Source organism: Falco rusticolus, chromosome 6 (assembly GCF_015220075.1).
Source record: "Falco rusticolus isolate bFalRus1 chromosome 6, bFalRus1.pri, whole genome shotgun sequence".
NCBI lineage: Eukaryota > Metazoa > Chordata > Aves > Falconiformes > Falconidae > Falco > Falco rusticolus.
In genome coordinates, this window is record NC_051192.1 from 11,472,464 (window position 1) to 11,533,892 (window position 61,429).

Sequence of the window (61,429 nt, forward strand, 5' to 3'; positions counted from 1 at the left end):
AATTGAGATATCGAGAGGGTATCAGTCTCAAAGAGCTTTCCAAAGGAACAGGGTGAAAGCAAAGAGGGGCAATTAGCACCCAAGGAGCCAGCCACCAGATGCATGTGCCCACCACATTCATTACTGAACTGCTTGGCTCTTCATACTTCTAATAACTCAGGGAAACCCTAAGGAACTCAGTGCCAGCTGGGACTCACTGGCATAAATCTTTGCCCGTTACAAGCCAGCTGGGCTCTGTGGCAGCACTGACGGAGTTAGGCAGGGATGTACGTGTTGGCCCTGCCAAAACGCTGGCCGCCCGGGAGGTCTGGGCATCTCCAGCCCAATGTACCACTGAACCACATCCATCGGGCCCATGGCGCCTTCTCCACCCTTGCCCATGGAGCAACTGGCAGAGCTACAGCAGATGTACTCTGAGAGCTGCTTGGGAAGGAGCTGGGCCCGCTCCTCGTTTGAGCTCACTGAAACAAAATTAAAGCCATAAAACATACATGTGAGGAACAGTATCATTTGCCATTTTCCATCCCGAGGCAGCAAAGAGAAACACAAGTGACAGCAGGGAGGCTTTCTAGAGCTATATTTGTCTTCACTAAGGCATAAGTGACCTTGAACAAAAAAAATGTGAAAGAAACAAGACCCTAGGAGAAGTCTGCAGAAAAGCTGAAGGACAGAGGAGGTAAATTATGCTTTGACTCGATTCCTGTTACTCAGGTCCAGGTGGGCACAAGCTGCAATAAATTTAAACCTAAGGAAAAGCTTTTTTTGGCTGTTAGGAGTAGTCAGACCGTGGCACAGCTTGCCTAAGGAGGCTGCAGGGCCCCCCACCCCTGGCAATACCCAAACCTCGAAGGGATGTGGCTCTGGGCCGCTGGCTCTGGGTGACCCCGCTCAGGGCTAGGGGACAGAACCATACCGTGGCCTAGAGCCCCTTCCCACCTCTGCAGCCCTAGGTCCCCACAGCTTGTGCCATGGGCACTAGCAGCTGACCCCTGCAATTTTACATGACTGGGTCAGTTTTACCTGCTTAGGGGCACCAAGCACCCTCTCCAGCAGCACAGCCCAACTCCCCGGACAGCACAGAACGACAGAAATCAGAAAACATCCTTCGAAGAGGCTGGGAAGGCCAGCTTCACAGGCTCATGCCCTCACACATACGCCTCCCGCCCCCCCATTTTGAGATCCCTGCCGCGCCCCCCGCCCCTTGCCGGCTGCAGGGCCGCTGGGAGCCCTCCAGGGGGCGCTGCCGCGGCGGCGGGCGGCCGCTGCGCCTCTCTTGGCGCACGCCCCGGCCTGCCCCGTCGGTGCCGCGCTGGCGGAGGGGGCGTCGCTGTAGCTGCCGCCGCGTTGGGCCTGCCGGGCCGGGCCGGGGCTGGCCATGGAGGCGAAGAAGATGAACCTGCCGCGGGGCCCCGAGAACCTTTGCTTTGACAAGGACGAGTTCATGAAGGTGGGTGGGGGCCGCCGAGGAGGCGGGCTGCGAAAGGCGCTGTGGGCCCGCGGTGCCCCCAGGGCCCCCCTGAGGACGGGGGTGGCGGGTTCCCTGAGGGGTGAGAGGGGCCCGGGTCCTTGGCCGGGATCTTTTAGCTCCGTCACGGCTTTTTGCGCGGGCTGAGCGTCCCGGAGAAGTGGTGAGCGTGTCGCCGAAGGGGGCTGCGGGCCGTTCCCAGAGCCAGGCGGCTCGCACCCCTGCGGGTGTACCCAAGCTGGCTGCGGCCAAGCCTGGCGGGACTGAGAGGGAGCCTGAGCGGCGGAGCGGGGGGAGGCCTGCTCGGGAAGGGGGGAGGCCTGCCCGGGAAGGGGGACGCCTGCCCGGAGGCGGGGCGGGGGGCCTGCAGTTTTGCAGCCGGTGATGCGAGTGTCTGTGCCCCGGGCCGGGTGCTGCAGCTCGCTTCCTAGGGCAGACCCGAGCCATGCTTCCTGCATACTTTGCGTGCTTTGAAGCCAAGCTGCAGATAGGCTGGTAACAACCAGCGTTCGGGCCTTATTGCTTGGAGAGCTTAAAATAGTTCTTAATAGTGTGTTTCGGCTTTTGGTTCTGTTGTTTTGTTTTTAAAGTGTGTAAAGGAATACACAACTCTGGATTTTGGAGAGCTAGTCTGTGACTCTTGGCACTGTGTGCTTTAGAGATTAAACCCCCAGACTTTGGGACATTGGAAACTACTCTGTTAAGTAGTCTTTTTGCCGCCAGAGCTTTAGTTTGGTTAGCTCATTGGCATATGGAATACTGTATTTTGGGGGTGGGGAGGGGTGTGTTCCTGGTTTGAACATTTTACTTACATCCTTCTCTCTTTCCTGTTTCATTTTCAGCCGGATTTTGATGTTGACCACTTTGTGTCAGACTGCAGGAAACGTGTGCAGCTGGAAGAGCTCAGAGAGGATCTGGAGCTCTACTACAAACTCCTTAAAACTGCTATGGTAGAACTTATAAATAAGGACTATGCAGATTTTGTTAATCTCTCAACAAATCTGGTAAGTGTTATTAAATTGTGCTGTGTAGTTCAGACTTAATGTGTTTTAGTGGGATTTTTATTTTTCGTATGAAAAGCATATGGCTTTTATTTTGGCATTGTTAGATTTAAGACATCTTAAACTGTGATACCTTGCAATGAGAGAAAGTGAAAGACCAATCCTGTAGAACTTGGCTACTCTACAGAATTGCTGTTGGCCTGTAATAAATGTTTTGGATGTATGCTTTTTGTCTTGAAAAACTTAATTCATTAGAAAGTTAGACTCAAGGCAAAGGGTTTTTTTTCAAATTGCCAGTAGCTTTAAAATTGAAGGAAATAAAATGATTAAAAGCACAGCAATGAGGTAAATGAGGCTGTTCTGAAGGATTCTTTTAGGAATCTTTAAGCTTACTATGTGTCTTAAAAAAACACACCAAACAACAAAAAACCAACCTACATGACTGAAAATTGTGATACTTTTCACATTACAACGTCTTGTCCATTGTGTTTCCTGCTCTTTGACTCCGGTTCATCCAGCTTCCAATTATACGGCTTCAAAGACTGAGATTTAATGTTTTTATGGGAAGAAAAATTTTTGTAGGTTGAAATTTTCTTTAATTTTTGGCTTTGTATGTCAAGCAGTTGGATATCCTTATACCTGTATTTGAGGTAGAGTATTTTTGCACTGCATTTAAAATGGAAGCTATAAAGGGAGGTGTCTTTTCTGTTCTCTCTTAGTATCTGTAAAACCATAGGCTTTGACAGTAATTCTCTTGTGAACTTACCAAAAAAGTCATAAACTTTTTTATGGTAATTTCTTTAGGTTGGCATGGACAAGGCTCTTAATCAGCTTTCAGTACCCTTGGGACAGTTAAGGGAAGAAGTTATGGTATGCTCAAAACAATTATTATACACAGCTTGATAAACTTCAGCTCACTTTCATGTGATGTACAGAATGTCTTTTACTCATATTAATAATTATTAGAATAAACTTCTCTTTGAAAATTGATGACTTAGAGTGTTAGTAGGAGAGGCGTTGTGTTTTCAAGCAGTTTTAGTAGCAGTGAATTTACATTTTCTCTCATGCCTTTCAACCAAGAGATAAAAGATTCTTTAAGTGTGGTAAATGAATGGACTCTTACAAGTCTATGGTGAAATACAGAAACTGTTCTAGGATTTAAGTAATTGAAAGATGATAGTAAATAACTCTGATGCCACACAGTCCCATTAAGGGCTTTTTTTGCTCAGTCCTGTGGTTTAACTGTAAAAGGTCACCCTCTTGAAGGTGTGTCTTATTCTGGCACTTCCACAGTGATGTGGTAATTGTCAAAGGACAATTTTTGATCATCCTGACAGCCAGTTCAGAGGGATGTTTGCTACATAAACATGCCTTCAGAATATCACAGCTTTGATGTCTAAAACAGAAAATAGTCTCAGTTAACATAGAGAAATATTTATTATGTGAAAAATGGTACTTAGATCTGATTTATAACTGCAGTTTCAAGACATAAAATCGTATTGGGTTTATTGCCCGTTTCTATGTGAAAGGCAGTTGTTCTCTGTAAGGTACTAAAAGAACACTTCTGGTTGAAATAATACTACTTGTGGTGGCAGTACTTAAGGAGCAGGTTATACTTTCAGTAATTTAGTCTTATTTCTGGCTTTTTCGTGTAGAGGGCCCTTGATGTACTGTAGCTTTTATTAGTCCTGTATTCTTATTAATCTGTCTCCAGTTTTAAGTTTAGATTTTTGAGTTAAGGTTTTTTTAAACCTTAAGTGGGAAGCCAGCTTTACATACTGACTTTCTCCCTCACAGAGTCTGAAGTCTTGTGTCAGTGAAGGAATTCAAGCAGTAGATGACCGGATGACTAAACAAGAAGATATTAGAAGAAAAAAGGTACAACAGATAAATTATTACCTTGAAAGGATCCTCCTTAGGATGGCTTTTTTTTGTGCCATTAACCCAGAGAAAATGAAATTTTTAAAGTGCACACTGCAGATGTTGCACTTCTAAAAATAATTATTGTCATTTTAGTTGACAGACTTCATTTTTTACAGTGTCTAGTTGATCATAAATCTTTGTTTTACTTCGTTTGCTAAAAACATACATGTTTGATTTGGTTGGCTTTTTTAAATTATAATTACTCTTGTTTCTGCTTGTAATACATCAATTTGGTTATTATGAATGTAATTTAAAATACAGCAGTTTAATTTTTAGGGGACACGCAGAGTAACATTTGTCTTTGTGCTTAACTTTGAAAAAAATTGGAAATAATAGCGGTTCTACATTCATGACAAATGTTTCTGGAGTTTTATGGACTTATGTGAGCAATACTTCAACTAAGACATGATTCAAGAATTAAGACGAAGGGAGAAAACTTACACCTGTAAAAAAAAAAACCAGACCTAAAAAAAATCCAAAATATCTTCAGGGTCATTAAATAATGTAAATTGGGATTGGGGTCAGAGATGAAAAATCTTTCTTTAATTACAGATGTGTGTTCTGAGACTTATTCATGTTATTCAGTCTGTTGAGAAAATTGAGAAGATTCTACATTCCCAAGGCACTAAAGAATTGTCCTCATTAGAGGGAAACAGGTAAAAATATGTAATGTTCAGGTTTTTTTATAACTGGTGGGACTAACTTAATTTCATAGTATGTTGTAGATGAATTTACAAGCATTAGGATATATCTTTAGAAATGTAACTGATGGAATAAGTGACTGTTACTTTAGTATTTTCTCAGTGTTAGTCTTCTGCAAAGTGGTCATTCACAGGGCATGTGACTCACCCTCCAAAGTTCCGTATTACTTGTAGTGCTTCCAGTAAGCATGCTTTTTGAAGTTTGAATGCAATAGTTCGTTTTTTGGTTTTTTTTCTTGGAAGTCACTAATCCTGTCGTGTCTGAAATACTTTCTGCATTACAGTTTATTCCAATATCCTTTGGAATTAAAATGGGAAACAGCTTTTCTTGTTTTCCCTGCTTACATATCACTGAAGGGACTGCTGCAAGAGTAGTCTAAGGCAGGCAAGCCACACATGTAATACTTCTGGTACAAGGAAGGTTTGTGACAAATTCAAGTCAGACTCCCAAGTCTTGCTTTTTAACAACTTCATGGAAAGTGTCCTCTCCCTCAGCCTTGGCTGAGGAATGGAAGATGTCTTTCAACCAGTTCTGGAACTGATGCACCAGCCATGTGCTTGAAATAGTTGACTGGGGTGCAAGTACGAGGAAAAGACAATTTTGTGAACCTGTTTGAACATGAAACTGCCGTTCAGTTTAGTGCACTAGTTCACATGATAGCGAGGGAAGGTAGACAGAAGAATAGGTTGATACCTAGAGGCACAAAGCATATGCAGATGCTTTCAGTCAGGGTGAGACACTTTGCAGAATTATGATTGGAAGCAAGATTGTACTTGAGTGGCTGAAAATTTGGCTAGTTATCAGGACTCTGTAGACCTGAGGAGGGTAAGACTGTTTCTCTAGAGGTAGGTGTCGTTAGTTTTACCACATGATAGAAAGGGGAAATAAGAAACAAATCTGGATGGTGAAGAGCACTTACTGCAGTTTTTGAGCTCTGTAAGGCTGACTTTTTATGTGACAATAAACAGCACTGCCATATAGAAAACAGTGCTTCGTATTGCTGAGGCAAGATCTTATGTTCCTCTCAGCTGCTGCTTCACCCACTTCATACCTTAGCAGCTCCAAAACAACTCTAATCATGTAGTCTGTTCCTAATTATTATTACGTGATTGCAGTAAATGTAGTAGTACCTATCAGAATTTAAAGTACTTAAACCACAAAAATTGGGGGAGGACATTATCTGCTGCAGAGGAAAGTGAGTTGATTTGAGAGGATCTGTGTATTCACGTTTTGTGTTTTCTCCCTTCTAGCCCACTTTTAACTGGACAGGTTTTAGAGAGAATTGCCACAGAATTTAATCAACTACAATTTCATGCAGTACAAAGCAAAGGAATGCCCCTTTTGGACAAAGTGAGACCAGTAAGTATTGCATGACAGCCAGCTTAACATTTGTAAGGTTAAGCAAAACCAATGTATTTGGAAGACAAATGCCTGTTTTGAAAGAGTTCTATTGAATTAACTTAGGGAGGAAAACGGGTTTCAGGAGGTCATTTTTATCAGTTGACTGGAAGTATTGTTTCTTCTGAGGTTTTATGCTTTGTTTGCTAACTTCTTTAGGATAAATTACTTAGAATAAGAGTAGGAAATATGACAAGACACTATTAGCCCAGTGTATCTTGCAGTTTGTCGGGATTACTGATATTGAGGCCTAGTTCTAGACATGTATGTTGGTTTTGTTAGCTGCAGCATACAGAGCAGAATATAAATGGAATGTGCACATAGAGTGGCTGACTGGAATATATTGGAGTTTGTCTTTTGGTGAAATTTGTTGCCTAACTGACTGTTCAGGCTGGTATACTAATCTCCCTAATATCCTGTTTCTAATGACTATTTACTGTAAAAGATTACTTGATGTTTTGGTGGGTTTTTTCTTCATTCATTGGAAAGAGGGAACAAATGAAAACTGGTGCTTAAAGGTAGATATTATGAACATGGAGGCAGGGCAGTGCTTTAAGCTAGATAGCATGGAGCTGTCATCCTTGATGGCTGTTAGCCATATAAACACGTTTCAGCTCAAGTCTTCTGTGGTACCATGTTGATTCATGGACAGATTACAAGACTCTTCTGGCCACTGTGTTATTGAACAGGGATAATAACAGAAGGAAGCGTGAGCAGCGGAGTAGTATTCCTGGTGAGAGAGCCTTTGTTACTTTGTTATGTGGCTTCCTTAATGATGCTTGCCAGGATTTCTGTCCTGTAACTGTTGTTGCTAAGGTTCACGAGGTCATAGATTTCACGACTGGTCAGCAGTTGAGTTACCGACTTTACATGTTCGGAACAAATTCCGTGGAATTGTTTTAGGATGGGTGAACACAGTATGGCATGCAAAAGGGCAGAGAAGAAATTTGATGGGTTAAATTCGTAGTTCAGCTATTGTTTACATTAATGTGTGTTGCTGAACTTACTTCAAATACAGGGTTGTAAGGGGCCATCTTGGCCCAGTAGTATATCTGCAGGTAGTGCAGCAGCGAGTTGGATCTGGTAGAAGAGATGTAGCAGGAGATCAGGAAAAATGGTTAGCAAAAGAGAGAATATATGTTGACTGAAGCAGCTGTTTAGCAGAAGCCAGAAGGAATCTAATGACATGTCTCTTCCCACCCCCCACCCCTGCCAGTGTCACTCAATGTCTTCGGTTTGCATTGATTTGACAAGTAGTGCTGGGAACACACTGTGTTTTAGTTTTTGACAGTGAGGGATAAATGCCATGGTTGTTATCCCTGGTGACTTACTGTAAAGCTTTTGTGTATTATCACACATAATGGATCAGTTGAACAAGGAACAATTGACCTATTTCTTCAGGATAAAAAGGACCTTAGATGTTACTGCGTAACTTACAACATATAAAGTAATTGCCTTTTGAGCTTACTGTAATAAATACTACGTTTAAATAGTATCAGTAACCCATTAAGCTTGTGTTAATGTTCATTTATTGCTGACAGTTATCAAAACTTGTGCAGCTTTCAAATGAAAATGGAAAGTTAAGTAGTTTTGGAAGAATTTACTTCAGCAATGATGACAAGGCTTTGTTTTTTTTATTGCTGTATTTTGTTTCTCTTCATAGCGTATAGCTGGAATAACAGCTATGTTGCAGCAGTCTCTGGAAGGGCTGCTCTTGGAAGGCCTTCAGACTTCAAATGTTGACATAATACGTCACTGTCTTCGCACTTATGCAACAATTGACAAAACACGAGACGCAGAGGCATTAGTTGGTCAAGTGCTTGTAAAACCTTATATAGATGAGGTAAGAGAAAATCACGAATCCGAAGAACACAAGGTGCTTTGCAAACATGCTTATTTTTCCTGTTGACCTCCAGCTTTCATTAGCAGCTTCAAAATGCCTTTGTGGAGAGAGCAGGAGAACTGAGACCCGATGTAATGTCAGTTAATTTATTGTTGCTGTTTCAGAAAAAAGGGTGGAGGAATTCTCTATCTGCCTGTTATCATTCAGGTTCTATCCAGTTGGAATTCTTTCTCTTGTCTACATTTTTCTTGGAGTGAAGAATCCAAAAAACAAACCTTAAACCAAGCATATGACTGGAGTAAAATCCAATTTATTCTGGACCAGGGTGCGTCTGTGGGAACTGGATCAGATCTAGGCTTTGCATTTCTCTGTGGCTCGCTCAGTAGCAGGCAAATGCAGCAAAAATAGTTCTCAGTGTAACATCCTTTTCTTCGCGTTGTATGAAGAAGCAGTTTCTGCAGTTCCCAGCAGTATGTGCTAATGTACCAGGACATTAGCAAGAGCAGGAACAAGTGTGTGTTTGAAAAGCATTTACTGTTGTCTGGTGGGAAAAATATGTCAGATGGCCAATTTCCTAAGTGAGAAACTGATTTTACTAGGCCATCAGTTTGCCAAGATGGACCAATCACAAAGTACTGGTTGAATTCTCTGAAATTAAGGGACTTTCTGCTAATTCTTACGACTGTGCAACTTGTTTCTCACCCTCTTGTAGCACTGTTTGTTCTTACTGCTGCTTCTGGCCTGAACAGTTGGTGACTAGTCTACAATATGTTTTTTCTTTTTGTTGTGATTGATGATAATGTAATTCCTAAAAAAAAACACCCCAAAAAACAAAAAAAACACAACAAAAAACCCCTCAGACAGTAACCTGCCACAATAATGTAACGGTCAGCAAGTCAGTCAGTTGTGCTCAGTTTTTCTTGTATGTCAGCAGACCTGTGGTTGCAACTAAAATAATTTTTAAGGGCCTACGATGGTATTATGGTAGCTCAAGTAAAAATCCTAAAAATTTATTTTAAGATATTTGATAGTCTGCTGTGTTTGAAATGACCTGACAAAAACAGGTTGGTTATGTTATTAGCGGAGGTTGCTGAAGTGATGTCGCTGTAATACCAGGACTGCTTTTCACCCTTTTCATCAGTGTGTTGGGAATTATGTCCAGGTCAGGTAACTGTTCCCTGTCATTTCAGAGGATATTTGTTCCATACTGAGATCTGAACTGGTGCCCTTTTACAATATAATTACTAGTACAAACTGACTGCCCTGTTGCAGGAAGTTTCCCTGGCTTTCACTAGATTGTCAGAGTACTTCATAAATGCATTAAATTCACTGTCCTTAAAGAAGTTAGGCTGGGCCAGCGCCAGGGCTATAAAGTAGTTGTTCTAAAACTAGCGTTATGAATCTTTCAGCAGTATTCATTTTCCTGCTCCTGTGGGGAGGAAAAACTGTAAAGTACCAGAGCTGCCTTGGTGACTGCAAATATACGCTTGCTTGAATTTGGACATGTTAATAGAAAGCAGAATAGATCTTCCCCTCATCACTGCCTTTGTAATACAAACATGTTGTTAGTGGTTTTGGGTCCCCAGTTATGCTATTGATACATCTTGCCTTTGCTTTCAAGATTTTTTTGTGGTCATTTCTCTTTCAATTGAGGTATTTAATAACATTGTCTGCTCAGTAAACCGTGAGAGTCATATTATGATGTGGGGTACTCTTTTTCTGCTTTCGGGATGTTTAAAACAGTTAATTCTCTACTAGTATTTTACAAAACAATTAGACTGCTTGAAGTATAGAATTAACATTTTTATTAACACCCATAAAAGCAATGTCACTGTTGTTTCTAAAAGTACTGAACATGTGTCTGTAGGCAATAATACAGTTGCTTTTTCTTACACTGATGTGCCTTTCTGAATATAAATGCAGAAGTGATTTTAAGGTATTCCCTTCCTTTTTTCATTTAGTGATCATTTGCCTCAGTGTTCCCAGTCAAGGCAAGTGAAGAGTTAATCTGCATAACTTTTGCTGAAGGAGTTGTTCTATATCAAGATAGGGAGAAGAAATTACCTTTTTTTCACTCAGAAATGTCTTCAGCAGCCAAAAGATGGAATTACTACCCTTCCCTTTCCTGGCAAGGAATAGTATTTCTGGTGGCACCTGAGCTGTATGTCATTGTCAGTAGGCTGTTTCTCTTCTGCTGTTGGGAAGGAAACATTTGAAATTATTCTGGTTTTACTTTGTATGCATACAGATGTACAAAGCAAAGAGAGCTCCTGACTTCTGAATGGGAGAGGAAGTCGAACAGTGGTGCCCTCTCCCCTTAAGGACAAGCTTCATTTAAGTGTTTGCTAATGCTGTAGCAACTGCTGCTGTGGGGGACAGATCATCTTCCCCTCTTGGTTTTCTCAGTGTCTGTTCTTTCCCAACCTCTGCACCGTTTTGCTTGTTTGTGTCACGAGAGGCAAAAGTGTTTAGACAGATGGAAGAATACCAAATAAATACAAGCTATTGTTCTTTTCCTGTATTGTCCAGCTGCTGTCTGCCTTCTCTTTATGGCAGAGATTATCCCTTTTCACTGGATGTGAAGTACTGTCTGGACAAACTGCTTTGCTAGGTGTGTTAGGAGCTTAGCATTGTCACAGAAGATTCTTGGCTATTGGCTTACCTGCATTTGGGATTGGACCAACTATATTTAGAAGAATTTTTTTACTTTATTCTGAGGTGTGATTAGCTTTTGCCACTCACCTCTTCAACTTCATGGACTGCTTCTGGTGGCAGTGATGTGTGCAGTGGGTGGGGAGCTGGGCACAGTGGCTAACATTTAAAAGCAAGGGGCGCATTCCCATTCTTTGGGCCAGTCTTGCCAGTTAGAGTGTTGCATTAAAGGAAGTAATAATTCATGCTGTCAAGCTATACTTGGAAGTTATAGTCAGTTTATTACTTTTTTGCATTACACCGGCATTTGGGGTTGTAGTGTTAGCAGTTTTGAGTAGACTGTAAGTCTTGCATTACAGTGGTTTATATTCACTTTTCTGACATTTAACATTGTCCTCTTTCTGGCAGGTGATTGTGGAACAGTATGTTCAGTCTCACCCTAATGGCCTTCAGGCTATGTATAATAAACTATTGGAGTTTGTTCCTCATCATTGCCGTCTCTTGCGTGAAGTAACAGGTGGAGCTATTTCAAGGTAAATATCTTGGGATTTCTTTCAGTCATACTAAAATAACAGCAAGTATGATATACTTTTGAAATGCTTTGCATAATTAGATTCCATGCTCAAATGACTTATCTGGCCTTTCCTGAAGATTCATAGGCAAATTTGATTTCTCTCTCATGCCTGTGTTTTTTCAAAACAAAACAGTGGAAAAACTTCTTTGGTGCTGTGGCCCAGACCTTCAGAGGAGGGAAAGAGAATCCTGTATTTCAGTAGTAGAATTGAGTACTGTTCATGATACAGTTTGTCAGATACCTTGTTTTATTTAATCCATTTAATATGATAGTACACTTCATCCAAGGAGAGAGGTGTAATAAAGCTGTTAAAAAAACTAAGTTCAAAAGTTTTTGGGTCGTTACTGCACATCAGAAAAGTGGGGATGATCCCTAGAGGTTTCACTGGTTTATTGGGTGTACTAGAACTACAGGTTTAATTGATTTGTGCTTCCACTGTTGTCTTCAAAAGTGCTTAATTCCTTATGCAATTAAATTGCCTGGTTTGAAGTTTAAATAATTCAGGTCTACTGAATTGTATCCATTTATTCATCTGTTTGCAGGCTGGTTAATATAGTAGACTGCTGTAATTAGAAGAACTATGGATGTAGCCCCCAGGGACTGCAGAACTACTTTTCTAATTAGTCATCCATTGCTGAGCTTTTTATGACTCCTAAGTTTTACTAACATTTCAATTCTTTTAATCCCTCAGCAAATTTTAATCTTTCTTCTTAATAATGGAATGTTGCTATTTTGTACTGTGGTGTACTGAACCGGAATTAAATGCTTTTATCTCTTCTGCTCTCAATTTATAAATTTTCATAATCAAGATAGCTTTTAATCTTTTGCTTCGAAGCACAGTATCATGTATGAATACAGCTTGGAACAATTACGAAAAAGTTCTGCTTCTTTCCATTGCATTAGTCGCATTACTCCTACTTGGTACTTCTTTGAAGTTTGGAGCTGTTAAAACATGAAATATACAAGTAAGAATAGGAGTTCTCAGCTGAAATGTACTCATTTTCTACAACACTTGTAAAATACGTAAGAAAAAAATTTTAAAACACTTTGAGTTATAAAAAATACCTTGCATTTGTTGAGACGATAGGATCAGATAAGAAACCTCAAAGGAAGAACAATTTAAGGGAATCAGCATACCTAGTAAAAAAAACTTAATTACATTTCGTCTAGTGCAGTGCATGTCTTCTGAGTTATCCCTACCTCCAAATAGAGGCCTAATGGTAAATATAACCATGGAATAACTGCAATTTTATTTCAGTGAAAAAGCAGATATTGTTCCTGGATATGATTTCTTAGTGAATTCAGTGTGGCCAGAAATAGTACGTGGTTTAGAAGAGAAATTGCCATCACTGTTTAACCCTGGAAACCCAGATGTGTTTCACGAGGTAATTAATTTTAATTTTTCCATTTGCGATTCCTTTAACGTGCAAGAATTGAATGAGTCATATTCTCTATCTTTTTTTCCTCTGCTGCTTTTGTGTAAATTCATGTTGATTGGCTCAGAAGAGGAGGTTATCTCAAATAATTTGGTTTAATTTTCATAAGAATTAATTCTCCTCTCAAGTTTGTCAGGAAAGTTCATAGACAGAAGTTACTGGAAGCCATTTGGTCATGTGAATTTGGCCTTAATATTTGCTTTAGGAGTAGATGTTCTTTCTTAGTTGTAGAATTGCAATGTAAGTGAAGGTGGGAGTGGATGACTACAGTGTTCACCCAAGAACAGGACTTCTGTATAGCAAGGGCTGTTACATTAGTTAAATACCTGGGTTACAACTTGTTCTGTACTATGGGAAAGTTGAAAAAATGATTCGTTTTGCTTGTTGTAGCTTTTCCTGTATTTCAGTACTGCAGATTCTGTTGTGATTAGAAACACAAGTCAACTAAATAAAACAAAAATACTTGGAGGCAGTGTGATGAGGTTTATAACAGAAGTAGTATTTTCTCTGGTATCACAACCAATCGTGAAGAAAGATTATATTATAAAATGATTTTAAAGTACTTGTCACTTGTATTTTCATCATTGGCAGTGCTGCTCTGCCTCTAAAAGATGATCTTTTATTAAATTTATATTTGGTCTAGTATGAAGAGTGGCTCTGGCAGTTACTTTATTAGTATGTCACAAGTAGGAAATGTGAGTTTTTTGCTTTTCTTCATGTCCTGTCTCTGTGTAGCAGTGATTGCTGAGATATTTGGATTTTTTTTTGCCCTTGCAGCTTGACTTATGATTAGTCTGAAACCTTTTATTTTCAAGATGGAGGTGGCAGGCGGTGATAAATTGTCTGAAGGAAGGCTTAATAGGCAGATCAGGACACAATTTAGGGAAATGTTAGATGGCTGGTAGAGGTTTATACTGAAAAAGATTCTTCCTGTGTACATGCAAAACTGCTTTTACCTAAATACTTCTATTTTTCTTGGAGTTTCAGGTCTCTTTCATACAGATACGTTGAATATTGAAGGCAGGCAGGCATGGCAGTGAAGTTTGCAGGAATGGCTTTATTCAGAGCCAATTTATTCAAGAAGCAAATGAAATAGCTGTTGAAGAAAGCTGTGGTAATACCATACAAATGATGCTAAAGGGCGTCCCCCCTGCCTGATGAGAATACTTAGTTTGTGTAAAAATTCAGTCTTCAAGCTTTCATCTAATGCCCTGCATACTGCAGTTTGTGAGCCTTGCTGGGCATTTGTCCTCTTTTTTTTTTTTTTTTTTTTTTTTTTTACAGCAAAATTTGTTTTATCTTCTGAAGAGCTGGGTTTGCTGTTGCTGTTTTAAAGTAATTATTTTAAAAAGGCTGTTAATCTTACAGTATGTTGTTATTGACCAACACTGATAGTGCTGTTTATTTAAAAAAAAACAACAACCCACAACTAAAAACCCAACACACACCCCATGGCTTTCATGTAAATCATGTGGTAAGTCTGAAGTACTTTCCAGACTGCTTTTGACTGCTTAAGGGACTCAAGAGTCTAAATCATTAAAATATTTTATCCAAAAATCAATAACAAGTTGAAATGCCAAGTGTAAAAATGCTATTATGTCTATCTAAAGACTAATAGTTCTGAATTAAGGGGTGTGGGGGGGAACCTCTTTAAAATTGTTTCTGCACTGTTGATAATGCAAGCAATACAACACAGATTTCGGACAGTACTCTTCTGTCTCTGTTTTCTAGGATGATAGAAAGGCAGAAAGGTCTTTTTTTCAGGTTTGTTTGCGTATGTATGTGTGTATAGTTCTAAAGCTGAAAAGTTTGAATATGCAGTATTATTTGTTAGGAGGCTTTTACAAGTAGAGGAGAGGAATAATAATTTTTTATATATATATATCCTGTAAAAACCAGACTGGCAGGGTTAAGCATACATGTTTTTTTTATTGTGCAGGGTTTTTTTAAAAAAATTGCTTCAGCTTGTCATTCCCTTATTTCTGAGTCAGGTTTGAAGATTTACAGGTATTTGGAAAGAATACTGTTTTTATCCCTAAACATTTGAGTTTAAGTTTAGATTCCTCTGTTTGAAAATTCCTCCATTTTGTTTCCCACTTTAGCTTCTCTTAAATAGCTTTATGCAGTCAACAATCCAATCCTAGAAGCTGAAATGGGAACCAATCTTGCAGTTAGTTCCCTCTCTTGGATGTAATGTTATTGATAACTAGATGTCTCTTGAGTTGTCTTCTGTTTCGAAAGTGATAGGTCTTGTCAGAGATCTAAAGCAAACACTTTTTATAATATAAATAATACTTAAGGTAGCTGGGCATTAACAGCTTGTTTGCCTTTTTACAGTGCTGGCTTTATTATCTAAGAAAGGAAGCCTGAAAGAGCAATAGTCTGTCATTCATTCTGGATTTAACTCCCATACCTTTTACAGTTCCATTGTGTTATAAATACAGCCACGCTGGGAGAAAGGTAGTTACCTAAAAGCTTTTGTGTGCAATTTCCAGAATACTATCTTGACGCACTGAAACTGCCATGTCACAAGAAAAATATGCTGTAATTTCGTAACTTTCTGTTAAAGGTATACTTACTGAGATACACAACACAAAAGCATACCCATGTCAGTGCGTGTCCTGTGGTTGCAGGAGAGTTTCTGAGAGCAGAACCTGTAAGCAGCAACTCAGGGGCTTCTCCTGTGAATGTTTTACTGCTTTGTAAGAGGCAAAATCACATCACTCACATAGTGCTCTGGATTGTGGTAAAAGCCTTCCTGCTGCACCCCTGCTGCTGCTCTTATTTCAATGAAGTCAGAAGCACTGAGAGATTCAGTCAGGCTTATTTTAATTATTCATCAGTGGCTTAATTAGCATGTATATTAAGTTTTATGGCTGTTTTCGTTTTTTCTAATAGAAGAAACTTGCACATAAGCCCAACTGTTTTTCACAGCACAGAAGCAGATTGTAACTGTAGCTGTATTTTGATTTGAAATTGATTTGTGTTCTGTTAGCAAGGTCTGTTTTGTGTGCAGTAACAGTTTTTGCACTATTTTGCTTCTGGTTTTCACTCAAGTGTTCAGCTTTCTGCTCTGTACATTTTAATTTATTATTTCATTGTTTTCAGGGTGTTAATAAGTTACTGTTGAGAGTAAGCCCACAGTGCATTTGAGGGTAAATGGAATTCCTGTTTGCTTGCAACTCAATACTTTTTGTAAACATCTTATTAAAAGTATACACTGGTTAAAGTTACCTGAAGTTGTTTAAAGTTCTGCAAATATTTGGTATTTGCAAAACGTATTTTTAGGGAAACAGTTCTAGAAGTTCCTGTAGTACAGGTCCTATACAACAAAAAAAATCATGCTTTCATTCTCATGTGTATTTGGTTATGTGTGTCTTCTGGGTTTTGTTCCTGATCATTTGTTTGTTGTATACCTTTATCCCCTGCAACTGACTGTGTTAGTACTGTGCAGCACTGTTCTTCCACCCCAGTGATTCAGCTCAGAAATACTGATGCATCTCTCTGGTCAGTTCTGCTTGTTCAGGGTACTTGGACAATGTTATGCCTTTTAGATTGTCCTGCGCTAGTTTTTATTATCATAGAAAAACATCTGCTACTTAGTTGGGTTTGGTTTCACTGCAATCCAGGATTTTAGTCTTGTGTGGTGAGGTGATGGGAGCAGTGTCAGCCCATTCTGAACCTCAGGTTTAACTACAGTGTGATACAGGAGTCCTGCTGAATGGGTGGTGGCCTTCCTTGTTCGCTGGGACCCTGTGCATGATCAGGATATTCATTCTCTTTCTGCAGAAGTACACTACTAGTATGGATTTTGTACAGAAATTTGAACGACAGTGTGGCTCCCAGGCTAGTGTGAAACGGTTAAGATCTCATCCTTCTTACCACAGCTTTAATAACAAATGGAATTTGCCTGTATATTTTCAAATAAGGTTAGTATGCATTTTTTTGTTCACCCTTTCAAAAGTAGAGTTCAGTCACAGCAAGATGATCTTGGCTTAGGTTCAAAGTATCACTTGTCAACAAATCACTGTAGAAGTAAAACTTAAGAATTTAATTACTAAGTCAAATAACTGTTTTATATATCTTTCAACAATTCAGCAAAACTACAGCCAGCTGCTCTTCAGTATGTACTGTGGTGTTGTTAGACTGAACATGTTACACTGCTGACTTCCAGGAACAGATCTAGATGAGTCTTGAAATCTTGTTTCAAATTCTTTTTCTCCAGTGTCCCTGGAATTAAACTGGGTGTTGAAGTATGCTACTTGTGCAAATCCAGAGGAATACTTACCATAAGAGAAGTCTTTCTTCTTAGAAGTAAAGAATTTTAAGACTTGACAACTTGTAGCTTTTCCAGACGTAGCCATATTTCTGACATCCTTTTTGTCTCACAGGACGTGCTGTGTGAAGTGCTGAGTCTTACAGCTTTGCCATTCCAAAGATTGCCCTACTATTCCCTTTTTCTGAGTAGCTAAGTAATAAGTTTTAGCTTACTTTTCTGGTAGGTCTGATGTACCTGTAGTATTAGCTTTTACAGATCTTCCAGCTAGAAGAGAGCAGAGAGACTCAAGAAAGCCCCGGTTTAGTTCTAGTAATGCTAGAATTTTAATGAACTTTTGTTCATTTACATGGAATGTAAAACCATCTTCTTAGAAAGTGTAGTCTGCGCATCTGAATTTAGGGCTGGATAGCAGGCATCCAGGCAAGAAAGAAACAGTTGAAGCGTGCTATGACCTAAATGCACACAAAGCCTTCTGAGAGTTGGGGTTTTTTTTGTTTGCTTGGGATTTTTTTTTTAAAAGGTAGGATTTCCAAAAGAGAGGGGAGAGAAATTGATACTACTTTTTCACCTGGATCACTTTCGTATCATTTTTTTATTGTGTGGCTCTATAACTGGCAATAACAGTACAACCGTAGCCACATTTATGCAGTTTCTTTAATCCAGGATAAGTCTACATTGCTGCTGAAAAATTCCATAAAGGAATCTTATGAGTGCTGTATCCAATATGAGATAAGTGACAAGAGCATGGGGCTTGGAGCAGGGTCTTAGTGTTTTGATGGTTCACTGCATTCTGTAAAACAGTAGCCCCAGCCTGTGACATCCTCGGTTGATTTTTTGCTTGCACATCTCTTCCCGCAGCTGTGTAGTGAACTGATACAAAGATCTGTTACCCTGGGCAAAAAAAGGCTGATGTTCAACTCCAGTCAGTATCTCCAAACCGTTTAACTGCACAAATACTCGTGCTGGCCCAAGGAAAAGGGCAGCACTGCTCACTACAGTAGTAGTGCTGAGTGCACAGACGAAAAGTGCCCATGGAACTGTAGCCATTATGAACCTTTTAACAGACGTATATCATTAATAGCTCTGTGAGTCTGCCCCTTTTGTTTGAAAGTGCAGCTTTTCTAGTAAGTAACCACTTGATCCAACTTTGATACTCTTTCTCATGAAATTGAAATGGAGCTTCAGCATAATTCTTTCTGTTCAAAAACGTTCTTTCCCATTAGGTATTTCGATTTCTGACTGATGAAAAAAAACTTCTAAAAAATCATTTACCTTTAATCCAAGATTACTGTAAATATAAATAGTGCATTATTTTGATAAATGCTTGGTTAACAGCAGCTCATTCATCTTTCACCGTATTGTTCCTCCATATTGGAATAATCTGGTAATTTTCAGAAGTGCCCATGAATTCTTTATTTCACAACTGTGAAAATAGTGCAACATATTACTATAGGGAAATTTTTTCTTTGATTTATGTTAATATCCTTAAGTCATACAGGATTTTTATTGAGGTATTCTCTCATACTATAGCATTTATAGTTAAGATTGTTGGGTTTTTTCTGTTTTCAATTACAGAAATTACCCAGAACAATCAGCCCTCACTAAAGCCTTTACAAACAATCCTTTGACGATCAGATGGATGTACAGGCATTTCTTCTGTAGCAGTGCTGGCACAGACAGCACCAGTAACTCTTTTCCTTACCATTCCTTCAATTATGTTAGTCCAACTGATAGTGGAACCGTAGCGAACCCCACATTGGAGAGATTTTTTTTTTCTGTCTTAAGGAACATTCAGCAAAAATTATGTCATTGTTAAAAATCTGATTCTATTCTTTAATCCTTTTCACCATAATTAAAGATATGCTCTATCAGTGGAATTGGTGTATAAGCAGGAAGGAGGTTTTGAAGTAATTTCACAATTATTTCTGAAATGTGTTTAGGTGCTAAACATGCATCTAGTCCATTAGCAGTTTGATAAGAAAAGTTAGGTGGGCCTCTGTTCTCATGTGGAAATGACAGTTAAGAGGCTTTAAGAGGAGCCCTACAGGTTTGTAATTAGTAAGTTTGAAAAGTCTTACAGTGTTACTATGATACACATAAAAGCAAGAAAGGGGAAACCAAAAACAATAGAACTTTCTATAGGGGAGCTTAAAATGATAGCTTTGTTTCAGCATTTAGAGGGAAAACCTCATTAAAGAAGAATCTGCATCTTGCTTGACAGTTTTTAGGTGAGGGAGATGCTATGTTGTTTATCCAATATGTTTTAAGTATGGAAAAATATCACAGATTTTAATACTAACTTTGCTGTGATACCTAAAAAATTGAGGAGGCAGGATTCTTTTTACTTTGCTGATGGATGAATTTTTAAAAAAGGAGGTCAAGGTATCCTGTAAGGAGCTATTGATTTTTTAATCAGGTACAGAATTGTTTGCGGAACCTTATGGTGCTGTTCATTAACAAATATGTAGAAAGTGAAGCCTGCAGTGTCACATGACATATCTGAAGGTCAGCTAAAGCAAGCATGAGACACAGTGTTCACTTAGTTTACACACAGTAACAAAACAAAAAAATTTCTCTCAAAAAAGCTGAGGACTTGACACTCTGTGAGCTGTCATTTTGATAATGTTTACAACCGTGACTTTAATAATTTCCTGAAATATAAGCTTCATATCTGCCTGTAAAATGTCAAAGGTTCTCTTTCAAGTATTTGAATGTTGGTCTGATTTATTTCCCAATTTATGTTGGGCAAATATAACCCCACATTTAAAATCTGTGAATATGCATTGATAATGCATTGAAATAATATTGAAATAAACATTGAAAAGTGTTTAGGCATCAATTTAAACAGTTGTTGAATTGTAATATTCAAAACTTTTCTGTCTCTCAGATTCAGAGAAATAGCTGGAGCCTTAGAAGAAGCACTTTCAGACACATTAGAGGAGGCACCAGGTAAAATTTTATTGCAAAAAATAATTGCTCTATTGTGAAGGAATCAGGGGTGTAAGTAGTAGCGATTACTGTTTGTCTGTTGAGTATTTAGTAACATACATCCTGTTGTTTACAGGAGCTTTCTGTTTTCTGATGAACTGATTAAACAGTGTAATAGATTTTTTAGAGCAGGCAATATGAGAGTACTGTTCAGTGTAAGTGACTTCACTTACCAAAACTGCCCTTTCTGGCACCAGCCATTAACATACTTGTGGAACTGTCCCTTCAGTACAAAAAGGAATGAAACTGGCATTTGGCATCCTCTTTTAAGTGGCAACCAAAAGGCTGTGCTGTGTTACTGAGGTATATTTTCCTTAATGGTTGTAGGACTATGTGGTAGTGAAAATGGCAATCTGTTGGCAGCATTTAGGCTTGCTATGGTTTGTAGTGTTTGTGTCTGCTCCAAAAACAAACACTTGATTTATGAGCAAATGAGGTGGTATGCACAGGAAGGATTAGAGTGGTAAGGAAAACCTGGTATATTCATTAGTGGTATGTTGTAATCAGAAAAACTTACTTCAGTTAACAGAGTAAATATTTATGAAGAAGGCAGCTAAAAGCAAAGTAGAAGTGTGTGTCTGTATATATATATATATATATATGTATATATATATGCACACATGCTCTTTAAAGAGAGCAAGGAGAAAAAAATTCTAGTGGAGACAAAATGCATAAATCCTACGACTTCGAGCATTTGCCTGAAACTTGCTGATATGTTTCTTAGTTCTCTGCTTGTAAACTATAAAATGCTAATGCATGAAGTGCTTTAAAAGTATTTAGTTTAAATATGGATATCCCTACTGTGTTTAAAATAAATATTTCTAGCAGGTATCTCAGATACAACTGACAGGAGCAGTAGCTTAGTGCTAAGGAGTCAATGGCTGTTACGGCTGGCAAATGAGTCTAATAAAACTTCTTCGTAAGACAGGCAAAAATTATCCTGGAAATGTTATCTGCTGAAGCGGATTATTTAGACAAGCTGTTCCTACATTTGTTGCAGGCAGATTCTCATTTGTTCTCATTTGTGCTTTTGCCTGCACAGCTACAGCAAGACTTGGTGGAATTTGATATCTAAAGCAACGAGGAGCTTTTAAGAGTTTCAGACAATGCTTAATAAATCCTCTTTGCTATCTTTCTGATTGTGTCTCTTTGGAAGGCTTTTTTTTTTTTTTAAATCTCAGTTAATGCAATTACACTGATGTTACATTATTTAAAAATGTGCCTAGGAATATGACATTTGTTGTCTGATTGTTTCTAGCTGGCAGCTCATACTGTCTTTTGGCCACTCACATGGCCTGGATGAGTCTTGTGAAGTGCTGGTCAGATCAAATGTTTTTACCATTATTAGCACACCGTCTGTGGAAACTTAGCCTGCAGATTTTGGCACGCTACTCTGTGTTTGTTGGTGAGGTAAGAGCAGCATGCTTATGGTTTTGTTGATTGGGTATGTCCACCAGTAAGAGACCTTTTGAAACAAAGTATGTGATGTCTTTTAAAGTGCTTTTTTTCTGAACTTAACATTCTTTAACAAGAACACTTTCAGGGGTTCGAGTTTGTTTTCTAAAGAGTATCACTGCGAAATATGTTACTAACGACAAATACCAGTGCTGTTGTGGTATTGCTGTCTGCTGGTTGCCAAGGCTGTCTTTCCATGTATGTTTAAGGCTGCCTCTGCCACTGAAAGAAATCGCCACAATCTTGGTTTTGCTCTGTTTGTGTGTTTAGTTAGTTGATACAAGGAAGGAGGTTGTGAAGCTGAGCCAGGTGAAAACTAACCCTGCAAATAAAAAGGGGTACCTTAATCCAAATCAACTGCTCAGTGTTGAAACTGTAAAACTGGAAGTTTCCTGGGCAGCTAACTCCACATCAATGATTCCCTGCTTCCGAGCAGAGTTGTGCTTTGCTCTTCTGCTCCCTGCTCACAGGCATACAAGTTTGCCTCTGTTTCTTGTGTCATAGAAAGACAGCATGATAGAATAAGTGGGTTTTAAAGGGACTTGTGGAGGTCATCATGGTCCAATTCCTGCTCAAAACAGGGCCAGCTCAGGTAAGGTTGTGCAGAGCCTTTTCAAGTTGAATTTTGAGTATATCCAAAGATGACAATTGCATGCCTTTCTGGGAACCCTGGTCCGATGACTGACCGCTTCTTCCTCATATTTGGTCAGAATTTCCCTTGCTACAGTCCATGTCCATTGCCTCTTACTCTGTCACTGTACCTCAAGGAAAAGTCTGATTCCATCTTCTATACATGCCCCTTAAAGTAGTTGAAGACAGCTGTAAGATATCCCTTTATCCTTTTCTTAAGAATCAGTGACTCAGTTCTCTCAGGTTTATTGGCTCATGAAAATACTGATAAGTACCAACATTAAAACTCTGAGTTAATCAGAGTAGTTGAGTGAAGTGTGTGCCTGACAGCAGAGGGCTTGAAGAGATGTAGGAGAAAGGGGCTGTTTTACAGCAGTGAGTGGTTATGAATTTTATATTCCACGATACAAAAATAAACCGTGCTTCTGTGAAGCAGAAAATGATCACGTTGTTGGTCTTGCACATTCCTCCAGAGCAGTAGTTCATTCGAACACCACACAGGTGAATACTGCTGTGGGACTGGACTGCCCGCTCCTGTAGTGACAGATTTCTCCAAATCATCCAACTCCTTAGTGTACCAAAAACTGTTTTAAAAATATCTTTTTTATAATGTAATTTAGGAATACTAATATCCCTTGGAAGTGTGGCATTCTGATGCTGAGAACCTACAAATCCTTTATATACTATTTCTGTTTGTCCAGCTTGAACTGCCTTCGCTGTTGCTAGGGTTCACATATCAATTTGGTGTTTCAGGTTTCTGTAAGGCCAATTTCCAGTGAGAATACAAAGGAAAGCAAAAAATCTGTGCCAGCTGGTAGAAAGGAGTCTTCTGTAAGCCTCAGTCCTAGCAAGGACCAAGGAAATGGGTCTTCTCCAGAAAGTCAGCCATTGCCTTCTATATCTAGTACTCAGTTGGTGTATGTTGCTGCAGATCTGGACAAACTCCAGGATCAGGTTTGTGCTTTTGACTATACTTACAAAAGAATCTTTGTTGATCTGTGTGCCTATATACCACTGTAGTCTGGTATCTTGTTAAGGACATTAAATTGTTTAAAATAATGTACCATCAAGCTATTTTTTTATCTTAAAAGCTAAATCTGGAGTAGTCTGATATAGAAAATATCACCTGAAATGAGTGGTCTACATTGTGCTTATTTGGAATGGCAGATTACAAAGAAACCACTTCAGGTATTTAAATTCTATCAGTAACTGCTGGACTTAACCCCTAAAATAATGTTTCTGCTCATTTTTGGTGCAAAGTGTCATTGTGCCAGAGTCTTACCTTTGCTAGTAAAATATCTGTTGCAGCTTGGAGTGTGGTACAATATTCAGCTTTAATATTATGTTCTTTTTAAAATGTTTACTGGTTTTAGTCTCTGAGGTTGGGAAAGGTTTTATCATCATGATTATACTTTTCTAGTGATCGAAAATCTTGGAAAGAGATGTATTAATTTTCTCTCAGTAGGGACGGCTTCTGTCATATCTTTTGTCAATAAAACTGAAATTTCTTGTTATTTGTGAAGTTGTAAGTTGCATCTGGGTTGATATTTTGTTAATTCTAAATTGTTTCCTCTGAGGACAATAGTAAGGTAGGGGATTTAGTGCGTAGGCCTTACTTAATTTCCATGAATATTGTATTCTTCTAGTACTGGTTTCCCAAAAATGCAGTAAAAATATAGAAAAGATTGAAGGTGTCTTCTGAAAGACTGGAAACTTACAGAATGTAGGAAAAGTAATTAAAATGTTTATAACATGACTGTATCTGTTTTGGTTTGTTGGTTTTTTTGTTCAGATTCCTGACATCTTAGAAATGATGAAACCAAAACTTGAAATGATCGGCTTCAAGAATGTATCTTGTATTGCAGGTAAAGCTAAGAGGTTAAATTCTGTCTTTCCCTTTTCTCCCAAATCCCCTCTGCCAACCATACAGAACCAGCTTTTACACACAGTTTCATCATTTACAATGAAAAATTTGAAATTACCAATATTTTTATTAATGAAGTTGTGCTTTAGGGTTTAAATTGTTAAATAGAAACTATTTTGAACTGACATGTTGAGTCTGGAAAATGATGAAAATTGAGTGAATCTAAAGTGCTTTGGGTTTTTGGTGCTTTTTTGTTGGGTTGTTTTTGTAGGGCGCTTTTAGACTAGAAGATTCATATGGTATCTTTAAACACCTACTTGGAAATGGAGAATAAGTAAGGAGAGGGGTTTCATTATCCAGTTGGAACAAAAATACTTTTCTAAAAAGACTTTTCTCTCCCTAGCCTGATCAATCATGTAAGGACGAGAGTTATCAAAGTTTCATAATTAAATACCTTAACTTCAGAGGACAGAAGCAATTAACTATTTGGGCTTTTTTTTTTTCTGGTTTCTTGTTTGTTTCTTTGGTTGTTTTTTTAGTTTTTTTTATATGATCATTCTTTATGTGAAACACAGAATCTGACTTTAATTTCGTGATTAAAGCCAGGCATGTAGCTGGGTGAGTGAGCTAGTCCCTGTCTTCAGCAGAACCAGAAGTTCTGCACTGTGAATTCCACTTAAATCTCTAAATCAGGATTATTGGTAGATGTCCAAGTCCGTAAGAGAGGTGGGAGCTTGTGCATATCCCCCACTCAGTAGATGGTCTGTTGTCAGTTACAGCTTTGAGTTGAGCATGTTCCAGTCACTCCATATGGAATTTAGGTACTGTCAGAAGGAATTTCACAACCAGTTTCCTTAGTAGGTCAGAGCCTTTTGATTCAAGCCACTTGCTACACTGGTAATACTGAAAAAACTGTGAACCTTGAGAATGTTACTTTACCCCTTTTTTTTTTTTTTTTTTTTTTTTTTTTCTTTCCTGTCCTCAGTTTTGTTTTTCTGGGTGAGGAACAGTTGTTGTTACTGGTGATGTTTTATAAATGGCTACTGTGTATTTATTTAGTAAGCATCCTGTATTTGACACCAGGAGCCATCAGGGGTAGTGAGATTGGGATGATGGGAGGGTCACATAATTTATGTTGTGATTGGGCAGGGTAGCTCACTTTAAACTTTAGCATTTTTACTTCGATAGGAGCCTTGGAAGACTCAAAGACTTCTTTATCGGCCTGCGTGCCTACTTTGAATAACAGGATTATCCAGGATCTCAGTGAGTCCTCCTTCACTTACCTGAAGAGTGCACTGGAAGTTCCAAGATTGTATAGGAGAACCAATAAGGTCAGTGCTGGTTGCAGATGAAGAAATAAATCTCAGAAAGGCCAGAATGTTAACTGGGCAGTACATGCATGAGTTTTTCAGGCCTGTCCATATCTGCTTGACAGCCGAGAGCCCTATTAAATATCTTGAGATAACTTAGTGATTTACTGTTAACCTCATTGCAAAGGGAAAAATAAAATGGTGTTTTCACAATTTTAAGTAGGGTAACAATGATGAGAGCACAGGTTTGAGATAGAAGGAAGGGGAAGGAGTAGAACCGTTGATATGCAAAAGAAAAAGGGTTAATGAGAATAAATGCACTTTCCTCATGTCATAGCATACACCATAAGATGCAGTGCTGCTGAGTTGCAGACTTCTTTTGGGAGTATGACACTTCTGCCTGCTCTGGTAAGAAACTTCTTCCCAGTGAGCTAGTTGCTTGGATTTCATTAAAGAAGTATCTTGCACAGAAGGAACGAGATGAGAATGGCTAAAAAAAAAAAAAGGGGGTTGGGGAAAAAGAGTAATCTGTTGAGAAACTAATAAAAAGTAATGATAAATTACGGTGCCAAACCCAATTGTCTGATTTTGGCTTGTTCTGCTACTGCAACTTGCCTTTGCCAGTCTGTCTGCACTGTCATGTTGGTGGTTAGCTTGGTGTCATTCAGATAGCAGAGAAAAAGTTGAGTAACAGGAACCACAGACTTCAGCGTTCTTACCTAATGTGAACACAGAAGGCAGGCTGCAATCGGCAAGGCCACAATTCTTTCCCATTTACCCCTCTCCCCTTGCTCTTGGTTCCTGCTTGTTTGTGGGATGTTTTTGGTTGGGGCTGGGGGAAAGGGGTTGCCTTGGCTTACTAAAATCAAAAGCACTTTCCTGGCTATCTTGAAGAAACTGTGCTGCCACCAGCAGTGCTGTACTTTTTCAGTGGGTAAATGGGAAAAATTACGGCTGTTAAATCTACTTATTTCAAGGATATTACATTTTCTTTGGGTGCTAAACATTTAGGGTAGGCTGGAAGATAATTGGTTCCTAAGGGAGTAGTTTATTACTTCATTTATTCCTAGGTTTTCTCACTATTCTAGTTTTAAGGACATACTTACTCAGAAATTGTATTTAAAAACAAGAGACAACCTCAAGGCTAATAAATTAATCTATGTAGTGACTAGATTGTTCTGTATTTAAGAGAATATCTTTACCTGAAGTTAAGGAAAGAGTAGAGCAAAGTATGTTAAGTCCAAGGAAGGTGGAAATTGCAGCAACCCTACAGTGCTTAGCTCAGTTATCTGAAAGCAAACTCTACATAGTGATTTAGTGGACTGCCATCATCTCTCTTATCTATGGAATTTTTAAGAGACGGTGAGCTAACTGTGCCTAAACAAAGACATAGGACCTGGCCACCTTCAAGTCATTCAAGTCGCTAGCTTGAGCTCTGTACTGCATGAGTGCGACTGCATTGCTCTCTTGGCCGTCAGCCTAACTGGCTTTATGTGGTGTGGAGCCTGAACTGATAAACAGCTGAGAGATGACTTGGGTGGAGAAGGTACATTATTATAGTCACACTATGGCAGCTTTATTTTTACTGTGTTCTAATACTTTGCTTTTTCAGCAGAATTCTGAATTTGGTATGAGAATAGTCTTTGTAGGAATCAGGTTTGCTCAGACTCTTGCTTGCCAGGTTCTGAGATTTGGAACTCTTAAGAGGTTGATGAGGTATTTCAAGTGTCAGACATTTTTTTTTTTTTTACCCTGGATGTGTTCTGGTGCTCTGCAATGCATGATGTTTCACCCAAGCTGTGTGTGGATCATCCCTGGAGAGATGAAGCATTCTGCAACCAAAACTGGTTGAGAAGAAGATAGTAAGGGGATAGTAGTTACCCCCAAAACATTCTTCTAGAAAATAACTGAGGGAGCAGGATGGTATAAGAACAGAAGGAGCAATGTCTTCAGTTTATGAAGTATAGTATGAAAAATAGGTATTTTAACAAAGATATAATAATCTGTTGTGGACACCGAGTCTGCTTAGCTTTCTCTGAAATCAGCATAAGCAGAAAGTGCATTCAGGATCATGCCCTCATAATAGGAGTGGCTGGCTGGCACGTGCATCTCTCAAAAAGCTTTGGTCATTTTGAACCTTGTTCTATATTATGTCACATTGTATGACACTACTGAATGATTTTGTGATGGTGTTTTTTCCTATGTAAGATGACCTCTTCATTGGTCTGTCATGAATGGAGTGTGTATCTGTTTGCTTGGGTGCAGGCTTAGCATTTTATGTATTCGGTGTAGTATTCGTTGTTGACGCTTTCAGTAAGTATATTACTGGTTCTTTTTCCCCACCTTGTTTCCCTGTCATCTACCAGGAGGTGCCAACTAAAGCTTCACCTTATGTTGACAGTGCTCTTAAGCCCTTCTACAGACTGCAGAATGAATACAAAGATGCATTGAAGCAGCCCATGATTCATCAATGGTTGGAAGGTGCCCTCTCTGAAAGCACGCAAAAGTAAGAGACCCATACAGAACATTCTTTGCATTAATTAAAACCTCCAGTGTCCATTGAATGGGCACAGGAAAAACCACTACGAATTAACACAAAAAGAAAACAAGAATATACCCCTCTTCTGGCAGGGTGTATTTCTTCAGATTTACTCAGGTGTTGTGTATTCAGCAGATGAAAAGCAGGGCAGGGAATCCAGAGACATGATTTCTGCTCAGATCTGTGCAAACCATGACATTATGGATAGGGCATTTGAAAAATTGTTTACCTCTAATAATGCAACAGTGAACTAAAAATTTGCATTTTGTTTCAGAATTGACTTAAGACCTTAACGTCATGTTATTTTCAGTGAACAATGGTTGGATTTTCAAGAAACTTGAGTTCTGCTTCCCTTTGACTATTTTAATGTATGTAATGATTATCCAACTTCTAGTGCTTTAAAAAAAATCTTTGGGTTTTTTTTTTTAACTGCTGAAGAACTAATTGTTCACAGTTTAATAAGGCAGTTGTAAAGCAATAATTCTTTAGTAGATTTTGTTTCCTAGTTAGCATCTTGAAGAACTTACTGAGCATGAATGTCCATCTGCATTAAGTTCCTTAATGGGTTTTGCTTCTGTCTGTTTGTCTAGCTGTATTTTAAATTCATACTGCCATGGGATGTTGCATTCTGTGAGTTCAACCAGTTAAACTCTGCAACATGAGAGAGCAATACTTGGTTTTGTTAGGAAGTCCTGCCAGATAATTTCACTGGATATCCCTAACTTCTTGCATTGTGGACAATTTATTCCTTGTGCCAGCTATAATTTTTTTTTATCTCTGTAATCTTGCTTCAGTCTAAAGAGTCCTCTTAGCCTGTTTTGGTGTTTCTTTCCTCTTCCCATCTTTATAGTAGCTTGTTGTTTTTCCTTGTCTGTTCTGGTGATAGATGGTATGATCGGAAGAGTCCATGGAGGTTAAAGTGTGATGCTGTGATTTCCATCTGTCCTTACATGGTTTTCCTATTAATTCTTAGCATATTGTTTTGTCTGTTGACTGCTGCTTGAGCAGTGGATTGACGTTTTCTGAGAATTAGCCACATAATACTGAGGCTTTAAACTGTAGTCAGAATATGAATTCTCTCCTGCCCTTTCCCTCTGTATCCTTCCCTGCTGCTCCGCTTCTGGCACCTCTCAGGTACTTGTTAATGCCCAATGCATGCATCTGCAGCACTTTGCACTCATGTACTTGGTTATACAGAATAAACTTGGAATTATAGGACCGTTTTGACACTGAAATACTCATCAACTGTCCTTAAAATTATTCTTAAGTATTTTGGACAGGGGTAGGCATAGATTGGTCTGGATTCCACTGCTCGCTTCCATTTTTCACAAAAACTTCTTCAAGGTTGGCGTATCTTATTTTAACCACTTACTAGTCCATAAAAACAAGCTTACTTTTAACCCACAGCAATTAGATTTGTTTAATTAACATTGCTGAAGGACTCCAAAGATTTCTGGACTGTCAAGTTGCATGCTTGTAGAGCTAAAACATCTTAGAATGATTTCTTGCCTGTCTGTCTACCTCTCTGTGTCTAGTAAGCCTTGCTTTTAAAGCTTCAGTAAAACTGGTGACACCACACAATGTAAGTAGCTGTTTTGTAGTTCCTTGGATCCAGCCAGAGCTTCCCCCTCCTCTGCCCCCTCCCTCCCCCCCCAAAAAAAAAGTTTCTCACTTTCTGTGTCACCATTACCAAAACCCACTTAAGCGGTAGTGGTTACACACAGGTAAGATTGGCGAGTTCATTTTTTATTTCCTTAGACTGTTGTGTTGAATTCTGTTATCATGATTTATTGTTATGATTTTTATCAGTTTGTTTTAAAATGTCTTATCTTTAATGAACAAGAGGAGACAAACTGACTTTCTTAAATGGAGGAATATTGTAGTTTTTTTCATTGAGAGTGCAGATGTGAGTAATTAGTTTAATTTCCTGCTGTGACAGTATCTTCTTGCATCTATATGAGAAAAACAGAAAAGAGCATAAACTAGTTAAAAATCATGAAGGACTGAACTTGCTTCAGTGGCAGAAGAACTTTGAAGTACAGCAAAAGTAGTGAGTGGGACTAGGAAATACCAAAATCTGAAAAGAGAGCACAGTTGACTTTTACGAAGATACTTCTCGTAGAATGATTATCGTTAAACAGTTTCCATGGCACTGGCAAGCACTTTCTCTTTAGCCATTCCTATCTAATTATCCCTTAAAAAAGCTTGCCTGCTTTCTGTTGCCTCCCTGTTTAAAATTATCGGAAAGATTCTTTCAAGTTCCTTACAGTAGTAGTTTCATCACTGTCACAGAGAGGCTTTTTAAAATTTACAGATTTTAGCAAATTATAGAACATAGCTCAATCTGATCACTTACGGATCCTCTCATTTCCCATTGTTGCTCTGTTTTCTTCTCTTAGCTGTTCTTAACAACTTGCTGTCCTGGGCATCTGTGAATGCCTATGGTATTATGCTCTTCCCATTTAGGCGTGGGATTTCAGCCCATAATGCTTTTTGAACTTCTGTTGACGAGTTGATTTGTTTACCTGGTTTGATTCTATGCTTGCTTTAATGTGGATCCCAGTATGTGGGAGGTGGTCTTTTATCCTGTTTATACCATTTCTAACTTGGCACTACTGTTCTTCTGACTTTTCCTGCTAGCTTCTCGAGGGCCCTGTTTAGATCAGGTTCTTCATTTTAGAAGTAGACATTTCACACTGGTGTGCACTTCTATAACTTGTCTAAAACTATGTATTTTTTTTGTTTTGTCAGGCTGTTCTTGTCCTGTTTGTAAAAGGAATTCTACTTAATGCTCTGTTGATTGTAAATAGAGGCTGATTCAGGCCATTCAAAATTGAGCAGTTGCATTCTTTGGTCTCTATTGAGTTCAGATACCTGGAGCAGGTCAGAAATGTTGTGATGAGAAGGAGGCTTCAACACTGAATAGTTGGCGTCAGAATGACCTCTAGACCTAATGATGGGAAATACTGATTAATTGATAACGATGGAAACATAATTAGCTTCCTCACAAGGGAAACCACTTCTCCCAGCACTGTTCAGCATTTTTCTCAGGGACAGTGATGTACTGATGTGTATGAAGTAGGCTTTTGGTAAAAGTGTAGTATTTTTTCTTTCTCATTAATCTCTCAATTTAGGTATTATGAAACTGTATCTGATGTGCTAAGTTCTGTTAAGAAAATGGAGGAGAGCCTAAAAAGGTTGAAGCAAGCCAGAAGAACTGCGACTTCAAACCCTGTCGGTACAAATGGGGGCATGAGTGATGATGATAAAATCCGACTGCAGCTAGCCCTAGATGTTGAATATTTTGGAGAACAAGTAAGTTATCAGAAACAAATTTGCTTGCTTTTATTACTGGATTTGGAAGGGAGTGAGACAGAGGAGGAAAGGGAAGCTTAACTTTATTTTTTGGTCTTGAAAGCTTTGTTGATGTGGTTTTGGTATGGGGAGGGGGTTGCTTTGTTTTTTCACATCTGTATAAGGAAGGTGGCTCGAGACCCTGGTGATTGTAGATACTACTTGAGCAACGATGCGTGCTTTGTGTTTCTTACTATTTAAAATTCAAGTACGGCTTAGTGTTTAGAAGCACAAAGAGGAAACACTGTGTGGACAGATCAGAGGGCAGGGACCTTCCTTGTGTCCCATGGCCCTGTTTTTGTTTGCCACCTCTCTGGGTATTTCAGCCTTGATTTACTGTATAGTCAAGCGTCTGTTCCCTAGAGCTTTGAAGATGCTAGCTTTATTTGTTGTGCTGCATAACTGTAAGTTCCTTTTGGTGCCAAATATGAAACTTTAAATAACAAAATGAATAAAATAAACTATTCCAGGAGAAGAGAGATGTGCAGTAGCTACATCAAATTGTATAAGCGTACTGTTTTGTACTTATTTCTTTCTGAAAATTATGTATGTATATGAAAAAAAAATCTTCCAACGGCAAGTCCGTATCATTAGTTGCCAAGAAGTTGTCGTCAGTCGTGTTTATGAGCAGATGCTGTTGATGCATTGGAACAGGTAGATAAAGTCTGCCTGTGTGTAAGCAGATGTTTTTCTTGTAATCTGAGGCTTCCTACAAAGGAAGATTTGGGTGGAAGTATGGAAATCTTACTAACAAGAACTGTTATTTGGCAGTTTGTGGCTGGGGTTGGGCTTTTGTTCTTTTTATTTCTTAACATCACTGCAATGTGGATTTAAGCTGAACTGGTATAGATTATTCATCATTATGTAGGTGCTGTTTTGGTACATGTGAACATTACAAAGAGTTCCAACAGCAAACACCTTTTCAGAATCATTTTGTTAGGGTTTGATTTAGGTCCAGATTTTTCTTTTTCAGTGCATTCTTAGTTTTCTCGTGGTTGCATTTTTTTCTGATTGTCAGAGCAATCGATTTCCTCGGTAAGAAATGACTTGTAGCAACCTCCCTATTTGTAGAGTTGTTTTCATTCCCCAGGAAGTTCAAGGTTAGAACCATAGGGTCTTGCAGCCTCTTGAAATGCTTTCATCATCACACCGCTAGCTGTTGTTGGATGTGTTCATGTTTGTCTTTAAAGTTTTGCCGAGAAACCTCATTTGGGGTTTGAAAAAATTTCAGTTGAAATCAATGCCTTAAAAACAAACTTACAGCCAAGTTTCTCTTTCTGACTGTTTCACTGGAAAACTTCCAACTGGCTGTAGTTACTAGTTGCCTGGAAATGAATCTATATTTCCTACTACATTAACTGGAAAGACTAAACTGAGCAAAGTGGGATGCAATATGTTGGGGGTTTTTTTTATAATATTCACTATATGCAGATGTGTTTTTTTTTTACCGCATGTCAATTCAGGACAAAACATATGGTTTGCTAGGTGTTTTAAGTAGAATAATGAGTGAGGTTTTGATGTTTTAAAGAAAATAATTGTTTCTTTTGTGTCTTTTTAGATACGAAAGATGGGACTGGAAACAAGCAGCATAAAAAGCTTTTCAGCCCTTACAGAGCTGGTTCTAACTGCCAAGGATCAGGCTACAATGGAACAATCCTAGATATTTTTTTGAAAGCATGTGACTGAAGATAAACAATGGCCCTAAAAGAAAGAAAGATAATTTAATTCTTCTTTATTTTACCAAATAAGTAGCAATGAAGTGCTTCCTAATGTATCTTGAGCAACAAATCAGTGCATCTGTCAGGATAAGCTTGTGTCACCAAAGACTGAGAATTTACCATAGTTTTCCATTGTACGGAAAGCAATCAGAAGTTCTAAACTTTCTACTGTAGAATATAAGTAGAAGAAAATGTTTTTTTTATTTTTGTTGTACATCTTAAAATGCAGAAAAATGAACTTATATGATGAAAATAATAGGTAATAAATTGTCTTTCTAACTTTGATGTCCCATACATTTTTGAATTGAGTGTGTTCATTGATAGCTGTCAAAAGCTTTCAAAGGGACTTTATTCCAGCTCTTCTGGAATAAAGAAACTGCTCACAGAAATAGGAATCTGCTGTTTCTTGCTACTGGCCTTGCATTTACCTGCTTTCCCTTGACATGGGGTATGGTTAGCTCTTGTTTGGGTTTTGAATGTTTTCCTCTTGCTGATCTGTTTTTTTCATGGACCTGGTTGGTGAGAAGTGCTGCATTAAAAAAGCTCTTAAAGTAATTTAAAAAATAATTTCTAGTATCAGTATCTAACTTACTGTTACATTCAGGCTGCCTGTTTTCCTTCAAACTAAAACTTAACTCGCTAAGCTAGAATTTATTCAGAGTTGGCATATTTCTGATTTGTATCACATTGTTAGAATTCAGGGGAGTATTTTGCCTGAATACATACAGAATTCTTGTAACTTCAAACCCAGTTACTTGAGTACAAGGTGTATCTTTATATAGCGGGAGATTTGAAAGTGTTATTAGGCTTCTAAATGGTAGAGGGCTTAACAAAGAGCTCTCTTGAACCTAGAGTGATTTGCCTATTGACACTTCTCTTTTGTATCTAAGGGATGGGTAACAGTCTGGGGACCGTAGGAGGTGGATTTGAAGCTTTCAAATGAGAGAGTGCCTTGTGGGAGTGAAGGAAGGTTTTGTTTGTGGTTTTTAATTTGACTGTGGGGTGGGGTGGGCTTTTTTTAACCTGTGAAAATTTAACACTGGAATTCTAGTTCATGTTTGTTACTTTAGGAAGAAATGGGTATTTTTAATTATTTAGAGAGCTTGGGTCTTAATGATGCAAATCTTCCAAAGATGATGCAAATCTTCCAAGTACTGAGAAATAACAGCATTTGTAGCACACGGCTGTTATGTAGCATTGAAGCTGTAGTGAGCAAACCTTTCACAGCATCAAGGCTTTTATTCTGCACTGTTGCAGAACTGACCATGTTTTAGTTGAGAAGACATATGTGATCGCTGTGCTTTGCAAGCAATTAGGATGGAAGATTATAATAGCTTTTCTAAAACTAATTTTATGAAGGGGGGCAGTGGGAAAAGTGCTGCTGCTTAACATCAGGCTGGTTCTTCTTGGATTCGATCTGAGTAATGGAGAGCAAGATTTGGCTTTTCTCATTTGCTTAGCATCTCTCCGTTCACGGCAACATATCCAATGCAGAGAGCATCCAAGTTACTGCTGAAGAAAGAAACAGCAAAGTGAACCAACTTCCTGCACGTCAGATCTGTTTGTCTCATTCGGTGACATGGAGATCCTCAGCCAGCCAAGGGCTTAGGTACACACTAAAAATGAACGTAACTTACTCCTTATGAACAAGAAGTTTGTTGTCTGCGGCAGGGGGTTGAAATGAGATGAACTTGAAGGTCTCTTCCAACCCAAACCATTCTATGATTCTGTGATTCTGTTTTTCCAGGCTTCTAACTGATGAACTTAGAAAGCTTGGTCTTATCTCCCTGCACCTCTTAATTTGCTTTTATTAAGTCAGGAATAGAGACATCTTGCTGCCACTAGCTACTGTTGTTTTCAATGACGTTTTCTTATTCTAAAATGTATGTGTAAGTTGTGGTCTGAGGCTGAGAGTGTAGAACTGTAAATGTATTGTGCTAATTTTGGAAGGTGTGTGTGTATAAATTTAAATTACTGTAACAACTGTCACAAAAGTAGCAGATTTTTGAGATCTGCGCATGCTAGCGATTGAAGATAGAACAGCTTTGTTTGTATCCTCCAGGGAAAAGGATGCGATCTGTGTAGCAAACCAAAAAGGCATGAAAAGGTTACTTGCCCTTTTGTTGCCCGTGATTTCCCACATCTTCCTGCAATAACACTTCCCACTTGTCACCGTCAGCTTGCTGAGTGTACAGGCTGAATTCTGTTCTTTTCCACTGAAGACCAGCTTTAATTTCAAGGCAGGAAATAACATCGTATAGCAAATCAAAATTCCTGAATGGTCCTGTGATTGCTGTAAATGTCTGCATCACTGGTTTTATGTCAGTTCCCCATCTTTTGTTCACTTGAATCGCATTTAATTTTCTTTCAGTGGAATATGGCATTATTTAAAAAATTGTGTGATACCCGTGTTGAAAGAAGAGGTGTTAATTGGCTTTGTCTTTGGTAAAAAAATTTCTAGCATTTTCCAATACTGTGGATCAGTCAGGAGAAGAGGATCTACCATGTAAGTGTGTTCTGACAGAGGTGTCTTCTGCTACTAATTCCTGTTCCACAGATATTTTTTTTTTAAGTGCGCTGTACTTCATGACAGTAACGCAGATTTTCTGTCTTTTTCTTCTTCTGTAACTTCTAGAAAACTTGCTATGCCTTTCTAATTCTGGAATGAATTAGCTGGAAGAGCTTTTGTATAGTAGCATCAAGGAGGAAAAGAATAATGGCATGTTTTCCTCTAAAATGGTAATTGGATTCTCAAGTTTGTGAGTTATACCAGAAGTGGACGGGGCTGTTTTAACCTCATCACCTGCAGATAACTGGCAATGTCTGTGTTTGGCCAGACCACTCAATACTGAATGACATTTACTCTTCTTTTTCCATCAGCAGTTGTATTTTCATGCTTGAACTGGAGCAAGCTGTCTAGATACGTACTTATTTTTTTAAAATTTACCCACGTAATTGTCAGCTATGCTCAGGGATGAACTATGTTGTCTTGATGAAACTTAAAAAGCCTGTCCTTGCCTTTGTTTTCCATTTCCAAATCTCCCACCTGTTAGAGCATGATTTTAGGTGTTTCTTTCACTAGACTGCTGAGCTGTAAACCGCAGCTTAGAGCTCAGTGTGTGAGTGATGCTTAGGATGTGCATCACTGTGTGCCTGGCAGAGGAATCTGGTGGAACTGAAGGACACCACTGCAGGAGAGTGAAGAGTACAAAATGCCAGGAGAATTTTAGTTGTAAAATCGATGTCGGAAACAAGTCTCAAGAGACTATACGTTGTTGGGGAAGTGGAGAGATTCAGTGTGTGTGTGTGATGTTTGTTTAGTTTTTGGTTGGTTTGGGTTTTTTACCATTTGAATATCCAGGTGCGTGGGTACAAGTACAGATAGCTTAACTTTTGGGTACTGTAGTGCTTGCTCCAGCACGTCTCTTCCCAGGCCTTGCTCTGACCAGTGTACTTCTAGTTCCTTGTCTCTGCCCTTTCTTCCTCCCTTTTCTTCTCCAGGGTGTCAGTGGAGAGGTGAGAGGTGCTTTCTTTTCTTTTCTGAAATGTGTTTGGTTTTGTGGATGCTAGATTTTGCTTGTTTGTTTTTCTGCCTGTATACGACTGGACAGTGTATGGAGTCCTCCAACAGCATGCAGCCCCCACCAGCGAATAATAGCATTTTGTCCCAGAACTCGCTGGCAGCATGGCTGGGGCTTCCTTTCATTGTCCTCCATCAACATAGAAATGGAACATTTTGTGGTCAGAAATTTTATTTGTGGCTGATGCTACCTTCTGCCTTTAATGAATAAATGGGTAACTTTAAAATTGGTACAAACACTTGGGAGCTGCCAGGCTTCATGCTTACAGCTATACCATTGGCTGTCTTGCATGAAAATTTGCAATTCACGGACTTAAAAAAAACATAAATCTGACTTGGAGCAAATTTCAGAAGCCAGAACAAGGGAGGCACTAATGGACGTAAACCCAACTGAACTGTGGCAAAGCAACTTGGAAATGGGTTTATTTGCATTTTTCCATCTCTGCATATTTATAGTTAATTGCTTCTATGTATGAATACAGTATTTAGATGTTAGCTGGAATACATACAGTGTAATCGGATAAATACATGGATGCTATATCATGGCACTTGAAATCCTAGCGTTATCTAGTTGTGTTACTAGTCTTTTCCAACACCCCAGAAGGATCTGTCACGTTATCTACATCACCAATAGCAAGCCACTGGCATTAGTGGGTTTGGATTAGACATTTGGGCCACTCTGGATGACAATGAGCTACCGTGCTTTGTAGGATACATCTGGCATCATATACCAAAGAGGTCTGCAGATATTTTCTAAATGCCATCAGTGTTAAAGGCAAATCTGGAGGTTAGAAGTGGAAATCCTTGTTCCATTGAGAGGCTTTCCTTAGTACCAAGATTTCATTTCCAATTCCTCGCTTCCTAATTCAAGAGCCATCTAATAATCTCTCGTTGCAGTTCAATGTTTCAAACCTTTATGACTCTGTGAACAGTTGGATTGGACCACTGAAACCTTTTTATTCATGCGTACCAGCACATCCACCATTTATACTAGTACAGATTATTGCCATTAATACTAGTTTTTAAGAACATATGGTTTTGATATGTTAAAGTTTATATACCTGGGCTCTAACCGGTAATGTTCTTTTTCGATGTAAGGCTGTAATAGATGCCTCTCAGGTTAGAAAGTAACCCAAGGAACGGGTTTGTATTGAAATAGTTGGGCTTTTTTTTCCTAAAAAGTCAGAGATAATTCTGTCAAGCTATGAGAATTATCCATCACTGTTCATTAATGCTACCAAACTCTATTTTTAGCTTTTCCATAGAGTTAAGAAATGAATGTATCCATCTGGACTGCGGAAAGAAGAAACTTCCTCTAAATGTGTTTTTGCTTCCAAGGCAGAAAATCTTGTCTCAGTGGGACAAGTGAAGCTTGCCTGCGCTGTTGGCAGCGTTTTAAAGGAAAATGTTGCTGATGAAGACAGAAATCTCTGTGGATAGCTGAAACTTTCACTGTAGCATAAAAGGGACTCTCTGTTGCAAGACTCCCCAAACTAAAAATTATAAAGTGACCTCTTAAAGAAGGAAGAGGCCCTTTGCTACACCTTTCTCTAGTAAATGCTGCTTGGGCTTATAAAACTATTTTTTTTAAGTCAGTGCCCTGCTGGCTACTACTTTGTCCCCACTGGATCAAAAAAGGGAGCTGGGGACAGAAAGGAGACAAAGTGGTGGGAATAAGGAAGAGAAGCTGGAGGAACAGTTTGAGTCGCCTCGTATGAAATAGATGAACAAGGATGAAACGTTGCAATGTTTTAAAAGCTTTCAGAAAGCTGTATTTCAGACACTACCTGCTTCATGTCCAGGCTAAACAGAGCACTCAACAAGATAGTAAAATTAGCTGATGAAGAAGAAGAAGGTGATGGGAAATGCATGTCGTTCCCCTCCCTCCCTATTCCCTGTGCTTGCACTAAGCCCTGTTCAGAGGGTTTGTCACTCTGCCAAGGAAAAGCATTGCCCTTGATTTCTCTTCAAAAACAGCTAAAAGGAAGGGCTTGTTCAGTGTTACATCCAGGACCGCCACATCTTCCTTCTGTGCTGTGGGGTCTTCTGGCTGATCTGTTCCATCACCGGTCAGTTTGAAAAAGGCTTTATTTATTACCTGTAAAGCAAAACATATAAGTAACTCTGATGGTTCCAGAGCATGATAGCAAAGAGACAAATGAGAGTTTGAGTAAACGATAAAGCACATGAAGTAATCAATAACTTAGATCAGCTGTAAGCAGCACGGGATAGACTCCATGGATGTTTAAAAAGATGGAGTACTTGTTCCATAACAGGAAAAAGCTCTACAGCTGCTTGTACACTTGGGCTGTAGGAAATCCTGGTACCCTTGCAGCCTCTGACAGAACTTCCTAGTCCCTCGGTGATGGAGGGTTATCCTCAGCAGCCCAGTACCTGCAGCCTCTACTATACACTCCTGCTGTGGTGCCTGGAGGTGGTAACAAATGCAGCCTGATTTGTATGTGCAGCACACTCGGATCTCAAACCTCATCTCTGTGCACATGTTGTATTGGCTGCAGCGATGAAATTTGAAGAGTTTAAGGCAAACCTGTTGCTGCTGAAGGGTTAATCGAAGGAATATTTGCATCGTTCAGTCACCTTGGAAGTTCCCTACTGAGCATGTGTCCCACATGGCTCTGATGGGTTTGTTCTGGGTGAATTTGTACAGTTAAAGAGGCTGAAATTGAGCAGGAGGCATATTTTTAAATGCCAGTGATGTGTACTGTACCTTTCCAACTGTTAGATTGGCATCGCTTATTTTACTGAGATCTGCCCCCTTTCCCAGCAGTGTAGGCAGTTCCATATCTGCAAGAAGCTCCTGTAGATCAGAGCTGCCTTCTGTTGTTAACTCCGGCAGTGTTAATTTAATTTCTCTGCAGAAAAGAGAGAGAGAGAGAGGCAAGTGCATGCTCCCCGCTATGAAAGCATGGTATCTGGGCACTCCTGGGAAACGGGCATGTGAAAACAGCCACAAGAAGTGCTCAGTATGTGGGGCCAGACAGCTACCAAGGGCTGATGGGTGTCACGTTGTTGTTTCCAAGTGGGAAGTTGCCTTAAATCTGCCCTGGGCACACTTAAACCCCAGCTCATCCCAATTCATGGGTCCTGTGTTGTCAACTATGGAAAAGCACTTGCTCGTTTCCTTGAAACACCCCAGATAAAAAGCCAATCCCACTGAAGTCGAGCTCCCTCGCAGTGAGACCCCTAGGTTTGCAGGTGTTCCCCTTGGTGCTGGGTGTTAAACCCTCCCTGGCAGGATCCGACCCCGGTCAGTGAGCAGTCAGGCCTGTGTGGGGTACCTGTCTTGTTCATCCCTACCTTGGGGCCAGCTGCTGAAGCCAAGCTGAGGACTGCAACAGCTGCTCAGACTCCAGGTGTTCCAGCTCGCTGCCATTGATGGGCTGCAGCAGCACCAGCAGCGCAGTCTTGCTGATGGGGACTTCCACCACAGAAAAAGTCCCACTAGCATCAGTGTTGTACTTGAATGTCCCCGTCACTGACAACATAGGAACCAAGACCTTCGTGTTTGAATCCACCCAGAACTCCTGAGGCTCTTTGAGCTGGCAGGCTTGCTTAACGTTCACTGAAAAACAGATTGAGAAAGAAGAAATTTATTCTTCACTTTCTTCACTCCTCCCCCCTGCCCCTTAGCCAGTATATACGTTCATTTAAAACCAACACACTGTGCATTAGACAAGGGTTGCAAGTATAAAATCATGTTTTGCTACTACAAGCATATGTATTTTGCCTTTACTACGCTTTCTGGTAGCGTCAGGCAGAGGCTGGTGCAGGCTGGCTGCACACGGACGGCGACCATCAGGACTGCAGCCAAAGCCACAAGATTTCTACTGGCTTTGTGGCCTTTTCTGGGCACAGTAGTTCTGCTTGCTTGGTTGCCTGCTTCCTTGTTGGCTGATGGATTTCCTCTCCATCCCTTGAGTGGTGGTGGTGGTTTGGGAGCGCACCCATCAGAGCCAGCCCTTGGCTGCAGGAGCACCCGCAGGCAGCCAGGCGGATTCGGGATCGGGAAGGCAGCACAAGCTCTGGCTGAGGTCTCACCCTTGGCCATTGCATGAACCAAAGCAATGGGGAAGGTAGTAAGCGTAGCACCAAGTGTTGATTGAGCCAAGGAGGTTAAAAAGGACGTACCTGAATGCTTGCTAAACCTTAATATAGATTTCTTACCCAGTTCACAAGTATGGAAAGCCTTGCTCTCACCTCCCGCTGCTTCTGTGCAGCTTTGCATTTCAACAGGTTATCTGCTCACTGCCATAGATCAGTGCTGCTGCCCAGTTAGGCAGATAATCCTGTTGGCATTAAAGAAACTACTGCCATCAGCAAGAAGGGCAAAGATCAGAAATCTCAAAATTGCTGTTTGGGGGAATTAGGAAAACAGATGTACACGTTGGGGTAAAGAAAGGAGCTCCTTACATTTAAATAATTAATATGGTATAAAATAGGAGCTGGTCTGGCTGTACTGTTGATTAGTCTATTCTCCAATTAATCCAGATACATGCTGGACCCTAATATATTTAATATGTAGTAAGCGGCTTTGCATAGGAACACTTGCCTCTTAAATAAGTTGGATGAGTTTGTGTAAGAAGAGCATTTAGGCACTTTCACCTACTATAACTTCACCGAAAAAGAAGCGGCAGGTAGGAGATGTGAAAGGTGTAAGCAAAACAAAGAATAGGGAAGTAGAGTTGTTCACCTTTTTTTCTTATGAGATGCAAGCAGAAAGGAGCCACTTTCACGGGGTCTGTATAACCTGCAGAATTTATTCTCACAGGATAGCAAAAGTCAAGACTGCAACAGAGTTAAATAAAAAGGGAGAAAGAAGAATTGAGCATTCAGATAGCTAAATGTATGAAGGTGGGAGAGTAATTGGTTTAAAATAGTCTTGGGAAAGATACTGCAAAATTTCAAAGCTCTGCTACTGACTTTGGGGCTGTGTCCATTAATATTGTGCCAGTTGTGAACTGACAAACCAGCACCACTGTGTGAAACGACTGCCTGTGGCCTTCTGCTAGGTGAGGGTCTGGACGTCTGTGTCCTCAAATGTGTAACTAGCTGCTCCCCTGAAAGTGCTCCAAAAGATGTTCGTAGTCTTAATATGAGTATTTGTTTCTCACAGCATTTTTTCAGGACATGGGAGAGATGCATTTACTACAGAAACCCTGCTTTTTGTCTCACACACCCAGAATGTAATATAAGGAAAACTGAAGATGAACATCCTTGCTATAGGAAGTGATAGCTGACACATTGGAAGAAATGGTTTCTTACAGTGAGATCTTTTATCGGAACACTAAAGCTGTGGGATTGGGCAGCCTTCTGGCAGCCACATCAGAGCAGGGAAGAAACCTGTGTCTACAATACAGGCAAGATAGCTAAAATGAAAAAGGCTGTCAGTCATGAGTGAAGATTTAGCCTGCAAGAGTAAGAGCATGCTGCAGTACTGGCTTGGGAGTGCAGGAAAGAAATGTTGGACCTCTCTGCTTCAGGTGATGATCTCCATGTTCTGTGATACAGGCTTTACGCCAGCCTGGCAAGCTTAATGAGAGGATGACTTCCTGTGGAAAGCTGTGACTTTTTACTTTTTTAAAAAATATGGCAAAAAGCATCCTGCCACATTTCAAGTTAACACTAAGTTGTTGGGGGTTGTCTGTTCAGAAGAGCGTTTAAAAGAGAGAAGGTAAGGGCGCTTAAGATTGTGCAATCCTATGGTGCTATTTTCATTCCGTAGTTTGTAATTATTTTGCAACTTCAAAAAAACCAAAAGAAGTCTCATGTCAGCAAAATTTGCACCTGATGTTATGTATTGGGTTCTAAATGGCAGCCTCTGCTCAGCAGCGAGTCTATAAATGTAAAAACAACTGTGTGCAAGCAAACAACAGTTGAGACCACTGGAAGATTTAGCTGTTGTTTGGTCTGGATTTCTGTCATGTAATCAATCCTATGGCTGTTGATAGGATCTCAGGAGCATATATAATGTGTTTCAGATCAAAAAAATATACTTTTTCCTTTCTGCAGCTATAGGGACAGACATGGAACATGACAGCATTAGCTGTCGTGGTTGCTCTCCACAACCAAATGGCAAAGCAACTGCTGAAGTCATCTCCTGTGTTTATTAGAAGAGACTTGCTTATCCAACTCATTTGTTCTTGAGCCAATTTTCTCCATCCCACACGTGGAGACTACATCTCAAGTTCACCCTTCTGAGAGAGAGAAGGTAGTAGAGCTGACCCAGTGACTCAGACCCTCAAACGTGTTCCTAAGCTAATACAATTATATGTTTCCAATACAGAAGAAGAGGAAAAAACTGTTCTGCTAAAGGAAAACTCTTGTGACCATGCTGAAGTCTGTAACACGAGAATTATTTTTGCAGTATCATCTCTAGACCTTACACTGAAGAGAAGGCTGATGCTCACAGCTGCCTGAAGAGCTGAGATCCATTATGACAGCACCCATGAAAGGCAAAGACAACCTGACATCCAGTTTTCAGGTGGGAAGGTGAAGGCACAAAAGCATTCCATGGGCACCAGAGCTCTGCCTTTAGCAGCAGAGGCCTGCTTAGAAACTTATGGCTCACTGCAAATTTTCTGAAATACTTGCCTGGTAGGCAAGCAACCCGAGAGTGTGCGGTCTCTGATACCGCATTCAGTCACAGGGATGTTGAAAAGCAGCTACGCTTGGAAGAGGAGGCTTAGCTATGGTGCAGGGGGAGTTCTGGGACAGCAGCATGGAACAACCCTAGGTAATTAAGACATCGCTTTAATTCTTCTAATTTTGTATATGCTCCCCACTTCCATAACTGGTAGCTTGTTTGATTCCTTCCTAGCCCAGAAGTTGCCTCCAGACTTCTGTGTTTAATAGCCACTGGAGGAGTCATGGCCATTACGTGTTTCAGCCTTTCTTGACTCTGTACCTCCAGCCTGTTACACCCAGCTCCCTGTGTTTCCACAGGTTCTGGGGACAGGTATTTCTTTGGCTTGCTTTAAAGCTACTCTCTGATCGTTTCTGCTGGAGGCCCCTCATGACTTGGTTCCTTTGCAGTCAGAAATGCTGCGCATACCTCTCTTATTCATCTTCCCACACCTTTCCTAATTCTTCACTTCCTAGACAAGGGAAATTTCTAGGAGGCCATCTCCCTCCACCTCCTCCCCGTTGCCCTTGCTGGCTCATGGCAGAGTGTAGGCAGGACCCCCAGCACAGCGGTGGGGAGCAGGGCACTGCACATGGAGCAGTGGTCCAGCCTTTCATCATCTTTCCCAGGAGCAGAGGCACTGCCTGTCCGCCACCCAGCCTGCCCCTGAAACAAGCAGTGCTGCCTCATACCTGCCAAGTGGACATCCACCACAAACAGCAGATCAGCAGATGGGTCGATGTCTGTCAGTAAGCACTTGCTTTGGCCCTTGCTTTTGGCCTCCACAAAGGCATTTATTTGCTTTGCTGCCTCGCTTGGTTTTGTAAAGTCAACAGCTCGGGCGTAGAGAGCATCAGCAGAAGGGAGCAAGTCCTGCACGAACAGCTGGGATAGAGGCACGCTGGGGGCGGAGAACAGGCAGAGCATCTTGGAAAATTGCAACTCCTCATCCCTGCTCTTGACAAGGCTTTCAATCATCCTCAGGCTGGAAAGGACTTTGTGTCCATCCACCTTGAAGGTGCAGTCAGGATCTCCGGAGCGGGGAACAAATCCCAGCAAACGCTGCAAATCAGCCGCTGTCTGGTTTGAGGCGCCCAGGTAGAGAGACACCAAGGAGCCATAAAGACTGGTTGGGGACAGGAGCACGTTTTGGCCCTGCCGCCGTTCCTGCAGCACGCTGTAAAACCGTGCACCCAGGACATAGATTAAGTCCTTCAGGTACCTCATCTTCTGCCTCCTCCGGCCACTCGGGCTCAGGACTTCCAGCTTGTCCTGGTTCAGGTCGTCTTCATAGGCAGGTGTGGTTTGGGACTTGATGGAGACAGGGACAAAAGTTTTCTTTCCCTCCTGTACCAAGTTTTCCAGCTCCTCACAAGTACTCTTGTTGAAAGAAAACAAATTGAAAGGGTGGACGTAGACACGGTCACAAGTCAGTGTGGTGAGGCACGCCAACAAACAGAGAAGTTCTGCTATCAGGTTCATGTTGGGAAATTGCTTCCACGGCGTCTGCTGAAAGAAAAAGTGAGGAGGAAAGAAGACTGATTAGCCTGTTGTAAATACAATTCCTCTTACTCACAGGGTGAGGTGCTAGTGCTGCATTGGAATTAAAAAGGCAGGAATTTCAGTATTTAGTGCTAGCTGGTCTGAGTGTGCCCCCTGAAAAGTCCAGCATGAGATGGCCACTGGTTTCAATGGTGGCAGGTGGGGAAATGCTAAGCACAGATGTGACTCCGTTACCCACTGCAGCACCCTAATGATTTAGCATGGGAAGCAGTGCGGTTGTGCGCGCCAACCAGCTGGGCTTGCCAGCTAGAGCGTGCTAGTTCTGGCAGGGCATTGTAATAGTGCGACGATATTGCTTGTGGGACCTGGTCAGTTGTCTCTGCAAACTGCTGCATGAATCTGGCTGGTACACAGACAGGCTAAGCGAAGTGGGGTCGGGAACCAGGTCTCTTAAGGTCCCACCACTGAATGATTTCACTTTATATGTCCAGTCAGCATAATACTTGGCACTAGCAGAGCATTTTGTGTTTTCATAGCCCAGTGCAAACATTCATTCCAGCTTCTAGGCAAACACACTGACGGCTTCCTTATACAAATGTGCTGACACTGAAACCGCTTTCATAGAACCTTCTTTATCTGAATACAGAGTTAGAGGGGGTAAGCTGAGTTTTACTCCAAAGTACAGGTAGTCTTCTCCTGTGGTAAAAGACTACCTGCTGCTCTTGTTTTTCCTGATAAGAAGTAGAGAGTTTGACTGGATATGGATGTCACTGATGTTTTGGCACAAAGGTTCTGCTGCATATTGGGAATGAGAAAGCCATTGGCACACATACACACGCATGCATACATACACACGTATGTGCAAATACACTGAAAATGTTTGCATTTTTGTAATTCTCACTTCTACTGTATCTGATTTTTTGTTAACTAATAGCTCTGCTGTACCTTCCCTGGATTTCTAGTATATAGCCTTGAATTTGTGTATTTGAGATCCAAATGCATTGGAAATTATGCAGCTATAACACTTACCATTGGCCAAAATGCTGTTATTTAGAGCTGTATTTTCATTCTACTAGTCATTTCTTATTTATTTTAGCTCTGTTCACTCTCTTTTCCCCTTTCCAAGCTCTGCAGACTCATTGGATGGGCAAACTGCTAACAGCCTCAGCAGTGACCAAACTCCACTCCCTGCCTTCTTTCTCTAAGATTTTTTGAGTCACACCAGCCTCTCAGGTACTGCAATTCCAGTAGCCTGAGCCTTTTGAGAGGACACAGTGCAATATCTGTCTCACCAACATTTTAATTTACACAGGGTAAAAGTGTTTGGGTTTAAATCCAGCCATTCAAGACCTGGCACCTTTCCATCCTGATTTATTGTGTGTAATCATATTCATTTCATTGAGGGACCCCCAAGTGTTTCATGCCTAATAATACTCCTGTTTGCAGTATCGCCACTCTCTTGCAAATGCAAAAAACTGAGATGTGCAGATGCTTGGTAATTAGACATACCTTGTTAAGTAGATATGCTTGCTAACATACACATCTAAATTCCCAGGCTGTAGGCTCCTGTCTAACAGCTTGGTTTGCAAATGGCATTTCTGCTGTTGGTGATGGTCCCTTGGAATTTCTGAACATCTTCCTAGTGAGTCAGGCCTGAAAATATTTGCTCCCCAGAAGCACGCAAGGGAGGGCCTGCTGCATATCTCCAGCGCTGTGCCTTCATCCAAGGATTGCTATTGCCTGTTAACTCCCATCCCATCCTCTAAATTATCGTGCAGGCAGCGCAGCCAGCGCTGCTGTCCTCTCTGCTCCCTGCCCTGTCTTTGCCTCCCCAGCCCCGCCGGCAGCAGGTGACGCGCATCACAGAGCTTCTTCGTTGCTTATGACCAGTTGAAAAATTATCTTGGGACCTGCCTTCCCAACTTCATCTTCACTGCTAGCCCAGCCACTGTGCATTTCCAGACTACTCACTGCATTATCCTGACTGAGACAGCTCAGGAAAACAGACCAAAAAGCCACAAATTAGAGGCACTGCTCTTCCCACCCTGTTGTCTCCATCATGCAACTCCTTGGAAGCATTTCTTAATCTTTCCCGTAGGAGCATGGAGGATGTCTCTGTGCCGCCCAGTCAGGCTGTGCCATTAGGTATCACTGGTGCCTGGTGGTTACTTCTCAAGGCTGCCAGAGCCACCATGTCAGCTCATTTCTCCTGAGCAGAAGCGAGAGGAGCAGCTCTCACCCCAGCACTTGCACTAAGCCCCACCTGCAGAAAGCCCTAAAGAAGTCAGCCCTGAGCCTTTCAGAAAAGCACGGAATCCCGAGTTGAAAAACTGGCATTCCAAGTGAATCTAGGTGTGCTTACTTGCCTCCGTCCTGGCGCGTGCCCTCTTCCCCCTGGAGCGGGCGGCGTGATTGCGGGTGGATTTATGCCCTTTCCACAGGATGGCCCTTTCGACACGTCTGCAGTGGCGTTACACAAAGCTACTTTACATCACAGGCTGGGGGGGCCAAAAGAAGTTAGCTTAGGCCAGACAGGACCCGATGAAACCAGAGCATGGCTCAACACCGGCCACACAGAAAGTTTCAGGGATGGATACACAACCTTTAACCAGACCCAGCACGTCTGTGTAGCCTGCAGTTACACATTTACTAAGACAGACACAGGCGTTTTTCTGTGCAGAAGAACAAATTACAGGAGCTGAAAATAACTCAGCTTGTTTTGTGCCAGACTGAAAGGAATGCAGATTTCTTTGTACCTGTATTTGTTGTACAGTCGGACCAGATTTTTTTCTTCTCAGACAAATTGCCTTTAATCTCTACCTTGCAGCCTGGGTACCCATCAGTGAGTGGGACATGTATGCTACTGCAGAATAAAAGGATTAAGCTCTCAATTTTTACCCTTTCTTTCCCTCTTGATCTACCCAGAAGATCAAAAGTTTGTTCTTTTTCCTTTTCAAAGTGAAATGTGTTGAAAAGAAGAGGATGCAAGCCAAACGGATGAGGTTGCCAGAGCTGGATCACAGAGACTTCATGCCTCCCAGTCTCAGCTTCCCAAGTCCTATTTGGCAAAAGGGATGGGATTTGGAGATATTTCTGCTGCTTTTGAAATGGTCCTCCAGTTTTGGTGTGCCCCTTCTTCCTCTTTAATCAAGTAAACACTGAATCAAACCAGGGATGATGCAGCTGGGTTAGACTGGGTCTTGCACGGTCCCCCTGTTACAGTTCGTAATTAAAATCCCATGGCTATAATGGGATTAGGGCTGTTTTAACATCCATGCCCTGATTTTGGAGGGCCAGTCAGGCATGGTTTGTACTGCTGTGCCCAGTTAGATGTTGGGTTCAAGGAGAGAGCCGAGAGAGAGGGATGTTTTCAGTGCACCAGGGCAGTCGGAGCTGTTGGAGCTGGAGGAGGAGACAGGGGCAGCCGAGTCCTGCCAGCCCAAGCGCTGTGTGCCAGGCATGTAACACCAAAGGGATTGGGAATTTCTGTCTCTGCAGCCCTGCTTTTCATTTAAACAGTCTGATGACCTTAAGTCTAACGAAGTCTGAAAGTAGTTCTGAGCCCAGGCCCATATGACATGCTATCATGCACACAAGGCTTAAACAAATAGTTTGAAATATTCACGGTGTTTTGTCCTTTTGCTGCATGGACATCTCAGCTGAGGAAGCACCTGGCAACAGAACAGTCCCTGAGCATTTGTACCATCTCCAGACAGCTACAAAATGCATGCAGCCCAGCCACAGATACAGGCAATGGGAGAAGTTTCTCCATCAAAAATGCATTTTGTTCGGCTAAATGCTACGAGAACGAGCTAGGTTTTGGGTTGCCATTCCCCTTGTTTCCCCTTTTCCCAAGAGAGTCCTTCCCACAGGCATGCTGGAGGAGAAAGCTGGTCCCTCAGAGGCCAGTGGAGGTGCGGGTGGGACGTGTGACAGCACAGCCCAAACCTGTGTCTCCTGCCCCACCACCCACACAGCCCCACATGAGGCACTAGGCACCAGCGGTGTGCAGGAGCGGCCAGATCATGCTGTGCCTGTGAGCTGTAGCTGCTCTGCTACATCCCCCTAGGCGAAGCTCGAACACAGGGAAAAAGCAAACCCAGCCTGATAATCTCAGTATCGGGGACAAAGAAACCTAGGCTCTTTCAGTGGCGGGCGCCTTGTGTTCTGCAACACTCTGAAAAGTATCCTTATTAACGAGAATTATTGACTTTGGCTAATAAGCTCTAAGTGATGCTAGTAACATATACTACAGCTGCCAGATTTATGTTTGCTGTGGACAAGAAACACTAGAAGGGGAAATCATATAATCTGAAGCTACTGTATTATTATTTTTTTCCTTAAATCATGTGCCTCTGTGCTGTAGCACCTGGAGGGCGGTATTTGGGTATCTCCTGCTCCCAACTCCCCTGCAAGCCATGACTGAGTCACACTGCAGCTGGTGGTCTCCTTTTGCTATAGGTACCAGCCCCAAGTCAGGCATCCTTGGCTGCAGGGGATGCTGCCCCACAAAAGAGGAGGAGCAAGAGGCACCTGAATGATAACTCCAGTCTGGCTCCGTCACATGAATAAAGATCAGTTGTTAGTTTAAAGTTCTCAGGGTTTTCACCCTAGTTGACCTTTGGGGCTCTTTTGGTGTCTGTGCACCGAGTTCTATTGTTTTCTGTCAACAAAAAATGCTGTCAATATCTTTGAGGAGTGCAGGAGACTCCCCCCACCCACCCCCAATCAATAAAGTCATAGAATTAAAATACCCAGCTTTCTTCAGAAAAAAACTTTCACCAGAAAATGTTCAATGACCCACTTTCACCAGTGCTCCTCCTCCTTCAGACTACTGGGAATGTGGCTGGCCTCAGTAATGAGGGAGATCCTTTGATTTCACCTTATGTTCATGTCCTACTACAAAGTCCCTGTACACAACAGCCCCCTAATTTGACCATCACTTATACTCACCCAATTAATATTCCCCTAATTAAGATGCATCACACACTAGCACACTTCTTAGATCTTTGTCTTTTATCTTCTCACGGTTGCTACTAAAGGAGGTTTCAGACTATGAAGAACATAGACTGCTACTCTTGGAACATACTTCACAGACTGTGGAGAACATAGACTGCTACTCTTGGAATGTATTTCATCCTAGTAAGATTTAATTACAGTTAGTCTTTCATTTCACTTCTGAGCCATTTTTAAGCAGGAGTCCACAAGCATTATTCCAATTACTATACGTGGACCCTGTTGTCCGGCTTTTTTTGTTGGCTTGCCATGTTTTAGGACAAGCGTGTGCTTAAAAATAGAGCTTCAGCTTCGGAAAGAAGAGAGTCTCTGTCCTGCCCTTTGGCTCCGGGGTTGGAGGATTTGGCTCCCTGAAGAGAGCTGTACCAGAAAACCTGCATGGGGCCAAACCTGGGCAAAAAAAAAGCTTTCCAGCAACTAGGAATGGAGAAAGGTGAAAGCAAGGCTGGGAAGCATACAGGCGTCCCCTGTGCAAAGCAAGCCCAGGGCCCACGCACTTTTGCTAACAAATGCCTCCCTGCGACACTGGCAGTAAAGGTACAAAGAGCCACAGACCTCTCAAACCTGCTCTTCAGCGAAGAGGTCCGCGCTCTCCTCTTGCCCCACGCTTCCCTACCTTGCAGAGGCGCTTGGCTCCCCCTTTTATACCCGCCCTTGCATAAGCGGGGCCGGCCCTCCCTCCTCCCCTCTGCTGCCCTCATTTCTCTTCAAAACCTGCCTCTGTTTTTCCTGCTTGTTATTCATGGTGGCTGCTGAGAGGGAGCAAAGAGGGGTGGATCTCTTGGGCAGCCTTGCTCTTCTGGAGTGCTGATGGGGAAGCGCTCCTCTGCCCCACGGGAATGTCAGAATGCCTTGGTGACGGTGCTGCTGGCCCTTCTCCGTTGTAAATACTGTCATATAGGCTTTAGGCATTTTAACCCTGGCACAGGAACACTGACCCTACAGCCAGCAGCGTGTAATTAGCTGTAGAATGGGAAAATGATATTGTCTGAGCTAGAATTGCGATTGACCAGCCAGGCAGCTATTCTTTCACTGAAGAACATCATGTCTCCACTCTGTCAAAGAGTGTTTTCATTGATCCAGATTGTTCTGGGAAAAGCTGTATAAAAGTCAGCACTTTGTGCAGAGACAATAGTAAATATTTTTTTCTCTTCTGTTCAGTTTGTTTTCCAGCTTTCCCAAATTTTGCCCTGAGATCTGAACTCAAAACAACCATATGTACTCCTGTGATGATGTTCTTGTCTCCCCATGAGGTTATGGTGGGAGTTGTGGAGGAGGGATAATAAATCACCCTGTTTACAACCTCAGACCACAGACTTTTCCATGGACTTTTCCTGGGTTGGGTTGGTATATCTGACCTATATAGATTATGAATTAACATATGGCTAACTCAGACGTAACAGCACGTGCATGGTCATACAGCATTCATTACTAAATCTGAGGGTTTCTTTTTTTAAGACTAAAAGTGCCTTGAGTGAGAAGTAGGCCACAAACAGATTGTTTATACAGCCTGTGGGTTGATGTTGGTAATTGTAGACATCTACATCCCATCAACATCCATAACGTTCCCTCCCTCTTCTGCTTGGGTAAGGGAAGGCAGTGCGGGGTCTGGACAAGGCATCAACGGAGAGGGCAAACAGACACTGGGAAAAGGACAGGAAGGAAAGGAAAATGAGGATGCTCATGCAGAAAGATCCAACAAAAGGAAAATAGGGAATATCACTTCATCAGTGGGTGCGGTGGTTGCCCCAGGTGTGGCAGCCAGTCATGACAGTGGAAGGACCACCATTTGTGAGACACCCAGGAAAAAAATTTGTAGAGCAGTCAAGTGCCTACAGACACCAAGATGCTTCAGTTTGGAAGAGTAACCACTGGTGCAGGGAGTATAAATGGCAAGTGATGAAGGTGAACAGCAAGTCCTGAATCATTGTTTAGTAACGATGCCACAATCAGCACGTTCCCAATAAAAGCATCAGGCAGCAAATGTAAATGAAAGGAAGGGCCCTTTCGCATACGTAAGGTGCAGGAGGCATTACCATAGGATGCTGTGGAGTCTTAGCTGGTACAAAAAGAGATTAAATGAAATCACAGAGGGTGTGGGCACCGGAGGATGCAGAACGTGATGGCCCAGGTGCGACTGCTAACTCAGGAAATCCCCAGACAGCTGGCTGGAATGGATTTCAGCTTGATCCATAGAACAGCTCTCGCGCTCCCCTCCAAGGGCTTGTCTTCAACTTGCGATGGAAATAGAGACGTCTGAGCTGAGGCCAGCTTATGCTGGCTCATTCTGCAGCACAGACTGGAAATACTCTTTCAGCAGAGCTCTGCCAGGGAAACTACACACCCAGCCAACCTGACCCTAAGCCTTGGTGTTGCTGGGCTGTGCTCCTGCGCACAGCGCATTCAGGAACCTGCTGCTATCTCTCCAGAATCAACATAAGCCCTAGAAAATATGAACAATTTTCAAAAACCGTAGGTAGGCTCTTAACATTAGTTAGCTACTTTTCAAGTTTTGTTTCTCTTAATCACGGTACGTGTACTAACTGCACTGGGGTCTGAAATGTGTCTCTTGTCTCCTGCTGGACCTTTGGGCTCCATTCTCACTTCAGCTGCACACTTTTTCCAGAGTAAATAAGCAGGGGGAAAGGAGTACGGCTCTGATGATGGGTCAGGCAGGTTTCTATACATCAGCAAACCGATTTTCCCCCCGTTCTGTGAGAGCTGTGCCAAGCTGCCATGGACCTGATTTTATTTGTTTATTTTTGCTCTTCCTGGTGGAGAAAGGCTGTGTAAAGCAATTTTTTTAAACTGTTTTAATAAAACTTTGACAAGGAATAGGTTTGCATGTGATTTTTCCGATGTTTTCTCTGTACACCTGACCTCTGCCCTTGTTGGCTGGAACCATTTTTCTGTGAAGGCAGCTGGTGAGCGTGGGGGATGTACTCAGCTTGCCCAATTTTTTGTGTAAAGAGGATTGCAAAAATGCTTTTCAATAATAGCATTCAAAGTACAGATGATGAAAGAGAGAGATTATCCTGCTTCTGCCACGCGTTCTCACAGCAAGGAGCAATGGAAAAATTGGTAACACGGCTGCTACAAACCCCAAGGACTAGGTGTTCTACCCCTGTGCTGGGGTGGAGGGACGCATCGTGCCAGCTTGGATGATGCCCAAATGTATGATGGTGAGTGGGCAGCTGGAGAGCTGACTCAGGTAGCTGGGGCCACCCCGAAAGGACACGTGTGGCATGGCGCTGCCTCCTCACAGGAGGAGACGTGTCCTGGCTGTGCCAGCTGCCCTGGCAGCCACTGCCCTGGCCGTGCTGCAAACCCTCCATGGTGGAGGAGGGAGCATCACCATCTTTGCATCTCTTTCTGTCCCCTTGAGGGAGGTCTGTGCTCTGATCACCCCCTGTCTGTGGAGCTCTTTGAGTTATTTAATACCCAAATGAACTTACAGTAACACTAGCACACGTTGTTCCAGCTTATAATTGCATTCGGTTTGTTATGGCTTCTGTTTGTAGGCCCTGAGTGTAGAGTTTGCTTTGAACTTTTGTAACCCTATTTTTTGCCTCTCCCAGTGGAAGACACACTTTTTAATAGCATTTTCAGAATGATCTATGCACAGCCTGCCCATGCAGAATTTCCTACCCTGAGGATCTCAAAATACTTTGCAGTCTAACAGTTACATCGGCAATCTATAATTGATTTTGTGTCCTTCCCTGTGGCAGGTGCTGTGCCTGTGAGAAGCAAAGAGACAATCCTGGACTGAAGCAGTCAGGGCAGGGTGAGCCTCTGTCCCAAGAGGGAAAGCAGACACGAAGAGGTGACAGGATTCACCTTCAGTCACGCAGCGGGTTGGCAACATCTCAAGCACAAGCAGCCAGGTTTCTTGACTCCCAGCCCAGTGTGTTACCTATTTGATCACGCTGTGCCTTCATCCCTTGGGTGAGAGCTGCAAGGCAGAGGAGCAGGGATGGCAGTGCCTGCACAGAGAGATGCTTTGTCAAAGAGCTGAGGCCAGCTTTGTCATCAGAATTGATACACTTTTTCTGATTACTCTCCTGACAGATGCCCTTGTGTCAGGGAGAGATTTTGCCTTGTCCTAACATTTCCCAGCTGGGTCAGCCACTGAAGCCTTCTAGCTGTTCCCCAAGATAAGCAAGGGAAGCAGCCAGGTGACCACTGTCTAGGAGGTGTCACAATATTCAGCTCCAAAAGGTTCCACCACCAAACATCCCGCTCCTCTCAGTATTGCAATAATACTTTGCAATAGTTGCTGCATAAAGTTCAATGACGATTTACTTCCTGGGGATCTTCTGAGACCTTGGAAGGCTAATCCTTGCTGGCACTACTGAGACCTTGAAAATCTCATTGCACCTTTTGGTCCTGACCTGAACTGTCCCCAGGGCACCATGCATAATAGTTGTTGTCTCCCAGCCTGGAAATTCAAAGCATAGCCATAGAAAGACCTTTGGAAACTGGGATAATCCTATTCCCTGTGCAAACTCAGGTTCTCCTTCATCTCCCCAGCCTCCCTCAGGCCACCTCCACCCCTCCTCCTGCTCCTCTGCCTGCAGCTTCTTGCCCTGGGTGGGCAAGCAGCAGGGCTCCACTATTTTGGCTGCTACTCAGTGTTCTTCTGAGAACACTGTCTGTGGTGGTCTTCTGCCTCACTCGAGGAGTGGTTTTAATCACATACGGTTTATGCAGTTCATTAGTGAGAAACAGACTGGCTTCTGCCCCACTGTGGGCATTAGGGGACTCCTCCATTTTCTGGAGTTGTAGCCACTGAAAGGCAGCTCCCACACAGCCAGCCTCTTGGGCAGGGAGCAGCAATTTTCACTGCTCCAAATACAATCTATATATGGAAAAGAACAGATTCATTTGTGAGCTGAGAGAAGGGTATGGCTTTCAGTTTTGCTTTAATTTGAGGGGTGCACAACTGACGGTAGCAAAATTGTTGGCCACATTGGACTCCCTCCCATTTTCAGATCCTGGTAGAAAGGTGGCGAGGGAGAAAGCAGAGACAGATTGAGCCAGGCAGCACTATGTTAAGGCTGCCCAGGTTGCTAGAGCCTCACAGGATCTCTCTCTTCGAGACTGCTGTGCAGACCCATCACCTCCTTCAGGAGCAGCTCCCGCCATGGCACGCAGAAGCGGGAATTAACTTCCCACGCCGGCACCGACGTGCAGCTATTCACAGGTTGAAATTTTGCAAAAGAAGGTCAACCGGGTGAAGGCAGGCACTAATCCAGCCGGTTGCGGAGCTGCGGGGATGGTGGCAGATCCCTCTCTCCTTAGCCGAAGCTGCCTCCGTGCGGAGCGCCACCGCATCGCTGCTCCCGGCGCGGGGGGGCTGGCTGCGCACCCGCACTCACCGCTGCGGTGCCAGTAACGTTGGGAAATGTGACTACCTTACTGCACGTTGTTAAACCCGTAATTCTGACAGCAAGAGGAGGGAAAAGTTAAATCTGTACCCAGTGGTGGTTTTTTACAAGAAATAATGGAGGAGCTTGTAATTGAAGTTTCTGGGGTTTCATAAGTGGCAAAAATCAGTCTTCTTGCAGATCAGAATTTCCTGCTCTTTTGTTTTTACTGGATGGTTTTTAAGCAAAAGCTTAAATGTTCACTGCAATTTTGGGTTCATTTCATTTTTACTTTGCTTTCTTTTTCCACCTTTTCAATGTTAACTGTAAAAACATGCAGTAATATTTTAGTTTACTGTTTAAGGGATAAAGCTGAGGGACGGTAAATTCAGCCCAGGATATTCCTAGTGAGAAAAGAATTCAGATTGCCTCCTGGTCAGGATGCTGAAGCAGACCCTGACAAATGCCTCTGAAAACTATAAGCTTCCCCAAAAAAGGATCAGTGGGTGCTCTTACAGCTATTCTCCCAGGAAAAGCTGAACTCCCATAGGGATTGCCTCTGGCTTAGGGGGTTGAAGGCATGCTGCAGCTTGGCTCCTCTCCCACGCTGCCACTCGGTGTTTCACAGTCTAAAGAATAAAAATAATCTTAAAAGCCGCCTTTTGTTTGTGAAACGGCCACTCCTCCAAAGTAATGTATTAATGCAGCAGTGCGTGCTTAGCTCTGACAAAAGCCTGGAACAACAACTCAGAAAGCCATGCCTGTTTGGCTGGCTAAATCACTTAGATGGCTGTCTAACAATGATATTTCAGCTGCCAGCACAGATAATGTTGTCATTACTTACCAAAGCACATCTGAAGATGTGTTTCATACTTCTTTCTGGGTGTGCAAAAGCCGGGGGGTAGCCCATCAAGGATGCTGAGCAGAAAGAGGACAGGCAGAGCAGAGCTGCCTCCCAGCCCTGGGTGCTGTAAGCATCAGGGTAACCTGGGCAAGGTGGGCTACGGTGGGGAAGTTGCCCCACGGGGTCACCCTCAGTCAGGGCAACAGCTCAGCATCCACCTCCCCTCGGTTTTGCAGGATGTCTCCCCCAGGTCCGCATTTCATAACCAGGCATGGCAGTGGGCACTGATGGTGAATCTGTAGGTGGTGTGAGCACAGCTTGGTCCTAAAACCACAATTGGGATTGATGCTTCTTTAGGAGAAGGACCTTTTGCCATTATGCACGACAGTGAAATCAGCCAGGCTGTGCCCCCTGGCCTCTCACCACTATGCAAAATGATAATGAACATTCACTGTAATTTTAGGATCCTCCTTTGAATGAGATTTTGATATCTTGCAATTCCTCTAAGATATTTTTTTCTTTAATCAACTCAGGGCAGGATTTTCAAAGGGCAGTTCTTAAAACCCCTTCCCTTGATTTCTGGTGCCCTTTTTCTCATTGCTCTCCAGCATTTTTCACTAGGCTCTCCACAACATTTTGTAGGGCTGTCCAGTCCTCAGGCCTGGATTGCAGTCCCTTTACAATCCCTAAAGCCCTGCATGGCCTTTCCCCCATCCCTTCCCTCCACATCACTTCTGCCTCTGGAAATGAAGGAGAGAAGAATGCTCCAGCCCCTCTGTAGGGAGCCCTGGCAATGCCAGAGAAAGCATATGTATTACCTTATTGCTGGAAGCCTGAAAGCCAAAGGAAAAAATCTTAAAAAAAACAGCCCCAAGCTGGGCTCAATTTCTTCTGGCCTCAGCTGCTGCTAAAGCAATATAACATGTCCCCAGTTAGCAAAGATGCATGCAGGAGCATGTGCGACGCCTGCCAGGCTGCAAGCCGCCGGGCAAGAGTCCATGCACTGCATTGAGCCTAAGTAATGGAAAGTGTAAGAAACAGCCTGGTTTCATGTGACCCTGGCTGTGGCGTTTGGATTCAAATCAATGCAAGGTTCAGAGGGCGCCAAGCAGTATGAAATTAGACTAATCTCAGAGGCAGAACAAAGATGGTTTATATAACTCCATACAAATTCAGAGGAGAAAGGAAGGAAGGAGTGCTGCAGAGCTTCACAGACGGTACCTCAGTCCATATAACAACACCTACCTTTATATCTTTGCAAATATAAGGAGAGCTGTAAAGGGACCAAGACAAAACCAGTCATGTCTCTCAAACCCCTGGAGAAAGAACACAAAATGAAGTAACCTAGCCTAAACCAGCCCCTTAGAGAAGGTCAGATGACACTGAAGGGGCTTAGCCAGCAGGCAACAAACACTAGAGAACGTGGGATCAGTCAGGTCAAAGGCTATGGATAAACCCTCCAATGTTAAACTGATGACAGGGCATGAGGTTTAATGACAACAAGGTTATGAAAGACTTAATCAGGTGTCTGTCATTTGAATAACCAGCTTTAAATCCTGAATGACCAGGGTCCACCTGATGTTAATAGGGAAGGACTTACATAAGCGTGACTCAGAAAAGCACATGCTAGATGTGGAACAGCATGGGGTGGAAGTCAAAACTGTAGTAAGGAGGCCAAGGAGAAGTGGAAATCATAGTTTCCTACATCAGGCCTTTTGGGTCCCCTATATGTCATCTTCTACTTCATCAACTATAACTACTGAGAGAAAGAATAAGTCTCTCTTAGATAAAAAGCAGGTTAAGCAGCTTAAACCACACACACACACACACACAAAACCAAACAAAAAAACAACAAAACAAACATACAAAAAAACCCCAAATTGGACTTTCTGCCTTCCTGCTGAAAACAAGAAGATCCAAGGAAGTCTGACCTGACAGCAGGCAGAAATGACTCCACTCCTGTTCCTATCACCCATGCTCTTGGCAGAGGATGTTCACCCTCCATCAGAGTCACTGCTTCAGTGCAGCACGTACCCGGCCCCCTCTGCGGATGGCGTGGGATGAGCAGCGTGGCTAGGCAGGAGGGTGATGCCTGTGGGCAGCTGGAATTGGACTGGTGTTCACGCTCTCTCTGTGCTTTGGAGCCATGGCTGAAGGTAACAGATACAAATCCTGGTGTTTCAGACACAGGCATTTAATCATGGTGCCTGGAAGAAAACAGTGTTCAGCTTTAACATATGTTGCCAGCCTGTGTGTCACTTGTGCTGCTATGCTGTCACCTTGAAATCTTGCCTGGTGATGTGGCTCGTAGAGAGATGTCTGCAGACCGCAGGAGCCTAATGATGTCCAGACGTGGCCTCTTGGGAATTAATTGCATTCAGTCTGGCATCTCTCTCAGTCAGGGTGCCTTCACATGCTGGCAGGCACTTAATTTGCAGACCAAGGACAGACCTGGCCTATCACCCCTGCTGGGAGAGGGCCCATGGGCTGGAAACCTCCTGTCCATGAGACAGTGTAATCATGAAGGAAGGACTTTATTACTCAGGGCTGTCTTGTATTGCTTTAATGTCACAATATGCCTGCTGTAACAGCGTGCCAAATGAAAATGTACACCACCTGGTGTCACAGCCTTTTATCGTCCATGTTCACCTACTGTTCCGGGGAGTGTTAAAATCTGTCCTGCTTTTACTCAGTTGACCAGCACGTCTAAGGAGAAAAGCTGTTCTAGGTCAGTGGTACAAATCCTGCTCACAACTCTCCTGAGCTAGTTGCACCATGGTCCTGGTGTCTGACTATAAGAGTATCTATCACAGGACCTGTGTTTCACTTTCCTCCCACCCATAACAGTCCCTGAGAATCTGCAGAGAGCTGCAAGTGGCAGCAATAACAAGAGTCATCTTAGGGGAGAAATGCACTTCTCACTGCTTTCAAAAGGTAATTTCATGGTAAAAGAGCAAAACTTCTTGAAGTCCCTTTCCTTGTAAAACACTCGCATGGGGTAAGTACGTAAGAAGTCCTACATACATTTGTATATTTCTGCCCTTCCAGACCAGAAAGCTTCAGCGATGAGCCCGCGATTCTTAACGTGTGACTGGCAAAGTGTTATATTTTAATGAGAACTGAGACATTTTATTAGTGTTTTCTGCTCATTCCTTTTTTTCCACCTGCTCTCCCCAAGCACCATCTCTCCTGAGCACTTTCTGTGTCTTGACACTGCGGCTGAGCTCTCAGGGGTGTGAAGTTTCCCTGCAGTGTCATGACATGAAGCAGCAGGGCGAGGAGAGGGAAAGGCTGTCCCTGCCCTCTGGGAGAAAGATTGCAGCATGAAAGCATCACACACCAGAGCGCTCACACAGGAGAGAAACCACATTAATTCTCCTGCAGCAGAATGAGCACCCATAGAGCTCAGCCCACACATTTTTGTATGCAACTGAACTCTGAAAAGCAGAAATTCCCCGAAGCGATATACGGTTACTCTCCTTGAGCTGTAACAGGTGTGGAGCCTGCATGTCTAGGATGCTGAACACCTCCTTCCCCAGTCAGCACGTTAGTCTGGCATACGAGGACATGCCTTGGCCCGCACAGAGGTGTTCTGGATAAAGTTCCTGGTTTTGCCACTGGCTGAATGTGGGATGTTTGATACATCACATCCCTGGGCTTGTGTTGGCACTGAAATGCCTTTCACCTGCCTTAGCCCCTTGGCTGGGATCTCTTTCACTTGACTATACACACTTAATAGCTGGGCACCTACCCTAAGGTAGGGCATGAGGGTCTGTCTACAGGCAAATGAAAGACACAGTCATCTCCAGCAGGATTTTATGGCGGAGTGTGGTGGACACAAGTAGAGATGGACTCAAAAACACTATATCAGCATGGCTGGATTCAGGCAAAAGGGCCAAAATGGCACTTTATTGTTCTTACATATTGCTTATATATCTTAGATAGTATGTGTCAGACGCTGATAGGCTTTGTCTTCTTCTTGCTTGCTGTTTGCTGTTGCTGTATGTGGCCCTATGCTGCTGGTTTAAGTTCTGGGTTTTCACATCCTGTTTACACGCTTGACATTTTTGTGGCTGTATTAAAGGTACACGACTAAGTCTTCAAAGTCAACTAACTCACCTGCAGACCTGCTGCAGACCCCGACAGAGGAGTACACAGTAAATCACTTTCTGGAGGTGGATCTTCTGCACTGACTGTAGAAAAAGCTGAGGTGAATAGCTTGGAATCTATTCTGCAGACCTAATGTTTGGACAAACGAAAGCCATGTTTGGAGCACCAGGCCTGCCTCTTCTCGTGTGTTTGGACAGCATCCATACATTTGGACAATGGGAACTCGGTCTCGGCAGGGAGCCTGCAGGCATCAACAATGGATGCAATTATGGGGTATAAACATGGGAATATATGCTCTGGAAAAGAAAGCTTTCCTTACAGCACTGCTGTGAAAAATAGCAGGACAGAAAGGAACTAAATCTGTTTCACCTAATTGCTCTCCATAAATCACCTCCTGGCAGCAAGCTCGACTGGTTCACCAAAGGGCCAATTAAAGCCAAGGGGGGCCGAGTGCTGTTTGTACTCAAGGTCTGTGTTTTGTATTACAGGAGCTGTAATTTGTTACAAGAGGGTGGCATCTCTTCCCTTTCCAAGGAAAATATCCACGCCCACCTGGCTAGGCCTTGCCACTATTCCTTCATAGCATCCACGGCACATTGACGGCATCCTCTCCAGTGTTTTACTGTCCAGTGTGAGGTACGATGCCGGAGGTAAAAGCCGGGTAGTGGAAGAAAAAGTACACATGTACTTACGTGTGTACTTACAGCCACAAGTAGACACATATTTATTTTTAAAATCGCATGTTACAATGCACACAGAACTCCTTCAATGCGTGGTCTATTAAAATCCCTCCCTGGGGTAACATTTTCTGACACTTGCCCTGGTTTTGCCCTGGTACTCGGCACACGTCCTGCTCTGAGCCCCACAACGAGCCACCCCCCAGCTCCTGCACACCCCCAGCCCTTGCCCTGCGGCCGGACCCCAGCCGGCAGAGCAGCGCTGGCCATGGCTACCTCTCGGCCCTGCTGTCCCTACTGCACATCATCCAGCGGGAACAACACCTGCCCGCCACGGTGGCCCTGCCGCCAGTAGTGCCAGGCTGCTGTCCCGCCTGTGAGAAACAGGCAAACTGGCCCAGCGGCTACAGCCCGCCACGTGGCTCTGGTTTTTCTCCCAGGGCTCACCGCGCAATTGAAGGGCTCTGGCTGGGTGTTGCATAGCTCAAAGTCATCCCTGGACCAGTGGCCACCTCCCGCCCAGCCCGTGGCCGCTGGGGAGCGGTGCCAGGCCCCACGC

At 42.1% G+C, this 61,429-nt stretch overlaps 2 protein-coding genes across 6 annotated transcripts; one reads left to right on the forward strand and one right to left on the reverse strand.

Annotated features, from left to right (window-relative positions):
• Positions 1 to 1,294: 1,294 nt before the first annotated feature.
• Positions 1,295 to 33,425, forward strand: COG2 (component of oligomeric golgi complex 2). Of its 4 annotated transcripts, none has more exons than XM_037393148.1 (18): positions 1,296 to 1,447; positions 2,308 to 2,469; positions 3,271 to 3,336; positions 4,264 to 4,344; positions 4,942 to 5,045; positions 6,342 to 6,450; positions 8,153 to 8,332; positions 11,393 to 11,517; positions 12,817 to 12,943; positions 16,784 to 16,923; positions 20,161 to 20,222; positions 21,520 to 21,671; positions 23,100 to 23,300; positions 24,139 to 24,211; positions 25,399 to 25,541; positions 27,887 to 28,026; positions 31,194 to 31,374; positions 32,972 to 33,425. In XM_037393148.1, the coding sequence occupies exons 1-18, from the start codon at positions 1,376 to 1,378 to the stop codon at positions 33,071 to 33,073; spliced, it is 2,220 nt and encodes a 739-aa protein (XP_037249045.1). In that variant the 5' UTR covers positions 1,296 to 1,375; the 3' UTR covers positions 33,074 to 33,425. The 4 variants fall into 4 exon arrangements, with proteins under 4 accessions (XP_037249049.1, XP_037249045.1, XP_037249046.1 ...); XM_037393149.1 differs by lacking the exon at positions 1,296 to 1,447 and adding an exon at positions 1,855 to 1,960; XM_037393152.1 differs by lacking the exons at positions 27,887 to 28,026; positions 31,194 to 31,374; positions 32,972 to 33,425 and adding an exon at positions 25,858 to 26,059 and having other exon boundaries at positions 1,295 to 1,447.
• A 3,677-nt stretch (positions 33,426 to 37,102) lies between these two features.
• On the reverse strand, positions 37,103 to 50,518 carry AGT (angiotensinogen). 2 transcript variants are annotated; one of them, XM_037393154.1, is made up of 5 exons: positions 50,429 to 50,518; positions 44,047 to 44,860; positions 40,030 to 40,294; positions 39,440 to 39,584; positions 37,103 to 38,809 (listed from the first exon to the last, which is right to left on the reverse strand). In XM_037393154.1, exons 2-5 carry the CDS (start codon positions 44,834 to 44,836, stop codon positions 38,618 to 38,620), a joined length of 1,392 nt encoding a protein of 463 aa, XP_037249051.1. In that variant the 5' UTR covers positions 44,837 to 44,860; positions 50,429 to 50,518; the 3' UTR covers positions 37,103 to 38,617. The 2 variants fall into 2 exon arrangements, with proteins under 2 accessions (XP_037249051.1, XP_037249050.1); XM_037393153.1 differs by having other exon boundaries at positions 44,047 to 44,863.
• Between the last annotated feature and the right edge of the window lie 10,911 nt (positions 50,519 to 61,429).

Coding starts and splice junctions, on each gene's coding strand:
- AGT (XM_037393154.1), bottom strand. CDS start 44,836: ATGAACCTGATAGCAGAACTTCTCTGTTTGTTGGCGTGCCTCACCACA. Junction 40,295..44,046: donor GGTGGATGTCCACTTGGCAG/GTATGAGGCAGC, acceptor TCTGTTTTTCAG/TGAACGTTAAGCAAGCCTGC. Junction 38,810..39,439: donor CCAATCTAACAGTTGGAAAG/GTACAGTACACA, acceptor TTTGCTTTACAG/GTAATAAATAAAGCCTTTTT.
- COG2 (XM_037393148.1), top strand. CDS start 1,376: ATGGAGGCGAAGAAGATGAACCTGCCGCGGGGCCCCGAGAACCTTTGC. Junction 3,337..4,263: donor AGTTAAGGGAAGAAGTTATG/GTATGCTCAAAA, acceptor TCTCCCTCACAG/AGTCTGAAGTCTTGTGTCAG. Junction 23,301..24,138: donor TGGACAAACTCCAGGATCAG/GTTTGTGCTTTT, acceptor TTTTTTGTTCAG/ATTCCTGACATCTTAGAAAT.